This window comes from Pinus tabuliformis, chromosome 7, assembly GCF_031772625.1.
Source record: "Pinus tabuliformis cultivar Carrire ecotype Pingquan chromosome 7, CPIR1, whole genome shotgun sequence".
NCBI classification, from domain to species: domain Eukaryota; kingdom Viridiplantae; phylum Streptophyta; class Pinopsida; order Pinales; family Pinaceae; genus Pinus; species Pinus tabuliformis.
In genome coordinates, this window is record NC_142293.1 from 1,172,513,516 (window position 1) to 1,172,585,604 (window position 72,089).

At 35.6% G+C, this 72,089-nt stretch overlaps 1 long non-coding RNA gene across 1 annotated transcript; it reads left to right on the plus strand.

The window, feature by feature from the left end:
• Nucleotides 1–51,630: 51,630 nt before the first annotated feature.
• Nucleotides 51,631–59,745, plus strand: LOC149251631 (uncharacterized). Its single transcript, XR_016266001.1, has 2 exons — nt 51,631–51,814; nt 57,897–59,745. It is a non-coding gene; the product is annotated as an uncharacterized LOC149251631 (long non-coding RNA).
• The last annotated feature ends 12,344 nt before the right edge of the window (nt 59,746–72,089 follow it).

A 72,089-nucleotide genomic window follows, 5' to 3' on the forward strand; every position in this document is an offset into this window, starting at 1 on the left:
CTCTTTTGTTGATGGTACATTTTTGGGCCCTATGCATGCTTCATCAATCACAACATCAATGCACTCAACATTTTTCCAAAGTCCTTTATTGTAACATTTGTATCCTTTACTTCTATATGAGTAACGAAGAAGTATTCCTTCATCTGTTCTAACTTCAAAACTACCAAGCTTTTCATCATTATTTTTTATGAAATATTTTATTCCAAAAACTCTAAAATTCTTTACAGTGGGAGACTTATCAGACCAAAGTTCATATGGAGTTTTCTCACTATTTGGAGAAACATGAGCCTTGTTGAGAATATTTACTATAGTATGTGCAACTTCGCCCCAAAATATGTCATGGGTTCCAGACTCATCAAGCATAACGCGAGCCATATTTTGAACAATTCTATTCATTCCTTATGCCACACAATTTTGTTCAGTAGTTTTATCAGCAAAAAATTGTCTTTTTATGCTATATTGTTCACAGAAAACAAGAAATTCATGTGATATATATTCTCCTCCTCGTGTGTATCTGAGGCATTTGATTTTTAGAACTAATTCATTTTCAACTAATGCATTGAATACATTAAATTAATAAAATGATTCATCTTTGTGCTTCAATAGATCGATCTGGCATATTCTACATAATTCATCAATGAAGAAGATTTAATATTGTTCTCCACGAGGTGAATTTTTCCTTACTGTTCCACACAAATCAGGATGTATAATTTCAAGAGGCTTACTTGTTGATCCTTCTTTGGCATTGAATTCAACTCATGTTTTCTTACCGAATTGGCATGACTTACATATTGTACTTTCTCATATGGCGATGTTAGGTAGACCATGAATAGCTTTGATCCTCCTTGATTTGCTTATTTTAGAGAAGCTTAGGTGTCCCAAACTTTTGTGCCATAACTACTTTTCTTCTGCCTTGCTTAGATAACATTGTTATTGGCCACATTTCAATATATACACATTGCTTGGATTCTTGTTCCTTTTATTATGGTATTTCTTCTGTCAAGTTCATGAACCAAATATTCTTGTGATCGGAATAGCACCTCATTTCGTTGATCACAAATTTGGCTAACTCTGATCAATTTATTCTTTAATCCATCAACATACATAACGTTACGAGTGTTAACTTATTCTTTCTGAAGAAAAAAAACCTTTACCCTTAATGACAATAGGTGAGTAATTTCCAAAAGTGACATTATTTTTGCTCTCAAAAGAATTGTATGAAATAAGTTTATCTTTATCACATGTCATGTGCTTTGAGTATTCGTTATCAATGTACCATTGATTTTCTTGTCCTTTTGCAAATAATGTTATGCCATAATGTTTAGTCTGTAACTCCTTCCTTTTCCACCATCATTTTTAGTGTACAAGTTAGTATCTACGAATCCTTTTGTGAAATGTTGTTGTTGAAGATATTTGTCAAGATGATAATACCATGCTCGTGGAGCTTGTTTTAGCCCACATAAAGCCTGTTTTAGTTTTCATACAAGGTTTTCATCATTCCAGAAAATGAATCCTTCTGGATTTTCAATATATACTTATTCTTTTAGATTTCCATTAAGGAATGTCGACTGTACATCCATCTGATAAACTTTCAATTTTCGAAAACATGGAAATGCAGGAAACATTATTATGGCTTCTCTCGCTACTAAAGGAAATGATTCTTCAAACTATATCCCTTCTTGTTGAGCATAACCTTTAGAAGCAAGTCTAGCTTTGTTCCTAATGACCTCTCCATTTTCATTCAACTTATTCATGAATATCTATTTTATCCAAAAAATCTTTTTATCATGAGGCCTTGGAACCAATTCCCAAGTATCATTCTTTTCAATTTGATCAAGTTCTTCATTCATGGCCTTAACCCAACATTCATATTTACTAGATTTATTTGCATTTTGGGGTTTAATAGTGGAAAATAAAACAAGATAACTAGACGATCCTACAAGCATTCTTCTTGTTTGAACCCCAGATTCCTTTTCTCCTAAAATTTGAGTTTCTGGGTCATTTTGTCGAACATACCTAGATGAAGCTTTTTCTTTGTTTGGTATATCTTCTTTTGATGCTTCATTAGTTTCTTATTATATATATTTGTGATTTTATGTGGGAAGGCATTCATCATCTTCATCCTCTTTTCTAGATGGTACATTTTTCGGCCCTGTGGATGCTGAATCAATCACAACATCAATGCACTCAACAATTTTCCAAAGTCTGTTATTGTCCCATTTGTATCCTTAACTTCTATATGAATAACAAAGAAGTATTTCTTCATCTGCTCTAGCTTCAAACTTACCATGTTTTCCATCATTATTTTTCATGAACCATTGGCTTCCAAAAACTCTAAAATGATTTACAGTGGGATCCTTATCATACCAAAGTTCATACAATATTTTATCAATATTTACATGAACATGAGCCTTGTTGAGAATATTTACCGTAGTATGTGCAGCTTCACCCTAGAAGGTGCTACAATTTCCAGACTCATCAACGATAGCACAAGCCATTTGTTAAATAGTTCTATTGATTCTTTCTGCCACACCATTTTTTTGACGAGTTTTAGCTACACAAAATTGTATTTTTATGCCATGTTGTTCACAGAAATCAACGAATTCATTTTATATGTAGAATCCTCCTCAGTTAGATCTGAGACATTTGACTTTCAAATCTAATTCATTTTCAACTATTGCTTTAAATACTTTAAATTAATCAAATTCCTCATCGTTTTGTTTCAATAGATCGATCCATCACATTCAAGAAAAGTCATCAATGAATAAGATATAATATTGTTCTCGAGGAGGTGACCTTTTTCCTTACTGGTCCACACAAATCAGTATGTATAAGTTCTAGAGGCTTACATGCTGATCCTTATTTCGCAATTAATTAAACTATGGTTTTCATACCGAATTGGCATGACTTACATATTGTACTTTCCGGTATTGTGATGTAGTGTAGATCAAAAACAACTTTCCCTGCTTGATTTGATTATTTAAGAGAAACTTAGATGTACCAACCTTCTATCCCATAACCAGTTTTCTTCTACCTTGTCTAGGTAACACTATTCTCGGCCACCTTTCAATATATAAATATTTCTCAGGCTTCCTATTGCTTTTATTATGGTCTTTCCGGTGTCAAGTTCACGAACAGAACATGCTTCTGATTGGAATACCACCTAATTTCCTTGATCACACATTTGGCTAACACTCAACAAGTTGTGCTTTAATCCATAAACATACATAAAATTACCAACTTTAAACTTTTCTTTCAGAAAAATAAAACCTGTACCCTTAATCACCTCACGTGAGTCATTTCCAAAACTAACATTCTTTTCTTTCTCTAAACCATTGTATGAAATAATTCTATCTTTATCACCTATCATGTGCTTTTAGCATTAGCTATCAATGAACCATTGATTTTCTTGTCCTTCTGCAAGCTATTCTATTCCACAGATTTTCGTCTGTAACTCCTTCCTTTTCCATACCTTAGAATTTGTTGATGGTTGCTCCTTTTCAGATGTTGGCTGTAATTTTATCCTGCAGTAAAATTCTTCATGTCCAAAGTTATTTCAAACTGAGCATTCAATTTCATCTATAAGATGTGAGAAGGTATTATAAGAGTTATTCTCGACTCCTATCTTATTCCTTTGTTTTCTTTCCTCTCTAGTCATGATAGTTTTTTATGCAACACATTGGACATCCTTATGACCAAAATTATGAGATGAGAAACATTGTCCATTAAACAATAAATTTATGTGACCATAAAATATTTTGGTGTCATTTACCTAAGTGAAAAATATTTTTCAACACGTTTAGGAGTTACTTACCTTTCTCTCTTTTAATATAAAAGAGTATCTCAAAATGAACAAATCCATGGAAGGCAAGAGAGAACACTAGAGGCATATGTGAACAAGAGAAATTAAATTGAGAACCTACATAGGAGGTTCTGAGATGAGGCAAGACACTACCAATGAGGTATTATCGAGGTGGAAAAAGAGCCATTGGAAGCCTGCTATTTCCTATGACTATACAATTTCTGGGTTGGACCTTACGGGTCCATTTTCCTATTAAATTATCTATTGGGTGATTCATAAATAGTTGTTCTTGTACTAGAGAATTATGGGGGAGAGAAGAAGACATAATTTTCATTCTTATGGTTGGGTGATTGTGTTCCTTCCAATGGATTACCCAATAACCTACTACTACAAAAAAGTATTATAGTACTTACTTGCATGATGAAAATGTGTTAGTTATTACTGTTCTTGTTTGAGATCAAGAAAGTGAATGATATGGATGCAAGTTTGTGTTGGTAAATGTATCACTTTTTATTCTTAAAATAAAAAATGTAAACTAAGAGATTTTATTTGTTGTCACTGACCATGTATTAAGAAATAACTTGAGAATAAGATCATTATATAAATTGTTCTTTTGGTAAATTTTTATACAAATATACCTTTGGAAAAGAGAACCGTGAGTACTATTTCCTTTTTTTGAACTCGAGGTAGTGTAAAATATATTTTTGAAAGATTTTTTCAAACAAGTTTTAGGATATATGTTACTCTTGGTGAAGTAGACAAAGGACATAACAAAACAAATAAAATAAAAATGTTTTGATTTCCATTTGAAACTAGTTGTGGAATTATGAGAAAACAATGGAGCTTGGTCATGGTCTTGTTAACACTGTTGCCTCGCTGGATGGAACCAATCACCTCAGCGAGGTCATGGACAAATAGGCAGAAATAATAAATATAAAACCTAGTAATTCCATGTAACTCCAATATAGACTCACTACATGAAAAATAGCTAGTTAAAACCCTTGTAACTAATCCAATCATGGTTACATACTAACATAAAGACATTGTTTCAAACTCTGGATAATAACTCATAAGTAATCACATAAAATACATAAGGAAGAATTATATGAAGATAAAAATCAAATTTCAGTTAAACATGGAAGAAATTCTCTAAAATTCTAACAAAGAAAGTAAAATTTTTAGATTCCAGAAATATTATATTGAGAGTGAAACCATGAAAAGTTAAGGGGTATAACATATTACAATAAATATAATTGTAATTATCAAGGCCAAGTTGCCATTACCAGAAAATACAATCAGTTCATCAACTATTAAACCCTATAGTCAGAAATTAGTGTATAATATGAATTACAAAAGAAAACATTAGCACGAGCTAACCTAGAATGATAAGGGCTACACCCACAAGAACCAATAATAACCCTAGAATAGGGAAACATAAATTTTTGAACTGAACTCTATCATTGGAGGAAGCTAAAGCTACAACATTTTTATAAAAAGAAAGCTCTATATAATACAAGAGATTCAAGATATGCACATAGGAAGTAAAAAAATTTGGGTAAGGCCATATTTGGAAAAACCATCGTAGGAGTGACCATCCGGCATTGAATATGCAAACCTACCTATAGCAAAATTAAGAAATAAATATATTCAGGGTTAGAGCGAGCCATAGAAGAGTTGAAAGAGTGGATAATAATGTTAGTGTTGAAACAATACCCTTCGATTCTTACCTGATACTCTCTTGATGACAAGTGGTAAAGTTGATTCCTAGACCAACCTTGAAGTTTGTGTTAGAAGCCACACCATTAACCCTAACACCATAGTAAAATAAATGCAATGGAAAGTGATGAAAGCTATTACATGCTAGAAATGGTAGATTTTAACAATCCTATGAGCTAGTGAATCTCAATTAAGCGAGCGCTCGTCCTACAAAAAATCTAAATTCACTAAAAGTATACACTAGTGTTTCTACAAACTCCAAAGAAACTAATGAAATCAATTCAAATTAAGTCATTCTAACCCACCAGAGAATGAGTTGGGTATAGAACATGGTGCAAATAGAAACGTTTCAGAGGTTTCACGTTGGAGTTAGTGAGATGCAAATGTCTTGAACTGTGAAGGGGAAAATTTGACGGTTTCACCTTAATTGGCCCAAAACCTTCTGATTCGTGACATTACAACCCTAGTCGATCAACAATTATTTCTAGGGTGAATTAACCTTAAACTTACCACCACCCCCAATACATCGATATTGATATGGTGGAGTCACAATAACAATAAATGATGCATCAAGTCATTAAGTTATCAAATGAAGATTTATGGTAGAGATTTTAATCTAACATTGATGAAAATTGAAGGTACAATAAATATGTTAATATGAAGGGTGTACTATGAGCAACGAAAGATGTAAAAAATGTGAAACCATAATATTTTAGGAACATATAAGAGGTATAATTTAATTTGCTTCTGGACACACCTTATAACCTTAATATAATTTGGAAGTGATTTAGTAATCATTTTTAGTTTGTAAGTTATCTTTTTTTTATTTTTCCATAATTACTTATGATGGATGTTACATTGGTAACATAGCCATAATTTCGAAATTGTGACCTCTTTGGGAAATTAAAGTGATAACAATTGTGTTGATGTTTACAAAAGTGAGAAACAAGATGGGGAAGGGAGCTAGAAGTTTACCCGCAATAAGGCCAAATGTCAGATCTATTACTGTATCAATAATAGAGGAAAACCCTAAAATCGTTAGACCCTTGTAGTTATTCTGTTGGAATAGCTAAAATATGGGATGGCTCATTTGATAAATGATAATGAAAGATTAATATCGGACCAAGAACAAATAATGAAGAGTCTTTCAGATATGTAGAATCATAAGAATTATATACCTATCCCTAATAATGGAGCGAGGGATGATGAACCTAGACAGAGGAATGATAATATGCCAAAAATAATAAATACTCAAAGAACCGAGGGAAATAACGATGATACAGAAGAAGAAATGAAATTTTTTATTATCGAATGAAAAGGAAGAAGCATAAAATTCAATTCTAGGGGAGATTTAAAAAAACCAAACCCCCTACATTCAATGGCGAAGTGGAGGAAGTTTCAGAGGTGTCAATTATTAAAATGAATAAATACTTTCAAATTTATGAGTATGATAATAACATTAAGGTCAGGGTGGTTATTTAGCAACTTCAAGGAAAAACCACCTTATGGTGGTAAGAAGTGAAGGCAATGTAACAGATTGAGGAGCATGAGGTGACTTGAGATGAGCTACATAAGTATTTTAAAAATAAATATATAATAAAATGGTTTTATGATGAAAAATACAATGAGTTTCATGACCTAAACTTGGGATAGTTGATTATGGATGAATTTGTGAATATTTTTACATATGTGCTAAGATATGTCATATAAATATACATGAGGAAAATACTAATGTTCAATGCTTTGTTAGTAGCCTACATGGATTAATGAAGGAAATATTTTATAACCCCAATACAATGGATGAGGTAGTTCAGAAGGCTCAGGCTTTATATCAACAAATCAGGCCAGAAGGAGAATGTAGTAAGACTTGGCCAAATAAAATAGGGTAGAAAATATTTCAAAATACCAAAAATAAGAGATAAAAATGCTGCTTTTTAGGTTTCATATAAAGGTGACTAGAATAAACATTATTAGAAAAATCAAAATAGAACCAGATCACAAAATGAGCCGAGTAAAACAAAAGTAACAAGCAAGCCAGATCCTAGTCAATCACAAAAACCCCCTTATAGTGTTGGGGTTCTAGGGAAGCCCATTAATATAAAAAATTTCCCCATCATAATAGGCTAGAACAAACTACCAACATACAAGAAGCCTCTATAGTCGGTGAAGTGGAAAGGAGCTTACAAAAGACCAATTCTCCTTTGGAAGATTAGGAGGCAGTTTATCACACTACCATGATAGAGTTATAAAGTCATTTATTTAAGAATACTATGTCTATTTTAGTAGATATGGGAGCAAGTTTAAGTTCTGTCAGCCCTAATGTAGTTGAAAAATGTCACTTACAAATTCATAAATGTAAAAATCCTTGGTTGATACAATTGATTACTGGAGAAAAGAGAAGAGTGATTATTAAGGTACCAAATTGTTCTCTTCAAATAGGAGGGAAACACATTAAGGTTTATTTGAATATATTTCCTCAAGGATCTTATGACATGTTGTTGAGGATGGACTGGTTAGAAGGGTGTTTTTGCTTAGTGGATTGCAAAGAAAACCCTATTAGTTAACTTTCTGAAGATGGATCTAGGAAAGAAATTGATGGAGTTTAAAAGTCAATAAAATCACATCCTCTCGCTGTCTCTCAATTAGGAAAATGTGTTATGAAGGTTTTTTTGATATATGTTTTTTAGGTTGAGTATTCTAGTACTAAGGACAAGACAACCACCTTAGAAAACATACTAGTTGTCAGAGACTTTGTTGATGTTCTTCCTCAGAGCATACTTGGACTACCCCTAAAGAGGGATATTTATTTCACAACAGAGTTAGTTCTTGGAGTAGTCCAAGTGTAAAAGGTTTCCTACTATACGAGTATACCTGAGCTAATAGAGGTCAAGATGCAATTACAAGATTTGTTGGACAAAGGATACATCTTTCCAAGTGTATGACCCTAGGGAGATCTAGAATTGTTTGTAAGGAAAAAGGATGGCACTTTGAGACTTTGCATGCATTATAAGCAACTAAACAAATTGATTATAACAAATAAGTACCTATCGCCTTGAATTGATGATTTATTTTATCAAGTTAAAGGCACTATGATATTCTATAAGATCGATTTACTATAAATTTACCATCGAAATCGAGTAAGGGAAGAAGATATATGTAAGACAATGTTTAGAACTTGTTATGGATATTACGAGTATGTTGTCTTACCATTTGGACACACCAATGCGCTAACGACATTCATTACTTTCATGCATGTTATCTTCCACTTGTTTCTAGATTTTTTTTTTGTCTTGATATTCATACATGATATTCTCGTTATGTCGATAAATTTAGAGTAAAATAAAGAACATATAATGATAGCATTGGAAGTCCTACGAGAATAGTAGTTATATGCTAAATTTAGTAAGTGCAGTTCTTATAGGGAAAAAATCCAATACTTGGGGCACACCATTTCAATTGAGGGTATAGATTTCAATCTTGAAAAGATCAAAACCATTATGGAGTGGCTTGTACACAAAAACATAGTAGACATATGATATCTCATGGGTCTGACAAGGAGTACCATTGTTTTATTAGGGAATTTTCCCTAATTTCTTACCCTATTTCTTCTCTCCAAAAGAAAGGAACGGAGTTCAAGTTGAAAAATCATTGTCAATGAAGTTTCGAATACCTAAAACAATTATTAACCACTAGCCTTGTGTTAACTATTGTTGGCCCGAACAAGGAATGTGTGGCATGCACAAATTCCTATCAATAAGGGATAGGGGGAGTGATGATTTAGGATGGGAAGGTGATAGCTTATAAGTCTTCGAAGTTGAAGAAACATGAGCACATATATTTTGGCATATGACCTAGAATTGACCGTTGTAGTCCATGCACTAAAAGCATGGAGACATTATCTATTGGGAAAGAGGTTTTTAATGATGACGATCATAATAGTCTAACAAATTATTTTAAGTAGCCTAACCTAAATTCTCACTAAGCAATATGGAAGGGTTTTCTTAGTGAATTCAAATTCAACATCAAGCATAAAAAGGGAAAAGAAAATAGTGGTAGTAGATGCATTAAGTAGGAGGGTGCACTGCATGTACAAACTTCACTACGACCAAATAGAGTTAATTTTTTACAACATATTAAAGAGGTTGCACAAAAGGACGTAGAATATAATTTTTTATGGAAATAAACCCATCTCAGGAACAACCCTAAAAAACATTCTAAAGATAGAATTAATGAGGATCATTTGCTAACTTTTCAAGGGAGAGTATATATTGCCAACCATATTTTCGTTACAAAGTTTATTCTTGATGAATTTCACAAAAGTCGTTATGCTTCACACCCGAGTTATAAAAAAATATTTACAGTAATAAAAAAATATTACTTTTGGGTAGGAATGAGAAGAGACATTGGAGAATATTTGGAAAAATGTTTCGAGTGTGAGCAAGTTAAAGTTGAACACCAAAAACCCATAACCTTCTCCATATGCTGCCCATTCCTGAGTGGAAATGGGAGGTCATTACACTCGATTTTATAATAGGACTACCGAGATCTAAGAGACATAATGATTTATTTATGGTTGTGGTAAATCGTTAAGCACACATATGGGGAAGGAAACCAAATATGATAAACATGAATTAATTTATATTTAAAAAGATTTATATTTATATTACATTCTTGTGACCCTTTGTGTTCATATGCCAATTGGTCTCTTGGACATTGGTGACTGTTCACATTCCACAACAACCTTTCGCAGATTAGGTTTCCAAGATTCTGCCCCTTAATGGTATATAGGAGTCTAAGAAGAGAGATCTAATACAAAAATACAACAATGCATGACAAAAATAAGTTGAATTTGGTCTCTGAGATGATGGCATAAGGTGGGAGAACTCAAGGTGTCAACCACCGATGGTTTAAGAATTACCACTAAGACTCAAATGCTTAGTGGAGTTCGTAGAACTCTTCCACATATGGCAGGAAGGTGAAGCCTTCTGCTAGAGGAAGTGCTCCATAATGTTCTGAAAAGGGAGAACTTAAACCTAGAAGAAGTAATGTATTCATCCTTTGGCTGTTTAAGGAAGGCCAACAACCAAAGGAATTATTTGTGTGATTCCTAGAACTCTTCCAAATCTAGCAATAAGATGAAGTATTCTACTAGAGGAAGTGCTCCTAATTCTTTGGAGAGGGAAAGCTTCAACCTAAAAAATGGATTTACAAAACCTATGATGGTTTAAGGAAGGTCACCAACCAAAGGCATTCTTATGATATCTTGTGTCTCTTTCTACAACTGTAAATCTCGGTATGGTTGTCTTTGGTTTTAGTCTCAGGAAATAGGTTTAGGTTGTGGCTCACACTCACTTGATGAATATTTGAAACTTGCACATGTCCATCACTTCCAACCATGTGAGATACAAGGTGATAAGATGAAGATAAATCGACTACAAGACTTTTCAATACTTTAGAAGAAATTCTGACATATGATCGAAATATGTTATTGGTTGTTGAAGCCCATTGCAAAGAAGTGATCTATTCAAGGTGAATATTTGTTCTTGCAAGAGATTTTCTTTTAAGCATCTATGTGAAGAATGATTTTACTGACCACAATTATTGCACATGTAATGATAGAAAAAATGAACTTTCAGATAGCCAAATACGTCCCAATGTTATCATTTCACAATATGTTGTTATGGAGGAGGCCCATGTGAGTATGGGTTTTCCTTAAGAAATCCAACACTTTAAAATTTAATTGATCTAGAATAGTCTAGAATATGAAAAGACACATCCTTGTCATATCCAACATCATTTATGTTCTTCTTATTGACAATATCTTCCCATGCTCTCATGATGTACTTGGGAGGTGGAACCTAAGTTTCTACATCCACATGCAAGTTTTATCTCGAAATGGGCATTGAATGTGAATCAACCTAAATCTCAACGATTTCGTCTCTTGTTGGTTGTTGATGGGTATTTTTTTCAACCTTGGACAAAGGATTATTCTGAAAAGAAAATAGTTTGGAATGACACCTCTTATGTTGAAGCTCATCTTGATTCTAGTTTCAAAAAATCAATCTTTTCATGTCCATTTTGCAAACATATTTTAATGTATGAAATATTGTCCTTACCCATGTTTACCATCTCATCTACAGTGGAATGTATTATAGTACTTAAGAACTCTAATATATCATCAAGTTTAGCCATTGTCTCATCAAAGAAATTAAGGCTCAACAATCCTTGTGGAGAGTGTAGCAAGGCTAGACAAACAACAACTATTGAAGATTTCAAAAATCAAGAGTATCAGTTGTCCATAAAACAACCATTGAATATATAATGGGGGCATAAATATCTCTTGAATAATTTAGTGACGCCACCCATACAATGTCCTTCTTTAGTCCCATGCATGAAACAGATTGGATCTCTCCATAAGTGTGAGGTTCACAACTTTCGTTGATAACTTAAGTTTATTGCACAAAGCAAAAATTACAACAGATAAGTATAATAGAGCTCGTTGTGTAGGAAATTGACTATGATATGTTCCTCCCATGACTTAATTCATAGCCCCTCTCAAATCCTTAACCAAGCCGTCTAGACAATTGTAGAGATTAGATTATATGTTTTGATTTAGGTGAACACAAAGTTGAAGTCATAAGAGTGGAGCATAGATTAACTCAGCTTGCAAAAATATCTGACAAGGATTTGGAAAATACTGGAAAAACCCTGTTGACGCAACCAATGACCCACAGTTAATCATTGGTTACTCATATATTTTTATTTATCTAATATTTATGCCAAGCCATGTAAATTACATGCCTTTTAACAATGATCATACTCATCCCAACTTGACTATAACTCACCCCAAAAAATCTCCAACATTCAAATTTGTGTATTTGTATCATTCAAAGTGGTCACAAAATTTATGGCCACAATCATTCAAAGATGTATTTGAGGTGCTTCAACAATTTAAGGACAAACTCCCAAAACATACACGCATATCAAGTTTTAGGAAGAGACTCCTATTCTAATACACAAAAAATTTACTAGGGATAAGATGACATAATACATTATTCACATATGCCATATACTATGTGTGCATACAAATTCTACCTCACCATCCCAGAGCATATATATAAACCAATTCCATATTACAATACCCACCAATGTATGCACATACATAGCTTCAAATTCGACATTCAACAAGGGAACCCGCATGTATATAATTTACGTAGTGTTGCATCATATGCACATAATAATCTAATATCAAAGCCTTTCTATTGTATGTGTTGACCAACATTGCTTTATCGACCTCATATTTCTAAACTCCAAATGCTTAGTAAATAGTTTTGGCCTTAGATTTTAAATTCTATCACTAAATTTAAAATTATCTGTGGCTTTATTTTGAGAATATGAAGTGATCTAATGTGCCACCTATGTCTTCTTCTCACAGTCGTGTCAACATTCAATATATATATACATATATATATATATATATATATATACATATATATATACATATATATATATATATACATATATATATATATATATATATATATATACATATATATATATATATATATATATATATATATATATAGTAATATTGAGAACTATTCAACATTGTATACAACCATCACTCAACATACTATCCACCATTCATTTAGATTATTCAATTACTTGGCTTGGCATACACATATAACTAGTCGAACTAGCATTCTGAAAGAAGCAACGCACAAGGATTCTTTGCATTGTGTAGGTAAAGAAAAATCAAAAGTGAAATATATTAATTAATGATCATGGCCATGAAACACTCACACCTTGGATAAAAACTAAGTGTGTTGGATGAGGTGTGAAATTGTGGGTTAGAGTGACTCTAACACAATAATGGTCACAATGCTTGAACATGAAAGTACGATGGTGTCAAAGGTTGGAATAGTGGAACAAATTTTAGACTGTGTATAGAAGAATGGCAAGGGAAAATGCACATTGCTGAACCCAGCACATATACTAGATTTAATGAATGCATATTACTGTGGCTTCCCTATATGGGAGTTTTAACTAGTGTACATACTAGAAATATGACTGCACCTAAACCTGAGAATGCATGGAACTTCAATGGCTGGAGAAGGTGACTTGAACATGAATGAAACAACGCTCGATGATTTCAAACACACAATTTCAACGCACTAACTCCATCACGATCATATTCTGAAAGGTGTAAAGAAACAACATTATATATGGATCAAGAGGCGGAGAAGCATTATATCTTATGTCTAGAACTAAATATATAATAAAAAGACGTTATTAGGCCCATTAGAGGAGTGCGGGATAATAGTTAGGTGTATTAGGCTTACAATCTAACAAACAAATCGACAAGAGCAAGGAGAATTAGGTTCATTGGTTGTAAATGAAGGTGGTTGGTAGTCCCTAAAATGATATGAAATTTGCGCTAGAGCAAGTAAAAGCCTTGAAAGGTGTTAATGTTAGGGAATGCACAGAATCATATATCAGACAAGGAATTTTGTAGACTAAGTTAGTGTACGAAAAGAAGGTAATAAAGAAACATTAGCATTGTAAGGCTGACCAGAATGGAAAATCTAACCATTAGATGAGCCACACGGAAAATATAGACTAAGGGAGATAGGAGTTGAAAAAAGGAAAACCTATATAATGTTAAGGGCATATATGGAGAAGATTCCAAAATAGGATAAAGTTGAATGAATTTATATTAGCAAAGATGTACATTTGTATTACATTCTTGTGACCCTTGGTCTTCATATACGAATTGGTCCTTTGGACTCTCATGACTGTTCACATTCCACACCAACAATTAGTCCAACATAGACGAACTCAATAAAAGAAATCATTTTATTCTCATACAATCTGCTTACAAGGCTATTCATATTGCTGATATTTTCATGAAAGAAGTATTGTGTCTGCATGGAATACCTAAGGTAGTTATTTGAAAGAGATATGTAAAATTTAAGTCTTCATTTTCGAAGGCTATGTTAACCCGATTAGAAAGCCAAGTACAATTTAGCACTGTATACTGTCCACAAATGGATGGGAATACTGGATGAGTAAATCGAGTGTTGGAAGACATGTGAAGAATGCATGTTATCCAACAAGCCACCAAATGGGAAGATTATTTACATTTGGTTAAATTCACATTTAATAACACTTATCATCAATCATTAAAATGAGCCAGTTTGAGGTGTTATATGGGCTAAGTTTTAGGACACCTACTAACCACAATAGCTCAAAGGATATAATAATGTTAGGGCTAGAAATATTAGTAGAAATGGAGTAAACTATGAAGAAAGTCCAACAACACATAAAAGCTACTCATGATAGAGAAAAGGCTTATACCGAAAAAGAGAGAACTTATCACGAATTTTATCTTGGGGATCATGTATATGTACTATTCAAACCAAATAAGAGTACATTAAGATGGAGTGGTTTCACCAAACTTGCCCCCTTATTATGTGGAATGTGGCCCTTTCTAGAGATTGGAAAAAAATTGAATTAATGGCATATTGATTGGCACTACCAAAAAATATAGGAATTAATGATGTATTCTATGTTTCATTATTGAAGTCATATGTATCTTATCCTAGACACATTATTCATTGGCAAGATATACACTTATAGTGTAAAAGGAAATTTTAATTGTGAAAGAATAAGGTTGACATGATGAATGGAATAAACTAATTGCAAGATATGGTACTGTTATAGACATATTTGGGCACTGCAACCCCAATCATACATGTCCATAAACCAAGGGATTATAAGTCCCTAAAAGATTTGTTTCATACACTAAAGGAGAAAGGTCAGCTGATTACATCATCTCCCAAAATTTCTCCATGAAAAACTACTCAGAACTAGTCAAGCAGGACCATACAGACTGCCCAGTGCTAAAGGTGCGATGCATCTCACTTGACACATGCAAAAAGTGTGATGCATACTGGAAAGCCCTTCTATAGGGTGTGATAATCGAGATCAGACAAATGGCACAAACAATTTGCTAGGTGGAAACCTAGAGAATCTTCTAGAAACTGCTTATTTCACACTTGCCTCTCTGAGTTCACCCAAGGATGAGTAAGGGATCTAAAATCTCCATGTGGAACCAAGAACTATCAGTGAAATGACACTAATTAGAATCCCAAAAGCTGACTCACTCCCCTGTAAACATCTATATATGGATCCCTCATCCAAGAGATCCAGAGGCTGGAATTTTGTAATTTGCAAGGAAGTGTTGTTGGTTTCTCTTTGAAGACATTATTGGGTGATCTCGCTTTGTATGAGGTGAAGAGGGCTTTCATGCTGGGAAGATGGTATTGGGTCAAACCAAGTGGTTTTAATTCTCTCTTCTACTACTTTAACTAATAATGCTATTTGAGTTTTCCTCCATATTCTTGTGTATCTATGAATATTGTGTTGATATATGCATTTGTATGGTCAATATATATCTAATCGTATATTGTTTACAGTGATAGATCTCTATGCTTTGATTGTATTATGCTGATGTGAAACTACAAGTGTTCTTTGAAGCGGGACAAGTAAGGAAGCAGTGGTGAGATTCTGACAAAGGAGCAAGGAAACAAGCAAGGAGCCAGGTAGAAGACTAAGGTTGGTACTCTCTGCTTCTTTCTCATCTCTCTCTAGTAAAGGAAAAACAAGTGACTTTAATCTATTTGTTTCTAAGATAGCTACCTATCTTAGTGGGAGTAGCAGCTCTACATAGACACTAGATTTACCGATAACAAAATGGCAACTCCGCTGGGGATTGATTAGTTTGATTGCTTGTCTCTATTTGTTTGATTCATAAACCACAGACAGAGCCTGAAGTCAAGCCAACTAGCCTTCAAATTGCATTTTCTATGCAAGTGCAAAGTAGATCAATGCTGCTTCAGTCAATCTCCAGGTTTGTTTGTGAACTGAACAATTGACTTGCAAACATCCTAAGCGCCATAGAGGTAGCTTGAGTAACCTCATTACATAAGACCTATACTTTGTAGTTACTGACTATCATTTTCTCGGCCTAAATCCCTGAACTAAAGTGCAAACTGTGACAAAAGACCAAGTTAAAGTCTCGTTCCTAGACCATCGCACCCTCTCCTTTAGGCAGACTAGATGCATCACACCTCCCATATGCAGTAGGTGAGATGCATCCCTATTTCCTTGTGTTACAGGTTCGATGATCAGGTAAGATTGTTTCTGCCTCCAGATTTTGGTTTTTTCTTCACTGTCTTCAGTTTTGTTCAAGACTTTTGTTGTCTATGATCAATAGACCATTGTCAAAATCGCCTTCCTTTGCATCATTCAGCATCCATTGTACAAATATTTTTGCATGTTTTTACGTATTTTTCACCATTCACAACTCTCATTTAGAAATTAATAGCTTAATCGAACTGTCATCTTTTGATTTGAAAGTGTAGCAAGCATCATTTTCATTCAAAGAAAAGAATACTTCTCTTTTTGATAGTTGATTACAGTGTTACTCTTTTGATCTGAATTTATAAGTATTTTAAGTGTTGAAAGGAGTTTTCAATTCAAAATTGCAAAGTGTCGTCTTGCCTCCCTGTCTTTTTTTGAAAAGAAAATCGTTAGTACTTTCGACATGAAAGAAGAGATAATTCAGATTTGTATTTAGCATTCTTTTTGCCATTCACACATTAAGAAAGCTGAAAACAAATACATGAATGTGCATTTCCATTTAGACTGCTTGTTGATTTTGGTTTAGGACAGTGCATCTAGTGTGTGCTCTCTACTCTATGTTGAGAGCATTTCATTTGTATTTCCTTAGTAGCTAGGATTTTCATTGCAAAAGGAAGATTAAATGATTGTTTATCATCTTAGATTGTATTTTGGGAATTGTATATCTACATCACATGGTGAACCTGAAAGGAAAATTTCTTAGGAACGATCAACTGTAAAATAAATTCAATGAACATACAAAGCACTTTGGAACCTAATGCACAACATCTATAATTCTAGGATAGAGACATATTTCAGCGTCGTAAAGCCTGATAATTGTCTCTTTCATCCTAGGTTGGATGATTCCTCCTCTTTGAGACGACAAGTGCTAGTATGGACTTGTGCTCCCACATACCGTCGAGTATATATTTGGAGACCATAATAGGCTATATTCTTTATCCTTAGGAAGTTGTGTCTGCTGCCTTATCAATTGTAATGCATTGAACACAACATTCGAGAAGATTGACTACCGTATCGTAAAAAGTATTCTACAGTTTTGTGATTTGTTTGGTAATCCCTCTATCTAGATTTCTAGAGTAGTCTCTTTCGTTCCTTGTCAAACTCCTTAAAGGAAAGGGTCCATCTGAGGACTTGTCACTTCAGGCTCATTAAAAATTGAAGGTGACTAGAGTCATATTTAGCTTTTTCTCGAATCATAAAAAGTGAAAAAGCAAGTTGTGTCAAAGCGTCTAAAATTCATTTAATACGGAATAACATTTTCCCTTCTTATTTTGAGTTGATCAAATAATCTACAATCATGGAAGAAAGTCAATCAAAACCCCGTCATTCACAGAGACTGACGAGTCAACCGTCTTTGACTTTAGAAACCAAACCATTCCGGGTCAGGTGAACTCATTTAACTGGGTCAAAGTCTCCTGGTATGTTTGAAACTTGTGTTTCAACATCCTCTGACACTCCAGTTACTCCAACCATTTCTGGTATCCCTGCCTCTACAGAAGAAGTTCCGCGGTTACAAGAGGACATGGGAACTGATCCTAGTGTAACAGTAAACACTTCGACTCCTGAACAAACTCCATCTAGATTTTATTCAGAAGGTGTTACCCCTACGACATTTATCGCTACAGAATCTATCCCCTCTTCGGCACCAGAAATATTTTACGGACCTGACGGTCTACCTCTTCCACCCGAATTGATTGCTATAGAAGAGATTACGGAGGATCTCCCATCCAGTATTCCATCGCATTTTAGGACTGGGATCCACCTATATCCTTCTACTTTAGAAGTTAATACCCCTTCATCGCAAGTTCCTGTAGAAGCATTGGGAAGTCTTTTGGATAGACTCGATATGTCTGGACAACCATCGACATCTAGGACTATCTCGTCTAATACAGTGATAGCAGAACCTCCTGCCACCACTCCGAAAATGTTCTCTGGTATACCATATGTCCCAACTAGCTCTCAACCACTAGAAGGACTCCACCCAAGGACTATTTTGATAGTATGGTTTATTCTCGTTTGTTCATCCGAAATAGTATCTGGAATCTCTTATGTTGAGTCTCAACAAATTGATCCTTCACAATAATATTAATTTGGGCAGTCTGGTCTCCAAAGGCCAGTCATTCCCTTGAGCACTGGATTGCCACCATATGGAGGGCATTACACCATTTCATTGTTCCCTCTGGGAGAACAACCATATGAGAGTTCACAACGAAATTCAGGTCAAATTGGAATCACATCCAGTGGTTGGGTGCCAATACTACCTCAAAAACCAAGATTTGTATACTTAATTCAACCGAGTCTACCTGTGTCGAATATCCCCACTACACCAGCTATTGTGACAGTGTTGCAAGTACAAGCATTGCGTGTCGTATGCCAACCTCAAGTTTCTCAGGTTGTTGTACAACAACCTCTTGTCTCCGCGATACAACCACAATTGCCAGTTAGTGGCTCCTTAACTGGAGTGACTCAGGCTCAAACGAGTACTATTACCCCTCATCTTGGTCAAATGTCCAATATTGGGCAAAAAAAAATGGTTTCACAACCATGGCAGGTGCAACATCAACAACTGAAATTCTAACAAGCTTACCAAGGACCTGAGCAACAAAACTTTGTAGGTAATGGTCAGCCGTATATTCAAAATGGTTATCACTAATCGTCTCAAATTGGTTATGCCCAACAACCTTATCAAAATTATCAGTATCATATGCATTATCTTGGTATGTAAAGACCCACTGCTCAGGCGACCCCATCTTATCCTGGGTACGCTTTGCCAAACCAAAATCAACAGTTTCCCTTCATGGTGACTCTAGAGTTACCAGATTTAAATCGACTAACAAACGATCCAATCACTTATGCCCCTTGGTGGCCGGAAATTCCTCATAAACTTCCGTAAGATATTCCTAAATTTAATGGAAATTCAGGCGAAGAACCGTTGAATCATGTGATGACCTTTCATCTGTGGTGTTCATCCAACACTCTCAATGATGATTTGATTCGGCTTCACCTTTTTCAGCGAATGTTAATTGGTCCGGCAGCAAAATGGTACATCGAATTGCCTAGAGCTTCATTTGATAAATTCAATGCCCTTGCCACAACCTTTTTAACCCATTTCCAATTACCAATAAGGTATTAAACATGAACAAAGCTTCTTACCAATTTCAAGCAAATGATGACCACTCACATATCCGATCATATTCATGAATCATGACGTCATCGTAGAATGGAAAAAACATATGTCCCTGATCATCTACTAGCTGAATGGTTTATTAAGTCTTTGTTACCTTCTATAACAGAAGATGTGGTGAAGGGAGGAGTTGCCACTGAAGAGCAGGTGATTGCTCATGCCCAATATCTAGACTTGATCTATACTCAGTCTGGCATACTCTATGACAAAATCCTCGATGCTCCGAGACCAGAATTTTCCGTTCCTCCTCCTCCTAAATCAAACAAATATTGTCATGCCAACGATGGTGTGATAGGTACGACGAGCACAAAATCGACAAAGGCTACATCTAAGAAAGCCCATAAGATTTCTGATCAAAATGCAAATGAAGAAATTCTAGCCTCGGAGGTTAATGTCGTGTCAACTGACAAAGGCAAAGCCGAAGCAACCAGGAGGCAAGAAGAAAGGGAAGAGCAAAAAGAAGAAACAAGATGATTCGTCTCCTAAAAAATATTCTGCAAACCCTTCTAGGCAAAAGAAACCTACTTAGCCACGCCTTATATGTGATGAGGATCATTTGACGAGAGATTGTCCATATAAAGCTAAAGCTAAAAAATTCTTCAAGAATTCAAAAACCTCAGCAGTATTGACTGATCCGTTTCCAAACCCAAGAACCAATCTAGTTGCTAGTGACAATGCTTCCCCATCCCAAGTCCTTATGCTGTCCACTTCAAAATAGTAAAATGCTGCTTTGATATTGACAAGGAATAAAGATTACAAGAATCCGCAACTATCGAATGACAAGGCTACTGATCAGCCTAGTAGTTCGACAAAAACTTCGACCGAAGTTGTACCACCCATCATTCCTGAGCTAACGATAAAGCCGCCAAAGGGAGTAGTACACAAATCGAAATTTAATCCTTGTGCTAGAGTGGCACAGAATTATAATATAGTAGAGGACTTGGCCCAATCGCCATCCGCTATGTCAACGCTTGAAGTACTGCAAAATTGCCCCTCCCAAAAGCAGGCTCTATTATCAGCAATAGTTGGGATTGACCCAACAGATTCCAATCTTGTGGCCTTTAATCATAAAGGATATGAACCTCAGTTACCAGCTCAACTCACCTTCCTCATTCAAGTGAAAGCCCTCAACAAAATTGTTCGTCGAAAAATTATTGATGAGGGGGCATCCACATGTATTATGTCAATGAGTTGCTGGGAAAATTTAGGCTCACCACCCTTGTCATGATCATCGACAAAGTTAAAAGCATTTGATGGACAAAAATACACTCCATATGGGATTTTAAGTAACTTGCAAGTCGAACTGATGGGAAAAATAGCAGAAATTGATGTGGAAGTTATCGATGGAAACCTCAATTACAACATCCTACTAGGAACGCTCTAGATCTATGCTATGGATGTTGTTGTTTCAACATACTTCAGAAAGATTCCATTTCCCTTCCAAGGGGGAATTACAATCGTCGACCAATAGACATTCCTCAACAACAGTTCACAAGTTATGGGAAGCATTCCGATGATCCACAGAAGCTCTCAGTCGCTTCAAAATATCAGAGTATGCCTACTAAAAGACCCTACATTGATGGGTACTTTTGCCCTACCGCCTCCAAAAAACTTCGTGGAAGTGGCAATGGTGGGAACCTGCAATATGGTATCTTCCATTCAGAAGATGTCCGAACACGATATTAACATGGATTGTCACCAGGTGTTGCCTCCAAACCCAATAGAAATATTTTAGCAATCAATGTTCTCGACATGGGAGGCAAACCTCAATGAACGCTCATCAAATGTTTGGGTAGATAGGTCTAAGGAGTATGGTACCTCTTCAGATCCTTGGTCGCATGTACATTCTATAGATGAAGGGACTTTTCAGTCAATGGAGATACAGGGGGCACCATGGGAAGATTACCACCATTGTTCCCATCTTCCAGATTACAACGAAGATTACTCCAATGACCTTAATCGTCCATGAATTTTTGATTTTCTATCAAATACTGTAAACACAGTGGATTCCGAGAAAAATCTGTCCAATATTGAAGAAACTATCACCATAAATATCACGACTAAACCAGATGTTGTAGAAAATATTCATGTTGGTAAATCTTGTTCTTCTTTAGAACTTGAAATATATTACGCTCTCTTTCGCGAGTTCAGAGATGTCTTTGCATGGTTATATGAAGAAATGCTAGGCATTGACTCAAGCATAGTTGAAAACAAAATTAAGATTTATCCAGATGTCAAACCAATAAGATAGCGGCTTCGCGAAGTGCACCCAAAGAAAGCTGCTGCCATCAAGGCAAAAGTTGAAAAATTCTCCATGCTGGTTTCATTTACCCAATTCCTTTAACTGATTGGGTATCGAACATTGTTCCTGTGATGAAAAAGCAAGGAACAATTAGATTGTGTGTTAATTACAGGGATGTAAATCAAGCTTGTCCAAAGGATAACTACCCTACACCCCTCATTGACCAGATAATTGATGAATGCACCAGATGTGAAATCTTTTCGTTTATGGATGGATTTTCCGGGTATAATCAAATAAATATCTGCCCACAAGACCAGTCAAAGACTGCATTTATTTGTACGTGGGGCACATTCGCATACCGTAAGCTACCTTCCATGACATCAAGAACATCATTCAACCATACCTCGATGATCTTCCAGCTCACTCGCGAAAGCAGACTGATCATCCCCAGCATTTGAGAGCAATATTTCTACGTTGCCAAAACTCCAAAATAAGACTCAATCCAAAAAAATGTGTGTTTTGCATCAGTTCTGGTGGTCTACATGGCTTTGTAGTTTCAAAGGATGGAATCTGTCTCGACCCATGCAAGTTTCAAGCAATCATCGATTTGCCTCCACCTTCCAATTTTCTTCGGATTCAGAAACCCCAAGGGAAAGCAAACTTTCTGAGGAGGTTCATTCCAAATTACGTCGAAATTGCTAAAGGTTATACACGTCTTTTCGAAAAAGAAGTACCCTTCAACTCAGATCATGTCGCACAACCTTCCTTTGATTATCTAAAGGAATCCCTAATAAAAGCATCATTAATGTATGCTCTTGATTCTCAAAGAGACTTTAACCTGTATTTGGCTGCAGCAGATATGACCATCGCGATGGTTTTAGTTCAAGAAGATAATGCAATTGAACATCCTATCTATTATTTAAGTTGAAACTTAAATGATACAGAAAGACAGTACTCATACGTTGAAAAGCTAGCTCTCGTTGTTGTTCAATCAATACAGAGATTTCGACACTATTTTCTCTTTCGAAAAGCTACCATTTTGTCAAATTGCAACCCCATGAATTACATCTTGTCGTGACAGTAACTTGGGGGAAAATATTCAAAGTGGATAGCAATTTTGCAAGAGTTTGATCTGGAATTTGTAAAATCCAAATCAAAGAAAGCTCTAGTATTCGCAGAGTTACTATGTGATTTCCCATCATCATCCAACGATTCAACATACAAAGTAACAATCGTGGATGAATCTTTGTTTATGATATCTTCAAGCGACCCATGGTATGGAGATATAATCATTTATCTCCAAACCCAAACATATAGGTCTAATACCTCTCGCTCACAACAGCGGCGTACTTGATACTAATCAAAATACCAAATGATCATCAGTGATACACTATACCGTCGGGGTGTCGATACTATTCTGTGAAGGTGCCTCACCCATGAGGAGGCCGAAAAGGTCTTGAATGATTGTCATTCAGGTGCATGTGGGGGGCACCAATCTGGTTATGCTATGGCACAAGAGATTTTACAAGCAGGATACTTCTGGCCAACAATGTTCAAATATTGCATAACAGCAGTCAGAAGTTACCATGCTTGTCAAATCTTCGACCACAAAACCAGAATACCACCCACACCTTTACAGCCAGTACTTGCTGTTGGGCCATTCACCAAATGGGGCATAGATTTCATGCAACGTAACCCCACCTCAGCCGGGGGGCATGGGTGTACCATAGTCGGAGTTAACTATTTTACGAAATGGGGCAAGGCACTGCCTACATTAAACAACAGTGGCAAAACGGCTACTCTTTTCTTTTTCAATCATGTAGTCGCCAGGTTCAGCATTCTGCAAGCTATATTCATATGTCATGGATCACATTTCCACAATCACATGATGGCTGAATTGGCCGCCAAATTAGGACTGTCCCATGACAGCTCTACTCTGTATTATCTCCAAGCTAACAAGCAAGTTGAAGCAATCAACAATGTCCTGAAACACATGCTGCAAAGGATGATTGGAGTTCATAAATGGAGTTGGCACCTAATCTTGTACTCATCTTTGTGGGCATATCGGACATCGGTGAGAAGTGTGACCAGGTTTACACCCTTTCAGCTGGTGTATGGCTTGGAAGAAATCTTACCAGTCTAGTGTGAGATTTTGTCTCTCAAGCTCGCAATTGACCTCCTCCCCAGAACTTCAGAAGAAGAAGCTCATTTCTTAGAATTAATCCAACTGGATGAAACTCATCGTGATATCTAATTAGCTAACGAAACACATAAGAAATGAGCCAAAGCGCAATTTGACAAGAATGTCAAACCCCACATTTTCTCAGAAGGTGACCTGCTCCTGCTCTATGATCAAGAATCCGATAAAATGGGAGTAGGTAAGTTCTAGTCTTTGTGGATGGGTCCCTATATTGTTAAGCATGTATTAGAAAAAGGAGCCTACGAGCTAGTGGATTATGATGGAATTCCATTGTCGCCATCCCGAAACAGGTTGTGGCTTAAGCATTACTATGCTTGACTCGGCATGGTAACCTCTTCATATGCTTTTGTTACATTTTTGGTTTCGTTAAGAGTGATCGTTTAGGTTATGTAGTCCACTTTTGCATTTTTTTGCAGATGTCAAACCCATTAGAATCATTTGTTGGATATGCTGACGGGGCGAGTCATAGTACGCGGAACTTATCTTCTGCAGCTTGGGCCATCTTTGATCCAAGCGGCGAGTTAGTAAGTTTCATAGGGGCGTGTATTGGTCAATCAACGAACAAGATCACTGAATATAGAGCATTGATAGAACTCCTCTCTGATGCCATCACGCATGGCATATGCCGACTTGTCGTCAGGCTAGACTCTAGCTCGTCATTCTACAGCTTGCAGGCATCTATTTTGTTCAGAATCTAGCTATATATCACATGTTCCTAAGTGTCAAGATTTTGGAAAGACAGTTTGATTCTATTCAATATCAACATATTTCCATAAACTTAAACACGTTAACCAATTCATTAGCAAATTATGTGTTAGATAGACATTTGCAACATTTGTAAAAGGAAAGCATTTTATCAATAAATTACATCAGGATAATATAACTTAACCAAAATAAAGCTCTGAAAATTAAAAATATATATATAACTGCTTATAGTTTATACATAGTGTTCTGCTTCCAGGACAAAATCAATCATATGACCCTAAAAATCAAAATGCAAGGAGGCACCCTAATCTAATGGTGCTTGTGATAACTAGTCACTGCCTACGCAATCACACGTAAGAGCTTGGTCCATCGGCTCGGCATGCCAGTGGCATGGTGCTATAATATCAGAGGCAACTCATCGGTCTTCACATCTGGGATACCAAGGGTGAGGCCCTCGATCTAATCCTGCAACACTGCAAAGGTCTCGGATACGTCTAGGTCGTCAAGAATGGCCCTCCCTACAGCCTCTCCTGTAGGAATGACAGCTGCTCCTCGCAGACACACTGCTAGTCGCACTAGCCCAATATCTGCATAATTGCATGAGTTTTGATTAGTCTTGATAAAAATTTAAAAAAAAAAATAAGATTATGAAGACAATAAATAGAGATATGGTCAAAATTTTTTACCTATGACACCCCACTACTCACCAGCCGGCAGCACCAAATCTGCGTCACCACGGAAATCCATCCTAGCGTATTGATACTCAGGATACACCATCTGTTGATGGTTGAACCACTCAAAGAAAGCATCATAGAATGAAACCTGTGGTTGACCAGCATGTCTGGCCATAAGGTCAACCCATCTCTGCATCCATGTCTTTGTCGGTGGTGGTAGGCCAAGTGAAATGTACTGTGGCTACATCAGTGGGATCCTCTCTAAGGCGAAAGAAGTGAGAATAGAACCATAGCCAAAGTTCTTGGATCTCCCATTTTTTACCTCCGTGATCTGTTCTTTGATAACTGGAAGTACTGCAACACACCAATTGAATACCTTGGGTTCGAGACATTCCAAGGCATACTGCATATAGGACCTGTTGGCCAAGTGAAGGGCCGTGCTACGAGCCAATCTAGCAATGCTGAATAAAATAGTCCTCAAAGGCTGGTTGGTGACATCTCGGATACTGATCTTACCATCCCTGCTCGGCTGAGATCCTTCCCTACAGTATCGGCGAATATAATCCCTCACAGATTCACCCCCACGGGCAAAACCTGAAAGTGAGAGAGGGGCACCACGCCTCGATAAACCGGTCAAAAAGTAGATGTACTAAATAGTCATGGGGATGGATTTGCCTCTTATCTTGAACACTTGGTTGGTAGGATCCCATGCATCGAGAAAATATTGCAACAAGTTGATTTGTTGCCTCATGCTAGAAATGCAAAAGAACTTAAGCAGACCGCAGTTCCGCAATGCAGTTATCATACCTGGATCATGTAGGGCAGCCATGTCCTCTTCTTCATGCTCTTTTTCATGCCATGTAATGACCATTTTTCTCCAATGAATCTCTGAAAAAAAAAAACAAGAGAATAATCAGGGTCCTGATTTGGAAAAAAACAAGCAAAATTTCCATGAAAAATCAGTGCAAAAGTTTTTCTTCTTACGCCCATCGTACCTTAGCCATGTAATAAGTGCGATGCATACATTTTTGCTAGTGGCTAGCTTAAGATGCATCGCAACTTTCGATATACACTGTGTGATGGGGGCGGAATGAAATGTTCAAACCCCAGGGGCCCAAAAAAGCAAGAAAACATGCTCAGAATTCAAAAAGGAAAGAATGCAATTTAAGAGCTCAGGTTTAGCTCCTACCTAGTCCAGATGGCACCGAAAATCATCCAAAAAATCTCCTGGAATTAGCTGGTGAAAATCAAAGGGGAAAACACCTCTAGAGCTCCAACAATCACAACCCCAAATGAAATGGTAAAATGAGGGGTAAAAAACTATTTTTATGTTACCTTTCATGTAATTTAAGTAGGGAATTGGTTTTTTAACTCATTTTTCAAGCCTATGTCCTCATTTCTAATTAGTTTGATGGAGAAATTGAATAGGTAGTACAACCATCAAAGGAACCTAGTTTCAACGGTGAATCAAATATCAATGACCATTATCACGAGCAGTTTTAAGTAGAGTTAACGCTAGTTAAAAATTAAACCTAGCAATGAGCATATGTTCCACCAGAGTTTAAGATCATTAAAAAATGAACCCACCACCGGTAAATAACCATTGAGATCAAACTATTACCAGCTTTTGAGCCTTAGTCGTGTTCTTACCATCACCTCCACTCTGTTTTAGCTGATCATACGCCTCCATTTGATTGTTTACGCCTTTTGAGGAACATCTACGATGAATGATCCTATTAGCCACCTTATTTACACTGCCATAATTTAAAAGTTCCAAACATTACCTGGAACCAGCTGCTATCTGAAAATATCACTCGTTCCTCAAAAAACGAGTCTCCTTTAAGCTCTTTTCATCTGACTCATAAAATATGAAAATATTGCTGAGTAATTGGCCTTTCCAACTCGTTAAAGCGATTGGAAGTGCCATACCTCCTCTAGATTTTAATCTTTTTGGACCTGAGGGATTATTACACAAAAATATTGAGTGTTTGTCTTGTTCAGCTCATTAAAACTATCAAAAAGTCATCCCTTTCGCATTGTTTTATACTTTTTCAGACTTAAGGAATTATATTACGAAAAAGGAATATTGGAGTCTTCTTTCTGTCTCTTTTCAGACTCTCTAAAATTGAAAAGAATCGAGTTATCCTTGTCGTTAAACTCGTTAAAACAATAGCGACAAACTTGTCCATTAAGACAAGAGTGAGTTTCACTGTTGCTAGGCTCGTTAAAACATAGTGATGGGTTTGCCTGAAGGGAAAATTATAGAACAAGCACATGTTATCCTCCTCAAGCTTGACAAAAATAAAGAGGTACTGGTCAGAAATGATTGGGGAAATTTGGCAAGAAAACTTGAAGAAACTTTATTGGTAGCAGGTTGCTCTGAAACATGACACTTTCACTCCATCACCATGATTGAGTTAGGTTGGGTTATTCTGTTCACTGGTCATACCACAATTGGTCCACCATACCATCCACTTTTGGGGTTAATTATACCAATCCATTTCAATGTCGCCGATATGTTCAAAAGAAGTCGTTCAGAGAATTCACCCACCCAGATTTTGTCTCATCCACTGCAATACCTTCACGCTTCATTCTTTCATAACTGCCACCTTGAACCTTGTATCATCAGATCGTTTTCACCTCTACGAAATCATTTGCTCTGTTTTGTGTCATAGATGTGGGATCCATCAAATGCCCTCCTATGACGGGTCACTTCTTGTGGACATCAACTCATTATCCAAGAAGCCGACCTAGGAACAACCATTTCAGTACTTTGAAGCTTGCGTGCCTCAATGGTAAGTTTCTCACTTCCATTGACAACTTTAGATTAATGGACTTCGACCGAAAGACGTTGCGTGGTGTTCGACATCAACTCATGTATTCACACCACCTGAATTGTACTGCAATACCTTGAGGGTCATCATCATCATTGATGATTCCTCTTGCGCCTATTAACAGCTTACATCATTGGTTGGTAATCAGGTGATGTCTCTCCATGTTCTACATCAGAACATCTACTCACATCAATCGACTTGTACTTCAGGCGAATATTGAATGAGTTTTGAAGACCCAGATCTAGTTTCATCCATCTGGGCTGCGATATATTTAGGAGAATAAAGACATCAAATGTACATCATTGCTAGACAAATAATCATCAAAACTAAAAGAGTTTATTGACTTCATGCTTTAAGGGGCAACGGTTATAGACATATTTGGGCATTGCAACCCAAATCATACACATCCATAAACCACGGGCTTCTAAGTCCCTAAAAAAGTTTTCTCATACCCTAAAGGAGCAAGCTCAGCTGATTACATCTTCTCCTAGAAGTTCTCCATGAAAAACTACTCGGAACTGGTCAAAGCAGGACCATAGAGACTTCCCAGTGCTAAAGGTGCGATGCATCTCAACTTCCACATGAAAAAAGTGTGATGCAAACTAGAAAGCCCTTCTATGGGGTGTGATGAGAGAGAGTAGACAAATGGCACAAGCAGTTTGCTAGGTGGAAACCCAGAGAATTTTCTAGAAACTACTCATTTGACACTTGCCTCTCTGAGTTCACCCAGGGATGGGTAAGGGATCTAAAGTCTCCACGTGGCACCAAGAACTATCAGTGAAATGACACTAATCAAAATCCCAGAAGCTGAATCACTCCCCTATAAACATCTATATATGGATCCCTCATCCAAGAGATCCAGAGGGTGGAATTTTGTAATTTGCAATGAAGTGTTGTTGGTTTCTCTTTGAAGACATTGTTGGGTGATATTGCTTTGTATGAGGTGAAGAGGGCTTTCATGCTAGGAGGATGGTAGTGGGTCAGACGAAGTGGTTGTAATTCTCTCTTCTACTACTTTTACTAATAAAGCTATTTGATTTTTCCTCCATATTCTTGTGTATCTCTAAATATTGTGTTGATATATGCATTTGTATGGTCAATATATATCTGATCCTATATTGTTTACAATGATATATCTCTATTATTTGATGGTATTATGCTACTTTGAATCTACAGGTGCTCTTTGAAGCAGGACAAGTAAGGAAGCAGTGGCGAGATTCTGTCAAAGGAGAAATGAGACAATCAAGGAGCCAGGTGGAAGACTGAGGTTGGTACTCTCTGCTTCTTTCTCATATCTCTCTTGTAAAGGAAAAACAAGTTACTTTAATCTATCTTTTTCTAAGATAGCTACCCGTCTTAGTGGGACTAGCAGCTTTGCTTAGACAATAGATTTCCCAATAACAGGTACGATGAAAGGTCGAATTGGATGGATAATTCCTAGTAGAGGCTCAAAAAATTCTTGATGAGAGTGAAACAATGTTACAGAGGTGATCCATCAACGAGGTAGTTGAGTCACTTTGGCCCAAAAGAGGCCGCCACTAAAGATGAAATTTTTAGGCAGGAAGCTTATCATGTCCTATTTAAAGGAAAAACTAACACCAGGGATGGTGTTGTTCCCTAGGGGGAATATCTAACACCCTTCATCATTGTTAGTATTTCTTAAGTTACTTTCATTTATGTTTATTGTTTGAAGATTTAAGAACATATATGCTGAGTATAAACCCTAACTAGAATTTTGATAATTAAAGTTAGTTTTTATTTTATCTTAGGAAAAGTTTAAATCTAAGGGAATCTTGGAATTTGCTACAAAGAACCTAATTGAAATTTATTTTACAAGATAGTTAACAATGAACTACCTTTCTCTATTTTGAGATAAAAGATTATCTCAAAAGGAATAGAGCCAAGCAAGGAAAGAGAGAATGCTAGAGGCATGTGGTAATAAGGGAGAGGGAACTAGAACCTGCACATGAAGTTGCCCATGGGGCATTCTTGAGCTAGCCAAAGGGCCACTAGAAGCCTAATATTTTCTATAATTGTATGAGTTTTGGGATGGACCTTGGGGGTCTGATTGCCTATGAAATTTCCTATTGGGTGATTGATAAATAGTTTTTCTAGTACTAAAGAAGCTAGGGGGGAGAACCAGACATATTTAGTTCTAGTGGTTGTGCTGTTGCGGTATTTCTAGTGAATTACCACATAAACTAATACTATATGTAAGTGTTACAGTGGTTAACTGCATTGTGAAAATGTCTTAGTGATTACTATTCTTGTTTTAGATAAATAAAGTGAATCATATGGAACTACTACACTATGGGAACTTTTAAGACATTTTTTTAAGACAAAAGAAATCTTTTGTCTTAAAAAATGACCTTTTATTGTAGTTATTTTACATTAAAATTTAATACTAATTGAATTGTCTTAAATATAAACTTTAAGACAAAAGCAATTTGAGACAAAAATATTTTAAGACAAAACTTTATATTTAAGACAAAAATAATTTAAGACAAAATATTTTGAGACAAAACTTCATATTTAAGACAAAAGTAGTTTGAGACAAACACTTAAAGACAAAACTTTATATTTAAGACAAAAACAATTTAAGACAAAACTTTATATTTAAGAGAAAAACAGTTTGAGACAAAATTATTTTAAGACAATAGTCAATTTAGATGAAACATATTTAAGACAATTAACAATTAAGACACAAATATATCAATTTAAAACAATATTATCTAACAACTGCAAAATTGACTCTGATAGTGCACGCTAAGTCCGCCATCTTGCAGGCAACTATTGTCTTGCACCTATGCCAAGGTTGTTATTTTACTTACCATTCACGCTATCTTATATAAAGACAACAAATTGTTGGGCTCTTTGTTTTATGGGGGTAGTCGACTTAGAAGAACACAACAACTTTTACTCACAAGATTTATCGGACATCAATTCCTCTTTTGTCCCTTTCATATCTACTGATGCGATTAGAGACAACTTGTCTATTATTGCATTCGACACTGCTACATGGAGGGGGATTTTAAGACATCTTTTTAGGAGAAAATACATATTTTGTCTTCAAATTTTCAATACGAGGCACTAGTAAAAAAAGGTAAATGTAAAGGATTAGGGGTCTGCCTTCACATTGTTGATGGGTTCTTCACTAAGTGGAGTGATGGAGGTCAACAAAAACGGATGGGATTTAGGGCGATGGAGTCTGACAACAAACATGTGATTCATGAGAGGAGTGATGGAGGAACTTTTGCTGAACGTGGAATTAGCAGTATCATAGTTGGAGTACTTTTCAAGGTCTCCACCAATTTTGTTTTAATATGTGTTTCTTGACTATTTCATTTATTTTGAATGCTACTTCTATCTGTTGGTTGCTATTATAAGCACATTATTGTGCTGGAAATCTTGACTGTCATCGACAACATGGATTAGATTCACCTGAAGGATTGTTGAAAAATGTAGCAATAAATTCTTAATTTGATTTTTCCTTCATTAAATTGAGAAACAATGAATTTTCACATCAGTATACAAGTTGGATGCAATTAACTTGTGTGGCATGCCTTGTGTCACCCAGTTTATTGAGTAAATTCTAGTTAGAGGAGTTAGAGTTTAGTTAAGAATTTGTGATTTCTAATTTGTATCAATCAAAGTCAGTTATCTCGAGTCCTATTCAAGTAAACTAGTTCTAATTGTTGGAGGAACTCATGGAAGGTCAATCTTGCAGTGGGACTTCATTCAAACTCATTGATCATCTAGTTAACTGATCAATCATCTCAAAATAGTTAGTGCATGCAAAGAATTCAAGTTCCCCAGCCATGGTGGAGGTTCAAAGGTAGTGTAACATCAATTGTAGACTAGTCTTGAGTGTACAAGTGTTGCATGCAATCAGATGATCAACATTGGGAATTACGCAATCCATTTTGTAAAATTTCCTAAATAATAGCGGAATAATTTCTCGAGGAATTTCATAAGGAAATAAGGGCTCAAGAAAAGGCATAAATTGACTAAGTATGGGTCAAAGCTTCTCAATGAGTAGAGATAAAGGTTATTCAATTGCAGGTTGTGCTAGTTGAACAAAGAAAATGTAATACATCTATGTTCATCATATTAAAGCAAGCATACATTCAGGTTTTTACTAGATTTCTTTCCCCAAGAAATATACAGTGAGCATGTGTGTTATTTCTTATTGCATGTCTGAAATTTTTGTTCTAAGTTGGGAATTAAATTCCATAGTGTAGTAGACAACGTTTTTGTGTTGTAATTTTTATTAAAACTTTATGAGCAGTTGAAAATATACACCATAATTTCTACATGGTTTTAGAGAAAGATTAACATTAGAGTAGAAATTTCAAAGTTGTTTCTTAGGAGGTTCAAATTTACGATTCAGTGTAGCCACAGGAGAGGTGAAGCAGATCATGGTTCATGTGAAGAACTTGTATAAGCCAAATGTTGAAGACCATGTTGTATTAAACACTAAGGTGGAGAAAGTGCAGGTCGTGATGTTGATGAACTTTCGCACAAAATAATTCACCATTTGCATCATGGTACCTCAAATATTATACAAAAAATAACCACTGGCATCCCTGAAGGATTACTTAATCAGTAGGATGTACCAAAGGATGTACATTGCGGATGTACATAAAATCCACATTCCATGATTGGGACAATAAAGCACATGCAGTCTTAGAAAGGATCCACTATCATGTTTATAGACCTTTCTCAACAACCTCCACTTTCAAACACAAATATTTTGTCATTTTTATTGATGACTTCTCAAGGAAGTGTTGGATCTTCTTCATGTGGAAGAAAGATGAGACATTCTCCAAGTTCGTAGAATTCAAAACACCGGTTGAGAAAGAAGCTAGTAAGAAGGTGAAGCCTTTGTTGTAGTGGCTCCAAGACCCTCCAAAATTTTGGCCTGCACTTAAATTTCGAAGCCTACTATGGATATTGTGATTGATCATTCCTTAGTCACTTATTGGTAAGTTTATAATCTCAAGCTCCCCTTTTCGATCTCAAGAGTCATTCATGCTTTTATATTTACATAGAATGTGTCATCTTTGGCCATGGGGCTTATCGCTTGTCATGCAAAGGGAGGTTTGTTTTGGTTCAAGGGGAAATCTTTATAATAATGGGTTATCCTCACGACATAGACATGTTTCACACTCATTTCACATGCTCTTACACAAGTGTTGCCTTCATTCTCCCAAAGTATATCATGATAGCCGCAGTTGTCGTAAGTTGCCACAAAGGTTATTACATTAAGCGAAGTATGTGTTATATGTTCTGGATGGTCTATCTTGTATTGCTAAGTTTTCAAGTGTTTGATCGTAGTCAAATTTTATCACTATTCACATCATTTCCATTGATCATTTTAGAGTTTCCTTAGCAACCTACCCTCATCCAACTTTCCTTAACTATGCACTTCACATATGTAACCCTCAATATTCTCCCTTGCCTATTGGAACTATGCAATGTGTATGAATCCCAACTTCCATTAGCATTCAGAACTACGTAGTGGTTTCCTCCAATCTCCTTCCCTTTGCTAGAACCCAATATCTCCAAAAACTACGCAGTTTTGTCCCTTGACTACCCAGTTTGCCTTGCATCCTGAAACTATGTAGATATGTCTTCCCAGGGCCTCATATTATAGTAGTGCCTTGCATCCTAAAACTATGTAAATGTGTCCTCCCAGGGCCTCATCCCACAAGAGTCACTGCTCGCTGAAACTACACAATCACATCTCTTAGGGGCCACAAAGAAGGATTAAATGATAAATGACTCTCAAGGAGATGAGGAGAAAAATAAGTAGACCAAGGATCCAAAGGTATGATAGAATATCAGTACTACATGAAGACTCCATCTGATGAATAACCCTTTTGAGTCTAGGTATGGAAAACAAAGCACATGTTTTGAAATACACCTCTTAGTGTAGCTTAAAAGATTGCTTATCATTGTCATATCATATTTTCTTAAATGACATGCATGGTTGCAAAAAGTGAAATTCATTCCATTTTTTTCCTCTGCGTGTCTTTCTCCCTTTCATAGAAGATGAATAGTATTACCACTTGTCTATTTAACCTACAGAGGTTGTGACCAACACAATCTTATGACTAACCAGGCATAATGAAAGGCATTCTAAGTTGGATGAAAGGTGTTTTATGATATGTATATAGTCAATACAGTCCTTTTCATTACTCCTTTGTATTTATCCTTTCTTTGTATCTTGCATGTACCCTAACTGCCTGTTAGATTTGGCTACCTGTTGCTAGTAGTCTCTTAGCTCTTTCCTAACAAAGCAGGGGAAGGAATTTCCTTCAACCTAATTTCTTCGAGGCTCTTCGTAGAAAGTATAGATGTAAGAGAAGGAGATGTGGAATCTCACTATCAAACTCTTGAAAATACTTTGCATGTTCGAATCTATCCAAACAATTAAGCTTCCACTCAACAACATTGTCAATCATGGAAGACTCAAGAAAGGTAACATCTCTATATATTATAAAATTCTTATTCACTTCATCATAGACATGGCATTCTTTGGAGGTATGAGTACCCAAAGAAGATACAGTTGTGACTCCTTGCACTGAGTTTTTTAATATGTTCGTTAGGTATGAAGGCATAACAGTAGGAACCAAAAACCCTGAGATGCCTCACCGAAGGAATGTTTCCATACCACGTTTCATATGGAGTTTTGTTTCTGATAGCATGAGTGGACACCTATTATTTATATACACAACACATAGAACCACATCAACCCAAAACCTTATGAATCTAACATGTTAAAAATGCCAAGTTCATAGTGAAAGTAATACATTCTAGTGAACTGTGTTGTAAAATGCAACAAGAAATTCTCAATTTGATTTTTCCTTGATTAATTTAAAAAAAATAGAATTTCCACATCAACAGACAACTTGGATGATGTTAACTTGTGTGACATGGCTTGTGTCACCTAGTTTACTCAGTAAATTCGAGTTGGAGGAGTTAGAGTTTAGTTCTACATATGTGATTCCTAATTTGTAGCAATAAAGGTCAATTATCTGAGGTTGTTGTTAGTTAAACTAGTTCTAACTTTTGGAGGAACTAGTGGAAGGTCATTTAAGCAGTGGGACTTTAGTCAAACTTAGTGATCATCTAGTTAACTGATCAATCAACCCAAAATAGTTAGGGCATGCAGAGAAGTCGAGTTCCCTAAGATTGGTGGAGATTCCAAGGTAGTTTTAATTTCTTGTAGCTCACACATTTGCAAGAACTTACTATAACCATAGTGGAGGAGGTAGCTTGAGTAGGATATTGTTGTCAAATTCTAGAGGGAATGATTGTTGGTAGCGTTAATATACTACGACCAATTTGTTTTGCAGCACACTTCAATGTTTTGGGCAGGGTTTTTGAGGGTGGATAATTGTTTTCTATGGCTTTTGGGTATGCACGTCCTCACTAACTATCTTGGGAGGTCTATAATATTTCCTTGCATGCACGTCCTCACTAAATATGTTTTGGGATGTATGTACAAGTTCCTTGCAAATTTTTGTTTGTCAAGTCTTAACTACTTATGATCTTAGGTTCTCACAATAATCTGATAGTTTATGGCACTCTCCAAATCACCATTCCTGAAAGTATCCAACAAAACAACTTGCGAGGAAGATGAGAAGGGCACACTCTTATGGAACTAGCCTAGAACTAGTGCAATTGGATGGTCCCAAGGGTTTTAGAGATGTATTAGTCTAATTTCGCCCGTTCAGATTGAGTAAGGTTGGTCTTGTATTGAACTGACCTTCAAACACCAAAGTGACTAGTTCTCTACTAAACTGACCAATTCTGAACAATGTAGTGCAACATAACTAATGAAAACCACATTTTTTTTGAATAAAGAATAGTTAAAAGGGAAAAAAATATCTTAACCCTAGGGCCCTACAAAACCTAACCCTAGTAATTAATGGTAATACTTGAGTTTTAATGATAAATTAAAAGTTGACATTCTCCTTACCTTTCCTTTTTGAAAAGGAAAGATAAGGATAATGTCAACTTTTACTTAAATTTTTAATATTAACATTAATTGTTTTAGGTTGTTTCAAAGTGGTTCCAACTTCATTTAATTTTCAGAAAGTCAAATTTTAGATCCCATTCAAAACTTAGTGGTGACTGTTTGAACCGCTTCTTTGTAATGAGTCCTAGACTTTGACATCAATTTTTCATGTGCATTTATTGCATAATCATCTTCCTCGTGAGACTTTTCAGCAGAAGTTGATCTTTAATCCATTGCAAGCACTAGACCTAGCTTAGGGAACCTTCAAATAGCCCTCCAAAGTTGCTCCTCAATATTGAAATTTTCTTTAGAAGCAAGCTTTCATTTTATCCATTAGATAATTTTTTCCACTCTGACAGTCCGACGACACCCTTGCTAGCATATTCTTGACAATCCATCTCATCTTTACTGATATGTTATAAACACTCTTAAATCTTGTGTCTCCAGTATAAAAGAGGAAGAACCAGAAAAGGCCTTCCTGGCCCTCTTCTCAACCCATAATATGTTTAGCTTCTCCCTTGTCTAGAATGGAAAATCTTAAACACATTCTCATGACGTGCATTCAGGGAGGCATAATTCACTACTACTTTACATCAAATTACCCCCCTATCATTCCCTTAACCTTTACATGCTAGCATATATTTTCCTTGTGGATGACTGCTAAGCTTCCCATCCATATTTTGCCTCCCTCTACTACCCTCATGAACCTGATAAGGTGAATTTAAGCAATCTCACTGTATATTAGATAAACAACCCATCCAACCGGGTAGATAGAGTTGAGACCCTTTTAGAAACTAAATACATCCCTCCACAATGATATTCCCCTCTCCAGCAACATCATCATGTTGTCTTCAAGATCTATCATTCCCATGACCACCATAAATTTCCCAGTCCTTCACTTACATCTTTGGTAATTTCATCATTCAGATCACTTATATATGGTTGTATTGTTGCTTGTGTTATGATTTCCTTTAATTGAAATATCTCCCTAGTAGGCACGAGTAACCAAATTCAAGTTCTTATTGAACTCTTGTGTTAAGATACTTAATTTTCATTTTGACCTATTTGGTCTCAAATTCTAGTGTGGTTGGTTTACCAGTTGACTACTAGCACTCACCAAGTGGTTATTGATGACCATAGTTAGTTTAGAGTGAACGTTGGACTTTGCATTAAAAACCAAGCCCCAATAATATGCAATTATCATGGATCATTTCAAAGCTCATACTTTTCTACAAAGGGATACACTATTTTCATTCATCAAGAAAAGTTATATGAGAAAGAACCAAGTGGTTATGCTTTTCAACATTTTCACCTACATTTCCTATCTATCATTTTCTTTCTGAATGGGAAAGTTGGGTTTTTGGTATTTTCAAATTAAAGTTCTACATTGGTGGTGATCATATAGCATTTTGGTATCCTTCTAAAATCTTGTTTGGTATGTGCAAAACAAGCATTGGTGCAGCCTTTAGTGGTGCAATTTTTAAAGATATGCAAATTATATATTGATTTAAGATATGCAATGTTCAATATCTACATGATACATTTTCTTGATATTCCATTCATAAATTTGAAGTTTGTAACAAGTATAAATTTTACTAATTATTTATTATATTGATTATTACAAAATTGAAGACAAAGGAACAATAATACATAATGTAGGTTTATGTGAATGGAAGATCTTATGACAAAGGAATGATTATATAATGATAGGTGGAACATAGGGGTTGAGTTCCTTACCATCGATGTATTCTATATGAGGAGGGAGAAGAAGGAGAAGATGGCATCACTTTTTCTTGTGTAATTGAGGACAGTGCTAAGAAGAGACAACATAGTAATGGATTGATGGGTTACACGTGACTTGTTTTTGAAATATATAGAGCAATAAGGTCTATGGCTAGGTGAAGAGTAGAACTCCAAATATTTTTTTGCAATAATCAACCTTGAGTTAATAGAATGTCATATTTGCATAGACCTTTGTGAGAGTACTCTATTCTAGGTGATGATAGAGTACATCATTTCCTTATTGGAAGTAATTAAACTTTTATCATGGTACAATTTAATTATAAATATTTAAAATACTAGATGTTTACAATCAATTTTATAAAGGGTTATGGGCTTCTTAATTTTTTTGCCGGAATTTTAAATATTGAGATAGAAATTTGTAACGAGAATATAATGACCTCAATTCCTTGTGAATGCTATAAGTATCTACTATGTGTATTTTCTTCAAATCAAATAGAAATATGATCAACTTTTCTTTTGCTAACAAAAAACACACAAACATATTTTATTATATAGGATTTTTTGTTATTGTTAACAAAATTATTATCAACCATTGTTTATTTATAAAATAACATTTATTAAACTATATAACGAATTATTAAATTGATAACTATTTAATATGGGTTGACATTTATTGATGTTTCTATGGATCATCTTAAGATGTTGTGGACTATTTAAAAGTCACTTCACCAGTAAGTCAAGTTTTCATGTCTCCTTCTCATGTTTATACAAAATAAAGTAGAGAATGGATGGCAATATTTAATACAATATCACATTAGTTTTTCACATTATCACATTAGTTTATTGGTTGTCATTTATTTATATGAGCATGCAATTGAGGAATGGAAATGGCATCCAAACGAGAGACCATGAAATTAACAAACCTTGGACTTGGTGTGAGATCTCTACCTTATACTCTTATTTTCTTAGGAGTTTCTCCTATGATATGGATGTGCAAAGAGCCTTTCTATGATATATTACATGAACTATAGATGATGAAAATCAATCACTCATTTCTTTATCTAGTTTGTCTTGTGCTAAAAATATCAACATACCATTCCATTTTCTATGCAAAACCATTAGAGAAGTGGGTGGACATGCAAAGGGCATTTTTTGTGATATATTGCATGAACTATAGATGATGAAAATCAATGTCACTCATCGCTTTATCTAGTTTGTCTTGTGCTAAAAGTATCAACATACCATTCCATAGGTGAATATATTATTAAGACCCCCTAGTGGAACCATTAATGAAGATGATCCCAAATAATAAGCACAATACCCTTTGTCCAAAGTATCTTCATCCCATCATGATCTAGTTTAGAAATATAGTTTAGTGAAAGAAATATACTTTCACTACGGAAAGGGGTCAAAGAGTTGTAAGAAAATAAATGCTTCCATTATCATGAATACAGACACTGTGCCATGAAGTGCCCACAGAAAAATACAAGCAAGAAGACCTTAGGAGGAGCAGCAGGTGAAGGCTTGGCTTCACAGTTTGACCTTGACATTACCCTTATCACATGCATGTCCGACACAGTGATGGGGAGCATGTGGTACTTGGACTCAAGTGCATTTTTCCAGATGACAAGGTGTATAGATTTTTTCAGTGATCTAGAAGAGAAAGATCTCCAGATGCACATCGAGCTAGGGATGACCAAAGGTACAAGATGACTGGTATTGGTACAATCACTTTTCAGAGGGAGTCAGGCTCCCCTCCTAGGCTCAAGGATGGCATGTTTTTCCTAGGCCTAAAGAAAAATCTCATCTTTTAACTATCGTTTTGGAAGATCATGGATAAGATGTGATCTTCAACAAAGGAAAAGAATTCTTGAGACACATAGCCACGGGACAGGTGAAGAATATCAGGGTTTGTATGAATAATGTGTATAAGTTAGCTATGGAAGATTGTGCTGCATTAAGCACTAAGGAAGAGAGAGTGCATGACCGCGATGTAGGTAAACTTTATCACATAACACTTGGCCATTATCATCATGGAACCTTGAATATTATACAACAAATATCCACTAGCCTCCCTAAAGGAGAACTTGAGCAGTAGGATGTATGCAAAGGACGTATCTTGGGGAAGTACATAAAATATGCATTCCGTGATCGGGACAACAAAGCATGTGCAATACAAGAAAGGATCCACTCTAATGTCTGTGGACCTTTCTTCATAGCGTCCACTGCCAAAAACAAATATCTTCCCCTTTTTATTCATGACTTTTCACATAAGTGTTGGATCTCTTCATGTAGAAGAGAGATGGGACGTTCTCCAAGTTCGTAGAATTCAAGGCACTGGTTGAGAAAGAAACCAACAAGAAGGTGGAGGCCCTTGGGAGAAAAATGGAGGTGAGTATGTGTTGAATGAATTTAAAAATTTATGTGTGAAAGAAGGCATTCGATGAGAGCTAACGACACCTGACAACAAACATCAAAATGGGGTGGTTGATAGAAAGGACCATATCATTTTGGGAGAAATTAGGGTGATGTAGCATGACCAATGCCTACCTCAACATTTTTGGGTTGAGGTAGGGAATACAACAGTTTGTTTGCAGAACTGAAGTCCTCATCACACTCTTGGCATGGTTACACCGAAGGAGGCCTTCTTGGGAAGAATGCTGGATGTGTCACACTTCAAGATTTTTGAAGCCTCTTTTTATTACCATGTCTCCAAAGAATCAAGGAATAAGCTTAAGTCAACCATATAATTGGGCGTATTTGTGGGTTACAAAGAAACTCCCAACAACTACCATGTGTACTTTCCATCAATCAGAATGATAGTTGTGCAAAGGGATGTAAATTTTGATGAGGAGAAAGCTCTGTGGTGCTCTCTTAAGAGGGAGCTTTAGATCCTACCAAAATATGAGCTTTTAGCTCCAAAGGAGGAACCTAATGAAGTTGTAGAGAAACCACAAATTGAGGACCAGAAAGTGGAGAAATTCACTCAAGCAAAACCATCCAAATAAGGTAGAAAATGAACTAAGGATTTTGATAGAATTGTGCAAGATGCAATGGATAATGTGCGATATCCTTCAAATTTACGTAATAAAAGGAGGTCACCTAAGAGATACACTGGCTACATGTTTCTTAGGAATAAGCTTATAGAAATTGAGACATCATATTTTGAGGAAGAAAAAGATAAACCTATACGAGATGAAGCAAATATCTGTGGTGCTCAACTCAACAAAAGCATAATACATGGATGCAAGTCAAGAAAAATTTGAGGCGATATGGAGAAGAAAGATACTTGTTGGACTATTTGGTCAAATGATGGATCAAATTGTGATAATGAGAGTTGCATCAAAATCTCTGCGTATCTTGTATTTCACGATCCATGACAGCATATAGATATCCAATATCACCATTTATGGGACTGTGTGCATAGGCGAATGATGTTGCTACACTCCATTCTGACAAAGGAGAAATATGTTGAAATTTTGACAAAATCTTTGTCAAGATGGAAGTTTGAGTTCCATAGGTGCAAGATAGGGGTGCCTGATAATCCATTTCTTGCAGAGACAAATGCAATGACAAATTCTCAATTTGATTTTTCCTTGATTAAGTTGAGAAAATTTGAATTTCCACATCAATAGATAGCTTGGATATAGTTAACTTGTGTGACATGGCTTGTGTCACCAGGTTTACTTAGTAAATTTGAATTGGAGGAGTTAGAGTCCAATTAAGAATGTATGATTACTAATTTGTAGCAATCAAAGTCAGTTCTCTCAAGTTGTTTTCAGTTAAACAAGTTCCAAATGCTTAAGGAACTAGTGGAAGATGTTGGGGATGTCTACTTGGCTTCTTCAAGTACACATGTAGACCATTCTCCTACTTGTTGTTTTCTTTCCACAGGGGTCACAAGAGAACTTAGTAATTTTCCATCCCGAAAATGCCCATTGTCTCTCTACACAAAGAGAACTTCTTAGAGCTCACAGATTTTGTCAATGCATCTGTTGTATTATTCAAAGTGTCCACCTTTACTAGCAACACCTTTTTGTCTTCTATCATATCCCTCACAAAGTGATATTGAATATCAATGTGCTTTTTCTTTGAATGATATGTAGGTTTCTCTTCCAAGAAAATTGCACTATGGCTGTCACAGTCTATCCTTATAACTTCATGTACTAACCCCATACTTGAACACAATCTTTGCAACCAAACTGCTTCCTTGCTTGCATGAGTGGCTACCATGTATTCTACCTCCGTAGTTGATAGTGCCACTATAGATTGTTTCTTACTCATCCAACTGACTGCACATCCAAATAGGTTAAACACATAACCACTTGTAGATCTTCTCTAATACAAATCTCGAGCCCAGTCTGCATCAACAGAGCCACGAATATCTAGCACTCTATCCAATCCTGGTCTTCCTTGGTAGCACAGACCGCAACCACTAGTGTCACGCAAATACCTGAAAACCTACTTCACTATTGTCCAATTCTCCTTTCCTAGTTTTGACATAAACCTACTCAATACTCCCACTGCATGTGCAATGTTTGATCTAGTACAGACCATTGCATACATCAGGCTATCGATTGCACTTGCATATGGAACAAAGGACATGTCCACTTCCTCTTCTTTTGTCTTCGAAAATTGTTCAGCAGATAACCTCACACCTAATGGAATAGGAACCTTCATCGGTTTACTATCCTGCATATTAAACCTCTACAGTATTGTCTTGACATACTTCCTCTGGTTTAACCAGAGCTTCCTCTTTGCCCGATCTCTTTTAATTTCCATGCCCAAAATATAGTTTGCAGCACCAAGATCTTTCATGTCAAATTTGGAGGACAATTGGGTCTCCAAATCCCGGATAATTTCTTTGTCATTTCCAACTAGCAACATATCATCCACATACAAGACCACATAAATAACACAGTCACCAATTAATTTAAAATACACATAGTTATTTTCTTTGCTTCTGGTGAAGCCAATTCCCCGTATAAATGTATCAAATTTCTGATACCACATCCTTGGTGACTGTTTTAACCCATACAAAGACTTCTTTAACTTGCATACCAGTTCTTTCCTACCCTTCACTGCAAAGCCTTCAGGTTGCTCCATGTAAATTTCCTCTTCTAGATCCCCATGAAGAAATTTTGTCTTCACATCCATCTGTTCTACCTCAAAATCAAAAGTAGTGGCAAAGAATAAAAGTAATCTAATAGAAGTTACCTTGGCAATAGGAGAAAAGATATCACCAAAATCAATTCTCAGCACCTAGGAATAGCTTTTTTCTACCAACCGAGATTTGTATTTCTCCACCTTTCCTTCTGCATTTGTCTCCTTTTTGAACACCCATTTGCTACCAATAGGTTTCCTTATAGCCAGAAACTCCACCATATCCCAAGCCTCATTTTTGTGAAAAGATCCCATTTCATCAACCATGGCCTCTTTCCAGAGTTTTCCATCCTCTGAATCTACTGTTTCATTCACAGTTCTGGGATCATCATCAGTAACAGACAAAGAAAAAATTGAACAGAAAGTAGATAGACTATACCTTTCTAGCTGCCTTCTTTCTCAAACTGATCTTCTCATAGCCAGAGTTTGTGGCTCTTCATCTTGTGATTCCTCGTCTACTGTAGAGTCTCATTCTTCCTCCTTTAGCTCAAACTCTATCTTTTTAGGTTCCTTTGGTTGAATTTCATGTTTAATAACATCTTTCACCTTTCTGAATGCCACATCTCAGCTGTACACAACTTTCCTTGTTACTGGGTTCCAAAGCTTATAACCTTTTAAACGAACCTTATACCCAATAAAGATGCACTTTTCAGATTTACTATCCAACATGGTTCATTTCTCCTTTGGAACATGTACATATGCATCACATCCAAATACCCTCAGATGTGAAAGAGAGGGTTTCTTACCAGTCCATACCTCTTGTGGAGTCTTATCCTCCAACGTTGATGAAGGTGACCTATTGACTAGGTAACATGCTTTATCCACTGCCTCTGCCGAGAATTCCTGTCCCAACCTAGCACCATTGAGCATGCTTCTTACCCTTTCCATCAACGTCTTATTCATTCTTTCTGCAACACCATTTTGCTAAGGTGTATATGGAGTAGTATTTTGTCATGCTATACCACACTTCTTATAGAATTCTTCAAATTCCTTACTGCAAAATTCTCCATCGTTATCTGTCCTCAACACTTTTATCTTCTTCTTTGTCTAGTTTTCCACCAAAGCCTTAAATTATTTAAACCTGTCAAAGACATCAATGATACATAGTACACGAACTTATCCAGTGATGGAACCTTCACAGGTCCAAACACATCACTGTGCACAATTTCTAATATTTGTTTCGCCCTCTTACTACCGGAGGGGAAAATCACCCGATTCTGCTTCCCATATACACAATTTTCACAAAAATCAAAATCCAGAGAGCTATTACTCACACCTTCTACGATACCTTTACCCTGAAGTATCTGAAGGCCCTTTTCTCCAATATTTCTAAGACTTTAATGCCACAGCATGGTCTTCTCTCCAGAGACCACTAGATTTTCTGCTCCACTTTCAAGAACCACAGAACTATTGCACCCATCAACAACAATGTTACCTTGCAACTTGTACAGAGTTCCAATCCAAACTCCCCACATCAATACCAGTGCTGCCCGAACCATCTTACACGTATCCTTCTCGAACACTGTTTTTACACCTGCATCATCCAGCTTGCTAACAAAAATCATATTTTTGGCTAATGCAGGAATATGTAGAACAATTGGAAGTGTTCTAACCCTTCCACCTTGCAACTTCAACATTAACTTTCCACAACCAACGATTCTAGCCTTCCTGTCATCCCCCAAGAAGACATCACCACCATCGTATTTCTCATAATTGCAGAACCACTCTCTACGGGAGTGAAGTGAAAGGATGCACTTAAGTCAATCAACCATGCCTCATGATGTACATGTGTACTTTAAGAAGCCAAGTACACATCCCCACCTTCATCTGAGGTGGTTTTCGCCTCTGTAGAAGGAGCCTCATGAGATCCCTTTCCTTTGTCAGGAGCTTTAGATTTACAATCCCTTTTGTAGTGCACTTCTTTTCCACATTTCCAGCACAACACCTTTAAAGGTTTTCTTGGAGATTTAGATCTCCCACTCGATGACTTATTTTTATTTCTGTTCTGGGTCCCTCCTCGTACAAACAAGGCATCACCATTTTGGCTCTCCATATTTTTCCATCTCATCTCCTCCGTCAGCAATGATGAGACTATTTCATCAAAATGCAAGGTAGTTACACTGCTACCTATTGCAATAACCAGACTATCCCACGAGTCTGGTAGAGAACACAACATACTAATGCACTTATCTTCATATAAAATTTTAATATCAATAGATGCTAACTGACTTACCACAGTATTAAATGCATTCAAATGTGTTGTCACCAAGTCTCCATCTTTCATCCTCAGGTTATACAGCTTTTTCCGAATGAACAGTTTATTCACTAGAGACTTAGATTGATACAAAGTCCCTAACTTGTCCCACAAAGCCTTCGTTGTAGCTTCCCCTGATACATTCAACAATACTGAATTTGAGACACACAACCTTATTGTGCTCTTTGCCTTCCGATCCAACTTCTTGCATTCTTCATCTGACACTCTCGTTGGTTTAGTACCCGGATCTACCGTGATCCATTGGTCTTTATCTACCAACAGATCCTCCATCTTGAGTTTTCACAACTCAAAACTCTAACCATTAAATTTCTCGATCTCTATCTTTCCACTACTTGCCATCTTCTTTCACCACCAGAATTGATTTCGTAGATCTCCCACTAAACAGGGTTTACCATAGGCCTGGGAAAAATCCCTCAACAACAAAGGCGTCCCCTTGAAGCCAAAATATCGTTGATACCAAATTTAGGTTTTAACCCTGTACAGAAATTACCTGCATACGAATTCTGAAACATAGAAAATAAACAATCAAGATCATAACACATATAACACATATACGTAGAGATTTTCCCCTGGATCCCTACCAGCTTGATTTTTCATTATGTTCCTTCCAATGTTACAATACGTATTTATACATGCCTAAGCATCCAATATCATGGACCGAAAACCATCGCGTCCAAAAAACATGTGCGAAAATCATGCACAAAACCATAGGTGGGTCCTCCCAACCTAACATAGGGTCCAAAACCAAAATTTTTCGGGACGCTGCCCCGGACCCCATAAAGTGGGGTTATGGGTGCCCTTCAAACCCTGTGTTAACTACGTGGAAAGAATATAACAGAAGACAAATTATGCAGTGGGACTTGAGTCAAACTCAGTGATAATACAGTTAACTGATCAATCAACCAAAAATAGCCAGTGCGTGGATAATTCGAGTTCCCCAGCTGTGGTGGAGATTCCAAGGTAGAGTCACATCAACTGTAGACTAGTCTTAAGTGTATAGGTGTTGCATGGAATTAGATTATCAACCTTGGGAATTTCATAATCCATTTTGTAAAAATTCCTAAATAAGAGGAGCCTAATTTCTGAAGGAATTGTGCAAGGAAATATGGGCCCAAGCAAAGGTAGAAATTTACTAAGTCTGGGTCAGAGCTTCTCAGTGAGTAGAGAGACATGTTATTCACTTGTGTTAGAAAACTAGAAAGAAAAACACGAATAGAATTAACTAGTAGCTCACAGGTGAGCAAGCTGCACCTGGAGACTTCAAAAACAAGAGCGTAGAATCTCATGTTCAATTAACCAAAGATGTGACAATAAATACATCTCAAAAGAATAGGGAGGTGAGAACAAACTCCTACAACCTAGGAACTAATCCTAACTTAAGGAGTTACATTACAACAATGTAACCATTTCTCCATTAATACAATATAATATTAATTATTTTCAACTCTCCCCCTTAATAGGTAAAGGATTATCATGAATTTCTAACATCCCCCTAACATCCCCCTAAATAATTTAATCTTCACTTTCCTAATAGGATTTTTAAAAATATCAGCCATATTGTCACATGTTTTACAGAATTTAATAAAAATTTCTTTTGACTGGACCTTTTCTATTACAAACTGAAACTGAGTATATATGTGTTTCGTGTTCTTATGAAACACTTGATTGTTTGCCAGCTTAATGGAACTCTGGTTGTCATAATTTATGATGGTAACTTCTTTCTACTCGTCTCCTACATTATGCTGAAGCCTCCTCAACTAGATAGATTCACATGTCACTACACATACTGCTTGGTACTCAGGTTCAGCTGAAGATAAAGACATAGTGCTCTGCTTTTTGCTGCTCCATGCTATTACCCTAGATCCAATACTGAATGCATAACTTGTGGTAGCTCATTGAACATCCAAGTTACTCGCTCAATCAGAGTTTGAAAAACCTAAGTTAAAGTAACATTAGATGTATCAGTGTATAAAATACCATAATCACTAGTACCATGAAGATAACTCAATTCACATTTTGTAGCAACCCAATGACTTTCAAGATGTTTAGACATAAAATGTCTCAACACAATAACAAAATATGTTAAGTTTGGTATAGTTATAGTCAAATATATCAGACTACCAAATAGGTGCCTATAGAAAGTACCATCCACCTACTTGGAGCCATCGTCTTTACATAATTTTAGGTTCTGCTACAAAGGTACTGATTATGTCTTACACTATTCCATTATCAAATTTTTAAGAAGCCGTCTGACATACTTCAGTTAAGTAAGGAAAGTCTGCCCAAACTCTCTCCACACTTCCAGAGCTAGACAATAACGTAAGCTTCGAAGGCCTTTCATCTCAAAAACCTATGAGATCTACAATTTGATTTCTTTGATTATTGCATCTCCATTGCCTATTATAATCATGCCATGCTTCATAATTCTCCAGCTACTTAGAACCAAGTGAAGGTCGACCAAAGAAACGTTGTAAAAAACATGAATGATTAGAATACAAGCCATACCTTTTGTTTCGAAGATGCACTTATATTTGAAGCCCAAGTTTGAAGAGAAATTAAATGCATCATTCCTTTCTTCTTGCCTACATATTTAATAAAGGAACAGGAAGGACTTTTAGAATTCATGAATAAGATATTCCAGCCAAAATGATAAGGAAAAAGTTTCATTACAGGTAATCTATCAGGATTTTATTGTAGTAACACCCCAAAAATCCTACAGGACTTACATGTTCATTATACAAAAATTGTAATGCATGGCCACTTTGTTAGTGAGGTTGGTTGTCATATCCATTATTTTTTGAAATGCGAGACTAGAGAATTGAGATATTAGATCTTCATTTTTTACTGGTGCAATATTGTTTAGCTGAGCCCTAACACCAAGCACGCTAATAAAACCACATATGGTTTACAAATATAGAGTTGAATTTCCAATTTCCCTGCTCTTTGAATGTAATGAATGTGAGTTCGCAAGGCGATATAGCTATTTCATTTGAAATCACATATTCAATTTTTGTTGTTTGAGGAAAAATCATTAATACCTAGAGGCCTATACTCTGTTCTATCTTGCAAGGTAGGATTCTTGCAAGCCTGGTAAGCCTCTCTGAAATCAACATCTTCTCTATAAATTTATTTCATAAAATCAAACCCCATTACATGGATTTGAATTTAAAGGGCTCCAATCCATCAAATGGTGTGTGGTCATGGCGTACAAATGAGTTATATTTGTGGTTGTGGGAAGTGGAGACATTCTCAAGAGGAGGTTATGTGTGTCTTTCAAGCCAACTAGTGTGAGGCAATCTAGAACTTGGTTGAGTTTGGGATCAAGAACCTCACAACAATTTTGGCCATAATTATACATAGGGGATGTTGTGAAGATGACCTATTTAAAGGGTAATAGTCATAGGTTGATTGAGCATGACCTCAGATATGATGAGAGCCATGATAAAGTTAAGGTACATGATGGAAAGGTAAATGGAAAAAGTAGGAGAAAATTCAAAATTTTGCTTGGAACAATATAAAGGTGGAGGAAGAATAAATCTTCTTGTCAAAAGAGGGAGAGAAGTCAAAAGAGTTTCTTATAGTAGGAAGGATAAAGGTGAAATAAGGGGGGCGGGGGATCAATTTCTAGTGGAATTACAAAATATGTATACATATAAGTGGGAGTAGTAAATGGAATTATCCTAACCTACTTAGGCAACATGACTCTTATGTTTTCTTCGAGATTTGGGGTGACCTAGAAGCTTAGGAGTTTGAATGATTAATCCAATGGTTGAAACCATAAAGATATCAACATTTCTACATTTTCTATAGAAATAGAGTAGATATGATCAACTAAGAATAAAATTATTAGGAAAGTATGGGAGTTGTTGTTATGTTTGAGAACAAACTAAGAATATAGGAAGGTTGAGAAGTGAGGGAGAAAGTTTAAACATTAATTAATTTGGATATGTTTGATGTGAACTAAAAGGGGTGATTAAGGAGTGTTAGTTGATTATTAAAGGAGGGAACCTAGTTTGAATGGGGCTAATTTAAGTAAACCAACTTAAGAAACTAAACAAAATAGAGAAGAAGGAAAAAAAGTTGGGTTTAGTACTAAGAAGAGATGACTTAGATGAGAAAGGCTAGAAAACAAGGGAAAATGAGAAGAGTTAAAAAACATGACTTAGATGAGAAGAGTAAAAAATAAGAGAGGAAATAGAGAGAACTACAACTAAATCTCATCTTTTGATCCAAACTTGGATGAAAAGAAAGAAAGGGAGGATAACGATTAAGGTTTATTATCTCTTTTTTTCGTAGGTGACATTAGGAATATAGGGAAGGAAAATGTTAATTGAAATCAAGAAAGTGAGATTTATGCTTTTCAATGTGATCTCTAAAATTAGTATGCATATCCAAAAAGGAATTAAGAAGTTAGTAGGAATCAAGTAGATAAGTGTGACTGTAGTGTACCCCCTAGGGGGTGGTAATATGGGGTACCTAGGGATGTATCTAAGGGGAATACTAGTAGATGTTTAGGTATTACTATATAATGAAGACCATCATTAATAGAGAGGTACCCTTGGGTACCTCTCTATGTACCCCATATTACCACCCTACGCATAAGCCAATGATAAGGAAGACATGTAAGTTATTCTACATTTTTCTTATTCTACCTTTAAAAGAAGAATGTTTCCCCTTTCTCCACATAATATAATAATATTGCATTAAAAAGATTAGATATAACTAAGGAACCAAAGAAACATAAAGATCCATACAATGCATAAATAAAAATAATGTCTTACAATACCTTTATTAAAAAGGAGAGATATACTACTTTATAATCACTAGTCTCGTTAAAATGTTTTATAAAGTTTTTATTTGTTTTTTGTCAATCAATTTTTGTTCCATTAATTCAAAATTCACTACCTAGCATACTTTGTCACTCCCTCCTTAGCACACCTAGAACCCACTGACAATCCCTATCACACACTCTTATTCATTCATTTCAATGCATTTGAAACTAGTGCACCCTTGCTTTTCCCCGACACTCCATAACTCTCCTTGACATGCATTGGGACACCCTAGCACCTAGCACATCTTGACATGTTTCCCTAGCCTCTAGCATGCCATAACACTACCTAGCATACCTTGTCACTCCCTCCTTAGCACACCTGGAACTCACTGACACTTTATGTCACAAACTCTTAATCGTTCATTTGCATGCATTATTTTCACCTAGTGCTCCCTTGTGTTTCCCTAGAGCTTCCTAGCACGTGTTGTGTTCATTTTGCTAAGGCCATAGAAGAATGTTGTGGTTCCAACAACATAACAATTTCTTGGCTCGAATTGGTAAACTAGGGTCCACTTAAGTGTCCAACAAACATTGTACTAGTCTAGCATTGACGTTATGAATTCTTGAAGCAAGGAAGGTCTCACTTGAGGAGTGCTACCAAGGCATTGGATAGGTGGGGAGCTCTACATAGTGAAGTTATCATGTTGTGATGTAGTGCTTTCAAGTAACATTCATTTAACACTATGCAATCCAACAACCATAATTTTTCTTTATGTTATGACATTAAATTAGATTGTTGTAATTGATATTAATAATGGAGAGAAATTTAGACATTAATCTAAATATAAAACATAATAAAAACCTAACATACATCATATATCATAAAATAAAAAAATGAAATATATTTAAATTGTTCTAAAAAATGACCAACATATAGGACCAACATATACGCTATGCTCCTTAGATCATATATTCAACCAAACATTTCCCCAATGTTTCACTATTCAACCATATAACTCTTTATCTCAACCCATACCGTAGTAATTATACATTTTTTTCCATATAAACATTTTGACATAAATACAATTAACATGAACACGGACATACCGCTTTTATCCGCTTTCTTTCTACATTATATTTGATAAAACCCACACACCCTCGTCCCAAATCCTCTGCATAATACTCCTTTCTCTTCAGTTAACACTGCTGGAGAATGCCATGGAGACCAACAACTGGAGGAATGAGGAATCCAAGCAGAAGATCGTCAATAAGATGTACTCAATCTACCCACAAAACCCATTTGTCTCATTTTTTTTGTTGTTGTTTTTTTTATTTGGATCATGATGGATATTTCAATGTAGATTAGGGTTTTTATTGATTGATGATAGTTTAGGTGACCTCAATCAATCCATAGAAAATCTGCTTATGATTGTGGAATTTTAAATAATGTTTGGGTTGAAGGAGGAAGGGCTCTGGGATACTGGACCTGGTCTTGAACTTTGAGAATACCAAATATCCCCAAGCCTCTGTTGTTGAGCTCAATGCATTCATTCACTCTTGGAAATGATTATTTTGTTAAATAGCTTACAAGGAAAGGTGGGATGAGGGCATATATATATTAGATCCAGGTTTCTAGGATATCTCTTTTCCAGAGACATGAAGGATATGCAATTTTCTCATCTTATAAATCAAATGTGCCAACACCCATATGAGTGAAATTTCTTTCTTCTAGACCTGCAAAATAGGATTAATGGGCTTTTACCATTCACTGCAGGATTAATGGAATTTTACCATTCACCCCCACTTTGAGATGGTTTTTTTAAATGATTTGTTGGGGGTTCTTTAGAGAGTTCCAAGCATCATTAAAATTGTAATGAGCGAAACAAGATAAATTGTGATGATATCAAAATTTCTAGAAAACCGGTGTGAATCTTGCAAGGAATAGTTGGAACATGGGTGCCTAATAAGCATGATGTTAGGATTGAACTTTAAACTTTCCCAGATCACAATAAAAACAATGAGAAGTTTTCTAGTTATGTATGCTTTCTGGTTCACACTATGTTATTGTTTATACACCTAATTTATAAGCCACACATGTAATTTTACCTACTGAGATTTGTAGACATGAAGAAGTGGAGGACTTTGAAAATCTAGGATTAGGGCCTTTGATATGGCATCCCTTGATTGGGCATTACTTTTAACCTCTGACGGATATAGTGATAGCTTTTAAAATAACAACTGGATAGATTATATCCTATCTCTCTAATTTCTTAGACGATTGGCAACAGAAAGATATACGGGTAGAGGAATTCTTGTCTTTTGTGGCCAAGAAAGAATATGTTTCTTTTCCTACCCAGTTATGCATACACATCAAAAGTTTAAGAAAGTTGAAACGGACCTTATTTGTTAGGTGAAAGCCGAAATAAAGAAGAAAGTCAATATTGAATGAAGGAAATAAGTATCTGCAATGCAATCTAAAATCATATCTAAATGATTGGATTCATTTTTGTCTAGCAACAAGGAACTACCTCCTTTGGTCACAAACATATAAGATTGAAGACAATTTCAAGTTTAGATAATGATGAGGATCTTGCAGCTAGAAACACCAATGTAAGATTGGTACCAAAGAGAAAATTAGATTACCAGTGTGTGAAGTCTAGGGGTAGGTGCCCATAGATGTCAGTAAGAGAAGAATTAGCACAGTTAGGAAAACAACCATCAATAGATAAAGAAATAAATTACCTTAAACTCATTTTCTGATGAGGATGGGGATCTAGGTGGAAAATCACAGGATATATCTAGGACGAAAAGGAGAAATGTTTTGCAACATGATAAATCCTTGGTTAGTTGCCCTTTCCATTTAATAGCAGGAGAGCATGCGATGCTGGTGAAACAAGTATCCACAGAAAAATCCAAATATGTAAAAGATGATGTTCTTTTTCTCAAAGATAATGAACTAAAAATATTCATTGCAACTTGGAAGGACATTTTTCTGCAACAATCAATGTATGAGGTCTTTACAAGAATGCTAGAATTTCAACGGATGGAAAACAAGAAGGGGAATGAAAATTGCACAAGAAAGTTGTTCAAAGTTTTCAAAATGCAACCAGCTATTGGTTTTTTGAATGTTGCTATAATGTCAATGAAAATGGGACTGTGGGATAGCCTCTATGACAGTTTCGAAGTGGTCAACAAAAAAGATGGCAGAAATACTAAAACGACTTATGTTTCAGTGGTCATAGATGTTGGAATTTCTAAAGAAGTAGCACCACTTCCATCTGTTAAGGAAGAAGGTGACACTTTGATCTTTACAAATGGTGTAAGCATTGACGAATTTCTTCAACAATTTATAAGTTTTCTAGAAAATGATTCTATAGAAATTATTGAGGCTGGAGAATTAGCAATGAAGGAATGGTTCATGACATTGAGAAGGATTTGGGACTGTGAAAAATGGGTCATTTGTGTTCTTGGTATTTCAAGGGTGGAGGATTCCTACCAATGGGTATGCCAAAAATGAGTCTGAGAAATAGTACAACAGATGAGTCGTTTCATGCACTAGCAATGATGTAAAAACTAAAACCGGTTATAATAATGAACTATGAAATTATGTGCTAGATTAGTACCATATATTACATTTCATATCACATGTGAAGTAGAAATAGCAAACAATTTCCAATAAGCAGTCAATGTGGACTGGTAGGCATGACATTCAATTCAATGGGACTCTTTCAGGACAACCCCTCATTTGTAAGATCCAAAGAACTCCCACCCTGATAATACTCTTAAAAATAGGAGTTTGACTCATTAATTTTGGTAGCTTATTGATAAGACTTAGTCCCTAAGTTACCAGTGGACTTAGTTCTTGTATGTGTTATGATTGTAATTAACATTTTATAATTTATTTTCCTTACTTTATTGTACATAATTCATGCAGGCCTTGGTCACACATATCGTTCACCAAAATATGTATATTTTAATTGCATTCCCAGGGCACTTTTCTCCAATTTTGCATTTCTATGAATAACTATTACGTTGAATTGTGTACCATATGCGTACATTGTAGTGTTCTCCTCTCTATATCTGCATAATCTATCTCTTGAGGTTTTATAGTTTTTTTTTTCTAAGTATTCATATTGTTGTTTTGTGCTCATATCAATTGTTATAGACCTTTATGATTGGGGCTTTTTAAGGGCACCACAATTCCAGCCTCTGTAGGGATTTTATGGTTGCCTCAGATTCTCCTTTGAAGCTCTCTCCAAGTAGTTTGAGGAATTTCCAGGCATGCCACCACCACGAATTCTTATTTTCAAGCTATTTTTCTACTAGCCAAGGATTATATTAATCTTGAGCAAGAAGTCTCTTCGCTCACAATTTTAGATTGGAAAAAATGCAGACAATTGATCATGGACAATGTCAGCCAAGATAACTTTTGTTTCTTAGTAGTTGGTTGACTCACTCCAAATCCATACCACATTGCATCCACAACCCTATCATTTTGGATGGGTCCAGGAAGCATGGTCATCCACACCTACCATCCATAGGTGTTCTATCACTTTTTCTATTCGACCTCTCATTGATAGAGTTGATTGTGATGTTACAATCCTAGATTGTTGTGACATGCTTCTTGGCAAGCCCTACCAATTTGACAAAAGAGATCACATATGATGCATTTTCCAAAACTTATAGATTTCATAAGGATAGTGAAGGCTGCCAGATCAGATCTTATTTCCCGTATTATTGAAAATAGGTCGTTAAACATGCAAACCTCCACAAATTTAGAACTCTTTGTTCTGCTCCAGTCCTCATTTCTCCTGACTTTTTGCAAGGTCATCCGTAAGCTTGCAACTTCAACAAGGAGATGCCACCCCAGTGTCGATTCCACATCCTATCATCATTATGTGTCAACCCATATTGTCGTAACTTCAACCTTGAAGCAGATGACATTGCATCTTTCTCAGGGACACCTTGTTAATTGTTCTCCTCTCCACACAGATCTACAGGTTATAGCTTTTTAGCCTACCCTTCAACAACCATAGGAAGGACATTTCTTCTTCCAGCCAAGCACCAGTGGTTGCATGATCTCACATTTTAATAGTGTTTACCTTCCATTGTTCTGTTAGGACAATCCAACCCACACATAGTGCTTACCAATTATGTGGTCTCCTTCACTGGAAAGCGGGTTAACATAAACAGAAATTGTGAATGATTTTCTCTTAGCAGGGAGAAGTTGATGAGATTTAGTCACTAAGTTCCACTTCCAATGGACTTAGTTGTTATATGTATTATGATTGTAATTTTCACTTTTCACTTTATTTTTCCAATCTTATTATACATGATTCATAAGGGGCTTGGTCACCTTCATTCACCCACCAAAATATGTATATTTTAGTTAACCATAGGAGACTTGGTCAAAGATCATCACACTTCATCAATATTGTACTTTTATAAATACCTAATACAATGAAGAGTGTACCATGTGCACATTGCAACAATTTTGTCTCTCTACTACCATGATTGATCTCTTGGGGTTTTCTATTCTCATATATGAGTATTTTCACTACTGACAACTGTTTAATGTACCTATTGACTTTATTTTTAGAAATGAAAAACTTTTACTCTGCTTCCCTTTTGGAGGACATTTTTGCAAATTCGTTTTTTAACAAAAAAAGATATGCTCAATAAATATTCAAATTTTTAAGTTTTCCATCTCTAACATCTCATTTATATTCAAGATGCAATGTGATCCCTTGAAAACATGTTCCATGGAGAGAGGAGCTCATATCTCTCTTATTTACTGCAATGAATTTTCCATGGTGCTTGAATGTCTTTTAGGTCTTGCAATACAATATTTAATGACAGTTATAAATGGGATTGAAATCACTGATGTAGTTCCCAAAAATTTGACAAAAATACTGAACAAAATCCCCTCACATCATGAGAATCAAAATTATCTCAGACTGGACCTACATATGAAGTCCTGCCAGTGAAACCTTATTTTTTAATTTGACTGGCTTTTTAATCATTTCTGGCTTTTCCACTTCACAAAGTGGATCAGAATATAGAGGATCAAGATCGGTCTTTGCTTTCTGAAACCAGTTTAAAATTATTAATTTGAATGCAAAATGCCTCAAAGTTGTAACATATTATAAATGTTGTATATTGATTTCTCTCAATAGACAATAAATGTAGGGTAAAAGGATAGCCACACTTGACATAAAGAACCAAAATCAACTATCCAAACCTCATAGAGTTAGTGAGGATGAATACAACATGCAAAAGAACCAAGATGCATGGCACCTAAAGTAAAGCGAATCAGTAATGCTCTTAACACATTTAAAATAAACCATTTAATGTTGAATGCACTGAAAATAAATCTGGCTTACATATATTACTTGTCATTTTGGCAACTCTTATGCCCAGTAAAATCTGATCAAGCTAGACTTGACCAAACGTTATTATGTCTAGACATCAGATTCAACAGGTTTGAAATGAAACCCTTTTAAAATTTTCTATTCAAATAGCAGTAAGGTGGTGGCTATACTCTGTCATCATTTCTATGAGAAAACATAAGCATCTTCAACAACTACATATTAAATCTACCATTGAACCTTAAGTTGTGTAGCATAGCTACAAATTGGACTTTTGTCATTGTGGCCAATTCTAGGTGTATGGCACACATTTTAAGTTGGTGGTTGCACTATGTCATAATTCTATGAGGAAATATAAGGTTCTTCAAGACTGATGTATTAAATGAACTATTGAACCTTAATCTACAAATTGGACTTTCCCATTATGACCAATGCTAACTGTATGATATATATTCTTATACTTTCTTCTATTGATTACACTTGTCATGAAGACAAAGATAAAGTGTGTTCAGTTGGAACTCTTATTTGTCAAACAGGCTTCATGGTTCGCATGAAAAGATCATTGTTATGCAAATCAAAAATCAACCACGGGTCAAAAGTGTCAATACATCATTGCTTGTGACATTTTGTTAAACATAAATAAATCAATTTCATTTTGCTATTGGCCATTTTTTTCACTTTCTGATGTAATATTCTCTGATTTTTCATAGAGTAATGAAAGGAAAAATATCCTTGTTTTTCATGACTTTTGTTATTTTATTTGTTACTAGCTCATCTAAGCTACTTGATTCTATTGGCACTTGAATTTGGAGATTTGATATGTAGACACTCAGGCATGGCCTTTCTATTCTGTATCTTCTTTATGACCTTTCTTTCTAAAAAAGCACATAAAGTGACATAATTTAGTTTGAAAGGGGTTAACTCATGTCATTGATGTGTCCTTGTAAAGTACTGAGATACCATACACATCATGTTGTTGATTGTGTAGATAAGGGAAATGTGTTAAGTAAATCACAAATCAAAATATGGATCAAAGAAACTAGCCATAGAGAAAAAGATCACCAGAAAAGGTAAGTGACATGGCAAAGCAGGGAGAAACAATGCCAACTCCTTCACTATCACCAACACTAGGAATTATATCATCTCCAGCACAAGCACTATCTCTATCTCTATCACCAACACCAACACATGAAGAATAGGTACATTCATTCTACCAGTGAAATAATAAACGAACTTCTTTTTTTAATTAGACAGGTCATTGAATGTTATAAAGAAAATACTCTTTTGGTGTAGTTATTTTGCTTCTGAAGTTGTCCTTGTTCCAATATCTGGTTGGAACTCTGGAATTCTGGGTGCTATAATTGTTCTGTATCAGGAAGGATTCTAATGTACCATATGAAATTAGATAATATTGAAGCAATAGTAAGATATACAAGTTAAATAAAGATCACACTAAAATGAAAATATATGCTCCTTGCCAATGGTTTGGTTGTGCAAAAGATTTTGTATGTGTGAGATTTGTGTTTGTTTTTTTAGTTTGATCCATTTTGTTTCTGGAAATGTTTCTTAGAACTATCCTCCAGCCAAGTGGCTATGCTACAAGGCATGAAAATCATCTAGGACCTTTACCCACCTATATTTGAACCCACTCAAGGGTTTTAATCCTGGGGTGTGGTGTTAATACAAGCCCAAGCACTTTTCTCTAGCTCCTAGACCACACAGATATTTGCTTCAGCTTACTCTTTACTAGATGCAAAATCAACAAATGGATTATATTCATTCCTAAAAGTCATGGAGGATTAGAAGTGTGGTTGATACACTATTATATTGTAATATGACTTCAGGAATAAAAAGGAAAACTGGAAATAGGAGGAAACAGGTATAATGGGTGGGGTCCACTATGGGATCGAAACTTAGAGTAGACATCTGTAGGTAATGGTGAGAAAGAGGGAAACCATAGGAGATAGGGAGAAAGAGAAGGTCCATCAAAACATCAGAATTTTTAACATAAATTAAGAAAATTAAGTCATATATCATTCACACATAAAGCAATAAAGAAGTTATAACTTGATGCCTGTATAATGCATTAACTTTTCATTGCTAAATTTAAAATTTGAGAATATTGCATCAAAATTCAATGACGACTTAAAGAGAACATTGAAAACTTATCATTAACAACTTCTATTGCAAAGAACCAACTGTTAGAACTTTTGTCACAAGCTACATCAGAAAATGGTGAAAATGTATTGCTCACTAGAGAAGAAGTCAATATTATTTTGTATAAGCAGTTTCCTTTGATCATATTTGAGCTATAAGATAGTTATTCATTTGAGGAAGTCTTGAATTATATTAGGAAACTCCAAAATTATTTTGAACAAAAGAAGACAAGGTATTCGGCTGCATTGCTGGCAAGGAACAACACAAGTGATCATTCAAGTCCAAGCTCAGCTATTACTGAAAAGTGGATATCTGAGCCTTTTCAAATAGCTGGAGAATTTGGTCACATGACTAGTGTTGATGCTTTGAAGTGCCTACTAAAAGAACCTATGTTATCAGATCTGGAGGAGTGGTCACATTGGGATCATATTTTTTCTCCTACACTTGGTCCAATTTTGAACTGGCTGGACAAAGAAGGGAACAATAATAGTTTGCTTTGTCTTGTATTAAGGAGTGGAAAAGGAGTCTCCATTGATGGTTCAGAAACAATGGAAGGCTTCTTGACTGCTCCAGTGAAGTTCTCTACAAAGAAAACCTTGATCAAGTAGCAAACTACGATTTTTTTAATCTTATCATCTAACCGCCGAGATAAATAGTTTTCAATTATTTGCAACCCAGAATTATTTAGTGACACATGGTTTACCATGCACATAGTCCTGGAATTCAGCAAAAGGAAATGTTGATTGAAGTTACAATAGTTTCAAGAGTTGTGTAACTATAATTGATTAGAGGTTTAGTGGGTTTTTGTTCATCCAACTTGTAGCAATTAGGCTATAATGAGTAGTGAGCTGAGATTACTGTTTGGTTAGATTAGCAGGTCTAGTTGGGTTAATGTTGAGATCAACAAATTTTATGTTCTTTGGATGAGGCATATCAGACTTGTATACCTTGAAAATATACATCAAATTCCATGCAATAAGTCTTATTTTCAATGAGAAATTTCTAATGCATGAATGGTTGATGATCTACTTCAATTTTTTGTTGTAGATATTGTTAATTCAATTTACCTGATTCGTTTGTGAACTCTGTGAAATCTGTATGACCTTATGCAAAGAAATATTGGTCTTTCTAAGTTTGCAAAAGCTTTTTGTAGTTGGTTGGTTTGCTAATAGGAATCATGGAAGTAGTTTTATAAGGCTATTTTTATTTTTTGTAGAATGGACACTCTTCAGATACACATGCCACAAACGGGTGCAGATGGAATGAATGAATTGAAAAAGATTGCTTTGTGGTTTTAGGAGAAGATTTATACAGTCGCTATAAGTCAGGTGTGCTACTTTTCACATTGGAATTGCTGTGATAGTTAGTTTTCTTCTGAGGATAGTCCATTTTATCAAATTTTGTTATCATGAAATGATACCTGATGAACTACTTTCTTCAAATTTGAACCGAGAGAATATTTCATAAATATCCTATGTATGAATATCACCATGTAAATATATCTCCTTTCGTACGATGTCAGATGCCATTGTCATTTGAGTACATATTGACATTTCATGGTGGAATATCTATGGAGTCTTCATTCATTTTCAAAGTCAAAACAAGTGATGTGGGGTGTGTTGCGAGGTTGGAGGTTTGAATTTCTATCAAGTAGCACCGTCGTTTAGTCGATGTTGTGGAAGTTTATGTTTGTGTGTCTCGGTTTTTATTCTAAAGGACGACTGCAGATCGTCTTGGGGTTTATTTCTTAATTGGATGATGCTTATTGTTTGGAACAACACTTCATTTCATAGCCACTAAGGCAGAGCGGGTGCTGATGGAAAATAAGGTAGATTTTAAGGAGGATTTTGGGTTGAATGGTTCTGCTTCTACAAATTTAGGTTATTTTATTTGTTTGGTTATTTAAAATTTTCCTTTAAGTTTGTTGCAAGATCCTATGTGATAGAGGTTTTTTTTGCTTTATCATTGATGAAAGACTTCATTTTGAATTTTTTGGAGTGATCCAATGCCAAAATATATGTCATTTTAAATAATTGTGAAATTTTATATCTGTTGCGACACATAAGATCCTAGATTGATATCTGTAAAACCATTTTTGTTTATTGTAGAGAGTGGAACAAAAATATATTCGTCTTCAGTCTATAATATAGAATATGAAGGAGAATCTGAGAATCCAAATCTTGTGTCCCCAACGGTAAGTAAATTCACTGCATACATATCACTTTATTTTTCGTACAACTCCATACATCCATTTGCTTTGATATGTGCACTTTCTTTTGCCTTTGTTTCCTCATTACTATGGAAGAGTCAGACCTTTTTTTGTCACTGGTAACTTGGACACCATGGAAAATAAGTAATCTTCATCCTCCCAAGAGGGTTTGTTTGCATCCACTTACCAGCTTTGTATTAAATCAAATGCATATCATTTGGGAAACTATTTTATATTAATCAAGAAATTTTTATTCGAGGTAAAAACTAGTGTTTTACGTTCCTTAGAGAGAGGGGATGAGCATCAACATAGATAATGACCAAAATCCAAAGTGGTGCTAAGATATATGCCACCAAGACTCCATGTGATGTTAGTACTGGACTAACAGAGGATACTATTAAATAAACCCTCTACCTCAAAGTCAAATTCACTTGCAGCTCACATCTGTTGCTGTTACAAAACAACCTAAATGATTTCTCAATTGGAAATCTTCTAAGAGTGAGACCATAAGTATTTCAATCTTCTTATTTGTGACTGTTAAAACCAGGTTTGTAGTAGGTCATGAAAGCCATTGAGGATAGCTAACCTAGTTGCCAGAGTAAGCAAAATGAGGGGAATTTTTTTCTATTATGTGGCTTAACATAGAATAGTGAAGGAGATAAGCATATTCCTTTACAAACCTCCACATAGTGACTTACAATCAGTCTGCACATGAACCAATATCTTTGAGGGAGAGAGTTTGGAGATCCATTTATAAACCTTATTCAAGTAGTTAGTAATGACAAATGCACCAGATTTCTTGATACATAGAGTCTCTCTTTTTGACCAGATTCCACAGAAATGGATATGAGATGAAGTTGTCACACACGTAATTAATCAAGTGGTCTTACAGGTTATTAAAACTGATCTGTATCGAGGATGTGTTTCTTGATCATAAATGATGGAGGAGATACATTTGATATGAATTCTGTGTGCCTTTGTTTGCATAATTTTTACACTAGAGCAAAGGAACTATTGTCCCATAGATCCAACATTAGTATCTGCTAGATTGTTGATATAATGCTAAACAAGTCTCCACTAGATCTCTAGGCACATGACCTCTCACATAGAATATAAACAAAGGAAGGAATCGAATATGCACCTGGTTTCCCTCACCTACTGGTGTAGACTAATGACTCGATTCAGCTGCCAAAAATATTTCTCTTCATCCAGAGATCTTGCAGCAACACTTGTAATCTGTCACCTACGTACATACTACAATCATAGACAAACAAGGAAAATCCTTTGCCCCTAATAGAAGGAAAATAAGTGTACATAAGAGAATCAATTCATAACAATCTATATAAATGTATATCAAAGAAAGTACAATCACCTTGGAAGCAAAGTATTCCTCTCCAGTTTCTTGATCCTAACCCTTCCTTGACTCACACAGATTGGGCTCATTTATGTAACTGGGAAAGGTCTCTTGGTGACAATTCTTCACCATGACAGGACAATATGAAATCTCTCCTCCTCTTCCATACTTCCACCCTTGAGAGGGTTTGGTTGTATACGCTCTTCCTATATCTGGGAGGATTTATTTGGTCACAGAGGGCTGAAAGGAGTTATGAAGTTTCTCTAATAATTGACCCTAAGCCAAAGTCATGACACCCTCACTTGAGCTAATCATCTTGGGAAAGAAAAAATATAGAACCTTGAGGCATCAATTCTCTGTGAACAAAGGCATCATGTGTAGTCTACAAATGCCATGACAGGATGTACACTGACATGGAGTGATGCTACACAGGCTGATAAGGGACAGGGAGCGATGGGTTATCTACATGAGAAAAAACAAGGGTGAAAGGGGATGCACTTTAGCCTGCAACTGTTGTGAGCTGAGCTTTGGTCTCTCTAAACACAATGAAGTGGAAAATAGGGTCATAAATCTTCCAAATATCTAATAAATGGATACAATGATAGTTTTATCCCAATATGAGAATGACAATAGATGACTCTTTTAGGTGTTGATAGGAAAACCCTTAACATAGTCATCGATGAGAGATGTGGGGTTAGGTGCTAGGTGTACCACATTAATTGGACATCCAATCTTAATTTCGTTACCAACAATGACAATAAAACACATGGCATTCTTTGCAGTTTTTGATTGGCATTTTCATGGAATACTATTAAATTCTCAAGTTTACATCACAGTGAAGATGCATCCCTCTTGTGTTTCTTTTGTTTCGAGGAATGTGATAATAAGTCGTTTTCATTTCTCTTAGTTTTTACTTCTGTACTAAAGAGATGCATGGCTAGATTTATTAGCATAGATACACATACAATATCCAAAATAAATGCAACAATTTTTTATATTAGACTGGATAAGGTATGACTAGGATATTGTGAAATATATACTAGTGTTATTTGGCTTAAGGGAGGGAGAGGATGGAATTATTTGGTCTAAAACGAATACTATGGAATGTATATTGCACAACTAGAATACAAGGTTAGTTTTGAGGAGGATGAAGGGGGTGAAAAGAAGTGGCGATGGAATTTATTATGGAAACTTAAAGGCCCTTTGAAAACTATGCTAATCATGGCTAGCACCATCAAAGGAATTAATGACTTGGAGAAATTGTTAGAAGAGGTTTTGATAAGGACCTAGGAGATGCGTACTCTATAAAGATGGTGACAAAACTATTGATCATCTACTAGTGCATTTCCCTTGTAGTAAAGAACTTTGGAGTGAAGCTTTAAAATTGATAGACATGGAAGAAGAGTGGGTAGGGAATACTTTGGTTATTTGTTTGGATAAACGGTTAAAGGATCAAGATGTGAACAAGCACAAGTTGCTACCTTGTACTATAGCATGATCTCTTTGGTTGCCCAGAAATAAAATGATCTTTCAAATTAAGGACACTATATATATATCAGGTTTGTGAAAAAGTTAGTCTTGGTTATGGATGGGTCTGGAAATCTAGTAGAATGAAGAGTCCTAGAACTTTGAAAAATCTAGAAATAGATAAAGAAGATGCATGTGGATATTTTGTTGGTGCATGTTAAGGGAATCCTGGAATTTGTGGAGTTGGCTGAATGATAATCATAGTTTTACATTTAAGTCTGTTGTGGGGGGTGGGGGACAAATAATAGGGCTGAATTGTTTGCTCTCTCACTGTTAAGAATTTAATTTCTTGGATTTCAGGTCTTGGGGGATTCTAAGCTCATCATGGATTGGGAAAATGGAAAAACTAAAATGGAAAACTTAATTCTTCTCCTGATCATGGAAAGAGTCAAACAAGTGAAAAGTTCATTTTTAAATTCTCTTTTCAACACATATATAGAGAGTTGAATGTTATGGATGATGATTTGATGAGTTACCCAAACAAGCTCTTAAGGCACGATAATGATCCTCTTCAGCAGAATAATATTAGCTCCTTACAGCGGAATGACATTAATCCTCGACAACAAAATAATATAAATGCTCTGCAACAACATCACCACCAGGCTCTAAAGCAACAATAAATGATGCAAGCACAAGAAAAACAACTTAAGATACATCAGCAGCAACATTTTCAACATCAGCAACAACATCTCAAACAACAACTTCAGTAGCTTCAATAACAACAATTCCAACAGTTACAATAGAAAAAGAAGCAACAAGTTGCTCAGTTGTAGGCAGAGCTTCATGCACAACAAATGCCACAACTTCAACAAATTAATGAGTTGAGTAATGAATCAATGGAAAAATAGTTTGTTGTTAAACAAACATTTATACAAAAACATCATATATTAAGTCAGTGTTCAGTTTATCACCAGAAGCAACTTAAGACAGGGTCAACACTTTCTGTTTCTTCACCTCAACTTCTCCAGGCTGCTTCTCCACAAGTCTCTCAACAATCCTCCCCACAGGTAGATCAACAAAGTTTAGTAGCATCTTCACTTCAAGTTCCTAAAGAAACTCCCATGCAACTTGTAGTCTCGTCATTTATAGCACTTCCACCCTCTACTCTCCCATTTCTTTCACCTCACATAGAAGACACTGAGAAGCAGTCTTCTACCATTTCTTCAATTTCAAATGCTGGAAGTGCTAAGGAATTTCAGTAGACAGCTCCTGGACTAAATCATGATCAATCTCTAGCTATTGGTACACCTAGAATTTCCAATTCACCACCATTAGCTATTTTTTCTCCTAGCCCAGCTACGAATATACTCAACTAAGATGGACTTGTAACTATCTGGATTCTTGGTGGGAGGCAAGTCAACCACAACAGAACCCCCATTGGAGCACTTGGTAAAAGTGGTATGTAGGTGTGAACTCATTTTCTCAGATTATATATGGAAGGATAGTTATTTTATTTTTCCACATTATTTTAGAAATTGATCATAAAAGGTCTATTTATTATTACTTGTTGTTTCCACATTAATAGTGCAAGCTACCTAACCTATGCAATTTTTAGGCTCCATGGATATGTTTCAGTTTTCCTTGACATTTCAGTATAGTTTGTGTTTACATCCTTTTGTTTTTTGAAAACAAAACAAGCATCATGCGTTTTTAAATTTTAATATATCAAAACTTGGAATTGTCCTTGGGTTTCATTGTTGGTGTAATAGAAACCCAACTGATATTATAAATTCCATGCTGAAAATTTTAATCAGCATTTCTATTATAGTAATTCATCATGGTTTCTCCTAGATGTTGTAATGGAAATCCCGTGGTTATGTCTAGGGGGCAGCAATATCCTTTATCAATTTATAATGCATTATTGTTCCACAATGGCAATTATTATTCAATGGAAGCAAATTACATTGAAAACAATGTAAAAATGCTCTAGTAACATAAGGGAACAATAAACTGGATGTAACATGCTATTGTTGGGGCTATTGGGTGATACATTCAAATGGTCACATTAGCAGTTAAAATTAATTATTTTATATAGTAATAACATAAAAACTAGGAGATTGTTAGAAAACCTTAAGGAGCTTTGACCATTTTATTTATCAGTCCGAGGACTGATTATTAGTATTGTTTTCTTTTGAAAATATATCGTGGAGTCCATTAGACTGGTTCTCTGTTATATACTTGAGGATGAGTTGCAGGTGATTGCACTGTGTACATGCACCCTATAAAATAGTGATCAAGGAATGGTATTAGGAGTTTGTATTGTAACAATAATCCTGGTTGAAAAGCCCTCCAAATATATCTTGTTCTATTTAGAGTATTGGTTATCTACTTTTTAGTTCATTACCTTCCAATTTATGTGTTGGTGGATTTGGTTTCAAGGAAGAAAGTACCCATGTGGGAGAAACCCCCTTCATAAGGATATGTCACTGCAGTAATAGCTTGAATTGGGATTCAAGAAATCTAAATATTAGAGACTTCAACAACTCTTGGTCACCAGCAAAATTGACAGATGAAGTGTCAGTCTCCCTTATTATTTTACTGGATTTGAAGAATTTCAGTATGTGAAGTTGACTATCCTGAGAATCATGCTATGCTTTTGATTACTTTAATATGTTTAACTGACTACTAGGTTTCCAACATCACTTTCCTTGAGGCTAAATAGCGTAAGGAAATAGATGAACTAAAAATAGGACTACATTATTCTGTCATGCTTGGAAGTTGGAACACTTCTATTTGAGGTTTCCCTTAGACACCATAAACAGTTGTAATACCAGTTTGAAGATCATGAGAATTGTTGGTTAACTTAAATGTTGAGTTCATGTTGAGATGTATCTATCATGGAATGTTGTTTGATGTTTTGATTTTCCCTGAAATTTGCGGATCAACTCAATCTCCCTAAAGGACTTGAGGGTTGTTGTGAATGAAATAGGTTCAGTGGTAAGCTTGATAGATAGGATGGTAGGTTCTGCACAAAGTAATGGCTCCATAGTTGTTGTCGGAGAGGATTTGGTTACCAGACAAAATTTAGTTTGCAAGAAAGAAATCTAATGTCACATGATGGTAGTGTTGTGACAAAGAGAATGAGACATAGTATGAGTTTGATGCCCCTAAGTAGTGCATCTTCAGGTGGAAGTGTTATCAATAGTCTCCAACAACATAATAATCTAGAGTCTCCAGAAATGGAGTCTATGAAAACCTCTAAAATCAAGAGGCCAAGATTGGAGGTATGCAATGTAGATTCACTTATATCTTATATATGAGCCACCAATCTACTGTAGAATCTAATATTTGCAATAAAGGAGTGGGTAGAGGGGCTTCACCTTGTTGACCAATATCTTACCATGTTCATTCATAAAGGGAATTTTAAAATTGTAAAGAATAAAGTCAGTGCATTATAAGTACTATGGGGAGTTGTAGAGTACCAAATGGTTTATAGGTATTGAGGGGAATTTAAAGGATATCTAAGTAAAAATAAAGACTTTCTTTATTCGGAATATGTATTGGGAGGGGGGTTTGAAAAAAGGATTTTTGGAGGTATTTATTAATACCTAGTGAAATTAAAGGTATTCTTTAATATTCCATAATGTAGGTGCTATGTCACAATTCATTAGGTGAAGGCCCCATTAGAGTGCACGAAGCTCATGATGTTTAACGCAGTGAAAGTATTGTTTCTAAGGATATTGTCATACTTTATCACTAACATGTAAGGATCTAGGGCTACGATAGTGATCACAAAACATATGGATTTGTGTTAGGTTACACTAAAGAGCATAATTGTAATGATATGGGCCATATGTTTCAAAAATGCAACAAGAAACTTATAGGGATTGATCTATAATTCCTTCTTAAACATAGAGATGACAAATGGCATCTATATATTCAAAGATAACGTGGATCCATTCTAGTGCCATATAAATAATAATATATCGTCCAATTTCTTCCTCTCTTCAAATCCATGTTATTTACTCCTTATTTGAAGATGCAAGTGTCCCTACTTGTGAAATGGGATGAGGGAAATGTGTAGAAAAATCATATTCTAGAAACCATTTATCCTTGCTTGGGAGTTTATCCATACTACCCATGATGTAAAGAGTTATAATGTCATGGAAAGTATATTTTTGGCACACCTTTAAGAATTTATCATTACTGAGTGGGGCTAGAAATCTAAAATGTTATCCATTAAATTAGATATATGATTATATTTATCTATAAGGGAACATTAATATAGTTTGATCTTGTAGGAATTAATTATTGGAGAATACCCTATTGCAGAGGAAGCTTTGGGTTGAATGAAATTTCATGAACCTATTGTAGAATCTGTGAGTTCATTTTTTTATTTTTAATATATTGTTTCCTTATACTGTAGAATCTGTGAGATAATTTTTTTATTTTTAATATATTTTTTCCTTATACTATTTCTTATGACAGATGGCATATGATATGTAGTAAGCTTTTAACTCTATAGAAGATATTCATGGCCTTGTGTATGGTCAAGAAGATTCCTAAACCTTAAATGAAAACAATCTTATTTTCAAAGTTAACAAAGATATTTTGGATATTAGAAAGTTATTTGTATCATGCTTATGCATGGTACAAGCTCCATATCCTCCAGAAAAGATACAATAACTACTTAGCATAGAAGGATTTGCAGTTGATGGCATCATCTGGATTCTTGGCTACCATTTCTATTATGCCCTTTGATTATAAGCATGGGACTCACCATTTTGAGTTGGAGAATCAGAAGGAAAGAAGTTCAAGAATGGCTAGTCTTTTAGGTTTTGGGATTTAGTTTGGATTCTAAAATGGATACCAGAGAAGTGGTAAGTTATTTCAATGAAAGGTCTTAAGTTCATCTGTCACTGTTTGAGATGTTTGCATTTGTATAGGTTTTTCTAGTATAAGTATTATATTGTATGCATAGTTCAAGGAGTTTTCTTCCAATATGTCTAATAATAATATGTCTTTTTCGTAGTTGTCACACTCAACACTTCTATCTAAAGTGGAAAGTGAAGTGGCAAGTAATAGGCATGGAGCTCATTAAAGCATTTATTTTTGAAACTAAGTCTTTCCTTGATGTTGTTGAGAAGTCAGAGCACACATATATTCTTCTAAGCACTTTTTATGCTTGTACAGGTTTTTAGTTTAGCAAGCTACATGGTTTCAATTATAACTGGATAGAATGTGGTGCAATATTAGGACAAATTTTACTATATATACTTATATTTAAAGCTCATATTAAATTTTTGTACCATATAATCATAATGCACTTCATTTTGTAATAATTCAAACGTGTCTTCACTTCAAACTATTTGGTTCTACTTATCTCCATTATTATTTATAAAAATATGGTTTATGTTAACTCTTACCTTCAAATATAAGTTAAAATTTGCAGATATGTGAATATAAGTTAATTGTATCGACCTTAAAGGCTCTTTGGGTTCATGAAAAGAAAGTGGCAACATCTACTTATGTGGGTAACTTGTGTCTTTATTATGTTTTAGGTTTCTAAAGGTGTCATGACATGTGTTCTGCAAGAAGTGAAAAATTTGTATCATCTATTGGAAAATGATTTCCACCTTTTAGGTATTGCTGAATAAGCTTAGTGACAAATTTTCTTCATATTATCTGGTCCCATAAGTGCAATTGGAGCAACACATTCCTTCTTTAGAAATTTTAACTAATTTGATAGTGTTATAGCAGTTGATGGGATTTACTTCCTACTTTTGTTTCATGCTTTCTATTATTCTATGGTGCGACTACTTGTGATTTGTAATTGTGACCTACTTTTAGAGTTACACAACTTACAAAATATGATGGGGAATTTAATTATTACTTTTTTCATTTCATTTATCTCTACTATTTTATGCCATATGGTGTGACAATCTTGGATTTTCTATATTTCTTACACTTTGGTGTTAAAGTCTACACATTCTTGTGTCTTCTAAAAGTATACTTCTTGAGGCTTTCTAAAGTTAACCCTTGCATGTTTCCACGTATCACAAGTGTACCAAGCAATGAAAATCAGGATCGTGTCAAGTATGATACAATTTTCTAATTTTTATGTTATAAAGAGGCTTAGTGCTGATGATATGAAGTACAATTTTGTATGGTTGAAGATTAACCATTTAAAAGGAATTGTATAGTTTGGCAGTTAGGTGAAGTAATACAATTTTCTGATTTTCAATATTTTGTATAAAAATACAGCTTCTGCTAATTTTGAGGATTTAGCTTTTGTGCATGGAGTCTTTTTTAGAGTTAGCATAATATAAGTTCATTAGTGAATTTATTTATGCAAGACCTTGAATCAAAACAGTCCATATATCAGAATCTTATTGAATTGTCTGAACAATCCATATATCAAGGCTATGAATTACAGTAGGAGGGGCCCAATACCTTAAGTACTGTTATTAACTTACAGGCCAAAGGTAAGCCATAAATCATAATGTCGGTATGGTTATTATCCACTCTTAGGGAAATAGTTACATAACTTAAAGTACTCTAATGACATGATAAATAAAACAACAGAGTCAAATTTCCTTCTCGGAAATAGAATAGTCTAGAAGATACCAAAAAGAAGTCTTTACCAGATGGTGCATCAGTTGAGCTTTATGCTGTTGGTAAGTAGGGCGAGGGTGTGAAATTTTGGCAAGTAAAAAGAAGAGACCTTTAGATCCGATTCCCAAAATGTTGCATGTGGAATTGACTCTTTTCAATAACCACTTCTACTTATCAAAGTTGATAAGGAGGGGTGTTACAACATCAACTTTGTTGAAATATGCAATTTTTTTCTCTGAAATTCATTGTGTAACAACAAATATCACTATAAGTGTCGGGTCTAGCCGTCGTTACCACATAATACAAACAATTCATGAGCCTTCAAACCCAATGGTGGGTATTTAGTATAACATATGAATTACAACAAAAACGGTTAGTACGAGCTAACACCCAACCCTACGGGCTATTCCCATAGACACCCATAAGAACCCTAACACAGGGAAAAATAAAATTTTGAAATGAAATCATTGAAAACAGGTAGCTAAAGCCGCAACCTTTTCGGACAAAGCAAGCTCTGAATAAGAACAAAGATATGCACCTATGAAGTAGAAATTATGGCTGAGGCCATATTCTAAACAACCATCGTAGGAGCATGAATGCCCATGCAATAAAGACAATATGCAAAGTAAGAAATAAAATATTCAAGGTTAGAGTCACCGTTAGACCGAGCCATAATAGAGTTTACAGAAAGGATAAGAAACTTAGTGTCGAAACCAAACTCTTTTATTCTTACCTGATACTCTCTTGGGGGCAAGTGGGAAAGTTGATTCTTGGACCAACGTGGAAGCTAGCAATAAAATTCAAACCATTAACGCTAACACCATAGTAAAATAAATGCAGTGGAATGTAGTGAAAAGTGTTACCTATAAGCCGAGGTAGAGGCTACCAATCCTTTGGACTGTGTCATCTATATTAACCGAGCCCTAGTCCAACCAACAAATCTAAAGTTGCTAGAGGTATAGATCAGTGCTACTACAAAGCTTAGAGAAACAAATGAAAATGATTCGAATAAAGTCATTGTAACTTAGCTCGGAATGAGTTGGCTAAAGAATGTGTTGCAGAGAGAAACTTTGCAGAGGTCTCTCGTTGCGTCCGACAAGATAAAAATAAGTTTAACCACGAAGGGGAATAGTAGATTCTTTCACTTTAACCGACCCAAAACCTCATGAGTCATCAAATTGTAACCCTAGCCAATCAATGTCTAATTCTTTTCGAGATAGAAGAACCTTAGGGTTCAATGGAATTCGTGGGTGAATATATCATAAACTTAGCGTCACCCCCAATACATCGGTCTTGACATTGTGAAGTCACAATAAATATAAATGACCCATCAAGTCATTAACTTTGGAAGCCATGATTTGTTTTATATATGTAAATAT